The sequence below is a fragment of the Carcharodon carcharias genome, chromosome 6 (assembly GCF_017639515.1).
Source record: "Carcharodon carcharias isolate sCarCar2 chromosome 6, sCarCar2.pri, whole genome shotgun sequence".
Classification (NCBI taxonomy): domain Eukaryota; kingdom Metazoa; phylum Chordata; class Chondrichthyes; order Lamniformes; family Lamnidae; genus Carcharodon; species Carcharodon carcharias.
Genome location: NC_054472.1, coordinates 68073936 through 68146024, shown reverse-complemented (window position 1 = coordinate 68146024; position 72089 = coordinate 68073936).

Genomic DNA, 72089 nt, shown 5'->3' with positions numbered 1-72089 from the left:
ACACAAAGATGCTAGGCCTGCTCCCCACCACCACCATCCCCCCCTTGGTCACATGCTGCCAACATCACATTAGGCACCTCATGGTATATCCTTCCATAGCAAGGAAGCGCAAGCATGTGGAGCACAGAGGGCAGCAGATGGTTCATTGCCACACCACCTTGAAGCTCCCCTCCCAGCCTGTTATCATCCTGACTTGGCCATGTCCTGCGGTTCAAGCACTGCGCCTAGGTGCAGCTCCTCCAGGTTGCCCCCAAAACAGTCATGTGGGTCTCAGTGTACCACATGCTGCGGGTGCAGAACCCATCTTTTCACCACTCTTTCAGGCTGACCACAGAATGGGCAAAATCAGTGAAGGACACAGGCCATCAATGATTCAATGCAGTCACTACACTCAGACTTGGATTGGGGTGGGGGGGGCGGTGGGGGGGTGGGGGGGAGGCAGCAGGGGGGAAAGCTGACCAGCTGGGTTAAATACCCAATGCCAACATTGTCCTCAACCTGCCAGAGCGCAACAAATCGTTGAAGCGCTTGCGACACTGGATCCAGGTGCGCCACAGGCACCTCCTGCCAGGCACGTTTCATCATGTAGGGGGTCGTCCACCTCCCATCCTGGGGAACCAGCACCTCCCTCCATGCTGCCACCTCCTCGAATTTTCCCAGAATTACACTAGGTGCAGTAGCGGGCAGGTTAAATGGAGTCCTACGCGCTGACGAAAATGAATCATGCCGAGCCTGCGTTATTATGTATTTACTCCCGTGAAACATGCCGTTTTCATGGCAGGCAGGCTCGCCATCACCCCGCTATTGCATCACGCTGGCTGCCATCTTTAAAAGGCAGTTGCCAGCAAAGTGTTCATCGCCACCAGCTGATCAGGAGACATGGCCAGTGAAGGAAAAAAGACTGCAGCCCCCCCCGCTTCAACAACAGGTCCCTCGAGCAAGTGCTGGATGCCATGGAGGCTCTGTCCCCACATAGGCTGCAGGATGGGCAGCAACGTGACCAACCTGGCTTGGGAGGTGGTGGCAGCGATGGCTAGTGCAAATGCCTTGCAGAGGAGGACAGTCACCTAGTGCTGCAAAAGGATGAATGATCTCCTCTGTGCTGCCAGGGTAAGTCACTCTTTTCATCACTCCCAACTCACACACTCACAAACCCATCACACATCCATAGGGTCCTCACTCACTGCCAGTGCAAGGACATCACCATTCACTCTCTCAAACTCACCCTCATTGTCCTCATCCCTGTCCATCACCACCCACACAAGCCAGGCATACTTATTATCAGGCCCGGCAGTTGTCCTGATACACTCTCCCCATCTCTAGCCATGCAGGACAAACTGGCACACAACAGGAGGGAAAGCTCTCAGACAGGTGTAAGGATGCTGGAGATCAAAGTTATGACAGAATTAAAAAACAGAGCCATCCCTCAAGTTGGCAATGACTGGTACCAGTCCTGTACTGACGGTGAGGTCGGCCCTGCTCTACCAAGTGAGGATCCAGCACTGCAACATCCATCAGACAACCATGCTGTGAGTGATGTGTCCTCCTTCACAGGTCACTGCTATGTACTAATTATCTCCCCTTGCTTTTACAGGCACATCTGCCAAACAGCCGACAGAGTCCATAGCCCAGGGCCTCCAATCAAGCCCTGAAGAAACGTCTGAAGAGGAATCTGGAGGCACCCTCCCTGAAGTCCCATCACAGCGCTAACCCACACCTTCCACCAGCGCAGGGACACACACATCAGTGGAACCTAGCTTTAGAGTAGCCTCGGGGTCACAATCTGGTGAGCACATCACACTTTCTGATCCACAACAGGCGGAGGCAGGGACTTCCCAGGTCCCTGGCACTCGGGGGACTGCTAGAGGTCAGAACGTTACTGAGTCTGAGTCAGATGATGAGCCTCTGGACTCAGTCATGTCACAGTTCCTGGAGCTGCAAAGGCAAGCTCGAGAACATCAGGAAGGATGTCCGCTGCATTCCTCAGATTGCAAGGCACGATGGAGGAGTCCATCCGTCCTGAGGTTGAGTTGATAGCGCCGGCATTGCAACGCGCCAAGGGCAACACTAGCAGGATGGCAGCTGTTGTGGAGATCTTGGTCCAGGATGTCACTCCTGCACTGCTGCACGGGCTTAACTCCATCACTGATGACATAGTTGGCCTCCAATAGTGTGTACGCGAGAGGGGTGCGGGGCAGCTCGATCTCACTCCAGCTACTCCTTACCCTCATGGATTCAGCCAGGGGCCCTCGGGCACCCATACGGAGGAGGAGGATCAGCAGGTGCACGCTCTGGGGCCATCCACCCAGGTGATTTTTGGAGTGACAGGCCCATCCTAATCCCATCTTCCTGTGACCTCCACAGCTCCTGCCTCACAGACCAAGGAGAGAGCCACTGCCATGCAGCAGGATCCCGAAAGCATACTGGGGCCCTCCAAATCTCGGCCCTCCAGAGAACACCCGCCAATGTCATCACAGACAGGGCGTCACAGTCAGCAGGCTGCTCCCGCCTCTGCTGTGGATGTCCAGGGAGCACCAAGATGTTGCGGCAGGGTTAGGAAAGTTAGGTAAAAGTATTTGCACAGCCTGAGCACGAGTGTTGATCACTTATATACATAATGTTCACTGTTGTCAATAAACCCCTAAGAATGTCTCCCTGCCTATTGGCTCCTTGTTCTGATGAGCAGTGTTCTTGTCACTCAGATGTGAAACCTTTCTACATAAGATAAATGGCAGTTGTCTCAGCCCAGGGCCTCTTCCCTGTGCTCTGTGCAGCCTTCAGACAACAGTGATGGTCTAGCCTCATACTCCCTGGAAACATTACTGATGCTTGCACCTCGGCGGTGCTAGTCATTGCTTCCAGAATGTAGTGGGCAGGCGCTACAGAGTTCTCTCACTCTTTCTGTGTGCTCTCAGCACCTTTAAGGTGGGACTGGCCCCATTACACCAGCATCTGCAATCAGTGATGATGTGCATCAGCTCCTGAAGGTGGACACAGCATCAATGCATCTAAAATTTCATGCCCTCAGCCAGACAGGGGTCAGATATTCTCCGAGGCTATGTGAAGATTTGTGGAGTGTCCTCACTGCATGTCATCATCATCCTCCTGCAATCAAGTGACTATTAGTGCCTCCACTGCCTCTCCATGACAGAGGATATGTGCGCTGCCATAAGCCAGACTGGAGTCAAACGTCCACAACTGCGATGTGAGGATCTATGGGGGCACCTCACTGCATGTCATCATCATCTGGCAGCTATGAGGCCTTCCTGAATGTGCCTGCCAGTGTGAAAGCCTCATCCCCATCATCGTTAGCACCGAGGACCCCCTCACACTCATCCTGATCGGCGTCCTCCTCATCCAAGGAGACATCCAGCTCCTCCATCTCCTCCTCAGCCAGCTCGGCTTCCCATTGCAGCACCAGGTTGTAAAGGGCGCAGCAGACAATGATGATGCATGTCAACCTCAGCGGACTGTATTGCAGGGCTCCACCAGACCAGTCCAGGCACCGAAACCGCATCTTCAGCATCCTGATGGTCTGCTCCACCAAGTTGCGAGCTGCTGTATGAGCCTCATTATAGCATCGCTCTGCTGCAGTCTGAGGCCGCCGCATGGGTGTCATCAGCCATGGCCTCTGCGAGTAGCCCTTGTCCCCTCGAAGACGGCAGGCATTTGTGAGTGACTCAGGATGTAGGCATCATGCACACTCCCTGGAAATCGTGTGCATTCCTGCAGGAGACGTTTCTGATGGTCGGATACCAGCTGCACGTTCAGTGAGTGGAAGTCTTTGCACTTGATGAAGTCCACTGAATGTAGCAACTGAGACCTGAGCGCCACATGAGTGCAGTCAATCATACCCTGCACCTGTGGGAATCCCGAGGGTGAATCCAATGGCCCTTGCAGCCTGGCTGTCCCAGTCCCGGGCGAAATGCACAAAGTTTTGTGTCATGGAAAAGATGGCATCCGTGACCTCATGGATGCATTTGTGGGTGGCGGAGTGTGATATCCCACAGAGATCACCTGTGGAGCCCAAAAGGAGCCACTGGCATAGAAATTGAGCATCTCTGTCACTTTCACAGCCACTGGCAGTGGATGCCCTCCATGTCCCATTGGCACGAAGTCCTGCAGTAAGTGGCAGATCTGAGCCACCAGGTCCCTAGACATGTGCGGTTTTCGGCGACACTCATTCTCAGTCATCTACAGGAATGGCAGGCGGTGTCTATAGGTGTCGCTAGGCGCCGACCAGCCAAGGCTCGCTGTTGCTCCTGGGCAGTGTGTGCGGGAGTCCCTGGTGTCCCTTCTTCATGAGATTGCTACTCCTGCCTTTGTGCAGCCAGGAGCCACAGTTGCTCTCTCCTCAGTCTTTTACAGTCTCTGTAGGCCATCAGGTACACAGCTAGGTCATCAGGATCCATGATCCTGATGTGGTCCTTCTGTAGCATAAAAGAGAGAGAGACATGGTTATCACAGCTGTATGTAGCACCTTTCCTGGTCCTGTGGTGTCTGCCTGTTAACGCTTCCCGGAGAGTGCTGGTCACTCCTTGGATGGCCAGAGATGCGTGTGCTGCATGGCTGCCCTGTCAACCTGCCACATGGGGGACACTGGTCCAAACTGGGATGCTGAGATTGCAAGGGGCTGTGAGCACCTCCAGTAGTGACTGCTACATGGCCAGTGTTGGCGAGGAGATTGTACAACATGTGCAGTGCACCTGCTCCAGAGCCCAATAAAGTGATGGTGGACTCAAAGCTTGTGCTGGGGTGGGGAGGGTGCATGGAGCAGGATTGCAGTGTGGGTGGGTGATAAGGTATAGAGTGCTTGGTGGCCCATTGGTGCCATCGCATTGCTTGCATGGGCAGGCAGACTAGGAGCCTGATCCCAATCATATCACTGTGGCTGCAGCTGATCTGCTTCAGTTGCAGAGGCATGGTCAGTGTATACAGGTGCCCCTAATGCATGGCCACTTCCGTCACTTACCCTGCCCCCCCACCTTGATTGCCTGTACGCGGGATGCAGCGCCAGGGCAGCACTTGACCCCTCACCGACAACAGTCGCCTCCGATGCTGGCCAGCACTTGACCCTCCACCCCGGCGCCACTGAGGCCTGTAAACAACAGGCGAGCTATGGAGAATGCTATTGCTCACTCAAATCAGTTCCTCCAAAGTGAAGGCCGCCAAGTGCATGTTGCCTGCGTGCTGTTGTGAAACACATCGGTGTGCTTTCCCACTGATGTGGACGGACGATACGATGGGGTTCCAAGAGTCTGGCGGGATGGCCTTTTAATTATATGCTAATGTATTACAATTAGCTCCCCATCGGCCAATGGTGGGAAATGTGGCCCGCGGTTGGCGGGCTGAGCGGATGATCACGACCTGCCTTCACGCCGTCGTGAAGCAGGTCACACCATATTTTCCACGCATGACACCTATCACACCCACCACTAGCGGGCTTGGAAAATTCCGCCTAATATATTCAGAGCATGAGGAAGCCCTGTTGAATTCTGTGATCTCAAGATCTCTGCCACTAAGCTGGAAAGCTCTCAAGCTCCAGGCCATGTGGCAAGCCTAGGATGAGTGAATTCAAGTGAACATAATCACACAGGTACACATTGCATAAAATTAGAAACAAGTTATGTGGCTCCCACCACTGTGGTTAAAATACCAATGGGGGCAGGATGAGGCACTTAAGTGGTCATTAATTGGCCATAAAAGGGCCCTAATAAACCCAAGAGCTCACTGGCTGTCCGTCCCCTCCCTTGCCTTCCATAAAATTTCAGACAGTTCAGGAGTGCCGGGAAGGCCGCCTATTGAATTTTACATGCTCTCTGTGCCTTAAAACCTGGTGGAAGCAGCGCATAAAACCCAGGCCTTAATGGCGTGAAAAGTCAATTAAAAAGATGATCTTATTCACCAGCTGAGGTAGAAGGGTGATTGGAAAGGGCCCCAGCAATTAAGGGAGCTCACAACCTTAGAAATGAAAATGACTGAATCGTTCTGTAGTTAATGCTAAGAGAATAGGAGTGCTGTCGCACCACCTCACTCTCCGAATCTGGTTAGTTGCTGTAATTGCCTAAAAATGTTGTTCACAACCTGATTGCAATCTGCACTGTCAATAATTAGATGGTGTAGTCATTGAATGTTGTACATTGATCTAAGTAATCCTATTTCACTAGGCATCACTAATTTATCCTTAATTGCATGTGAGGAGCTTAAGGTAGTCTTAATGAGTTTCATTCTCTCTCCACAGTTGAAGTGGAACCATCTCAACACAAGGACAATTCAAACATTACTGCTGTCAATGTCACAGAAGTTGTGATACCTGCACCCACTAATCCTTACAAAGCACCACCAGAAGGGCACACGCCTGGAACTGAGATTGTAAAGAGAGCTATTAACTGTATTTTGCTTGGTCAAAATGTGATTTATTGTGCATGTAGTTTTATACTTTTGTAACATCTGAAAGTTGCATATTTGTAGTTGATTGAACCTATCCCTAATATTAAGTTTGGCTATTGGGCCTTTAGTTCACTGGCTGTAAATGACCAATGCTATATTAAACCCATAAGTGGAATTACAACTCGGCATTTGGAATGGGTAGGAAGACTTTTACATTAAGCCTTTTGATCTCTGAATAGCATTTAATTGGCATAAAGTAACTGGGAAAGCCTTGAGGGACTGGAAACTAATCAAACCTGACTCTGTCAGTCCTTTGTAAACTGCATTAATGCTGATGTCAGGTTGAAAAATATATCCAGGTATAAGCTGAAAAGAAATAAGTCCTTTTTTTTGCTTAGTTCAGCCATTAATAGTCAGTATCGTATCTACCAAAATGATTTAACAATGCAATGTAACAAACCTGGAAGAATTTTGTAGATGAATGAAACATTTTTACTTCTCTTCATTATTTTAATTCTCCAACACTCACTGTTTGAGATTATGTCAGAGACCCAGAAACAACAAGAACAGCAGCATAGTAGTCACAGCAAGACCACATATTTAACTTTAATCTTGTTTCACAATATTCTATTGTCATTTATGCTTCAGGTATATTTTTAGCTATAGATTTTATCACTTCAAATAACTGGAAAAAAATTACAGGTTGTAATAGTTTATTCAGATGAAAGAGAACACTGTGAATCACCAGGAATAATTAGCTAATAAAATAAGATGAATCATTAAAAATATGCAGAGATAAAAACAAAAAACTGCATTTACTGGAAATCCAAAACAAAAACAGAAACAGAAGTACCTGGAAAAACTCAGTAGGTCTGGCAGCTTCGGTGGAGAAGAGTACAGTTGACGTTTTGAGTCCTCATGACTCTTCAACAGAACTAAGTAAAAATAGGAGAGGGGTGAAATATGAGCTGGTTTAAGGGGGGGGGGGGGTGCGTGGAGAAGGGGGGGTGGTTGCTGGGACAAGCAATCAGTGATAGGAGGAGATAATCAAAAGATGTCACAGACAAAAGAACAAAAAGGTGTTGAAGGTGGTGATATTATCTAAAAGAATGTGCTAATTAAGAATGGATAGCAAGACAGGCAAGGTACAGATAGCTCTAGTGGGCGTAGGGTGAAATAAGACTAAAAGGGCATAAAAGGTATAGATAAATGATCGGTGGAATACATTTAAAAATAATGGAAATAGGTGGGAAAAGAAAAATCTATATAAATTATTGGAAAAAAACAAAAAGGAGGGGGAAGAAACAGAAAGGGGGTGGGGATGGAGGAGGGAGTTTAAGATCTAAAATTTTTGAACTCAATATTCAGTCCGGAAGACTGTAAAGTGCCTAGTCGGAAGATGAGGTGCTGTTCCTCCAGTTTGCGTTGAGCTTCACTGGAACAATATAGCAAGCCAAGGACAGATATGTGGGCAATAGAGCAGGGTGGAGTGTTAAAATGGCAAGTAACAGGGAGGTCTGGGTGATGCTTGCGGACAGACCGAAGGTGTTCTGCAAAGAGTTACAATGCAAGTTATTCAGGAATAACAGCATTAATGAATGACCATTGAGGAAAGCGGGAGAGTTTCAAATCTAAACATACTTGTAGATCTCCCAGCACACCGAAATACAACACATTTTTTGTAATACATGTGATTATACTGGCCCAGATTTGTCTGTCAATAAAATGGCGAGTTTAATGGCATTCACAATTATTAATGTGTGAATCATTTTGCTATTTGTTGTGAGGAAGAGATACCCCATGATTTGCAAATTGTCACAAATTGCTGGATGCTTTGTTCCACTCCACTGTTAGCAAAATCAGCAGTTCCAACTCCTCATGAGCTTCATGAGTTGCTGCTTTTCCTCATTAATTGCCAATTAAACTCAAGGTAGAAATATGGAGAGTATATAAATATATATATGTTCTTGTAATACCAATCACCCTCTCCAGCAAAGAAAGGCAACAATTTAAAGATGGAGTCTCAATCTTAAAGGTAGTAAATTATTTATTTAGCAATTTTCAGCCTGATTATTACGTGACGTACATTGGGATTATGTACTCTGCATTGTTTCACAGGAGCGGAACCAGAATCTCTCTCAGTCGAACTTATTCCCAGCATGCAAAGCTTAAGCACCCAAGAACTCAAGGTGACGCCTGTGGATTCTAGGCTGAAGTAGGATTCAAGCTTTCGAAAGAAGGCCGGCAATTTCTGCTGCAAAACTTCTTACTGGAATTTCTAATATTTTGATTGATTAATTTTATAGGTGAACTGAATATTTTTTGGGCAAAGTTTTAAACTTTTTCATGCCAGAAATATTGGGCTGAATCTTCCGTTCGGAGTGTGGGGGCGGGCCCTGCTTGCCAACACGTAAAATGACGCGCGGTGATGTTGGGCGTGCGTCCCGATATCACCATGCATCATTCCGATCTTCAGTTTGGAGTCGGCTGCGTGCCCACCAAACTATTAAAAGTCTGATAAGGTCATTAATCAACTAATTAAAGCCATTGTCAGGGCTGCCAGTCCAACCTTAAGGTTGGTGGGCAGGCAAGGAGCCCAGGTGGCCTTTGCGTTTCTCATGTGACCTCATCCACAAGCGGGATGAGGTTTCATGAACGGTTTATAAATTAAGTAACACTTTTTATTAAAATTCATTAACATGTCCCAGCTCATCTGACACTGTCACATGAGGGGACATGTCTGCATAATTTTATTTCTTTATTTTAAACATGTTTTGAGCTGAACTTAATCTCCCTGTGGCACGGACCAAACATCAGGTTGGACGGGCAGCATAAATTTGATTTTAATTAGATTGTTAATGGCCTTAATAGGCCCTTCAATTATCGGTGGGTGCGCAGCTGACTCTGGCGGGCGCCCACTGAATGAAATATTGGGCGAGTGCGCGATGACGTCGGGACACACGCCCGAGCTGGTGGAGGGTGTGATGGAGTCATGTGATAGTGCTGTCTCAGAGTGAGCAGCCTCCCAGAGGACTCCTCAGCATCCCTCCTGCACCAATTTCTGTGGCAGTTAAAAAAGTATGGGGCAAAATTCCCAGCCTGTCAATTTCACAGTCCCATTAATTCCTGCAAGGATGCTGTATCCTTGTTGACTCCAGAAAGTTTCAGAGAGCCCAGGAAACCCATGCACTAGCAGTTAAAGCAAGAATGTAAGGTTAAAACTTCAGACAATTTCCATTTTACATATTTTCAACATTAACATAAGTTTTTTGTTGCAGAACTGTCTGTCCAGTAGGGGTTTCCTGTGCGCCTCAAAACATACAGCGGTTAAATGCAGAAGTCGGCAGGTTCATGTTGGGTTCCTGATACGCTGGCATTGTTTTCATCTTAAATGTGCCCTCACCACCCCCTGGAGGTTAAAATCCACCCAGTTGTTAAGTACTTTTTGAACTATACTCTTAAACACTCTTAAACAAATTGCAATAAAACATGGGGTAGAACTATCATGAGAAGCCTAAACCTATTGCCTATAGACAATTTCAAACAGCAAAATATAACCTGTAAAGATACTTAGAAGTATCAGTCTCTTATAGTAATAATATGTTAGAAAGACTATATCCACTGACAATGACGCTAGCCAGAAATATTCTGATAGTATCTGGTTCTTGCTCTGGTGAAACATTTATGACTTTTAATGACACTTGATAAACAAACCATAAAGTAAAGGTGGTGAATGTTGGCACACTCATGAATCATGAAAGGTAATAATGAAGGTGCTAAGTTGGCCAATTAAACTTTCTGGGCATCTGGAAGATAACAGTTGAGTCTTTCTCTTCATTATAGTTGTGGTGGTTTGATCCAAAGCTGTAATTTGTTAGGAAGGGTGAGTAAATAAATTAAAACTATACTATAACATAAATAGGCATTTCAATTTTTCAGCATTTAGCTTGATGTAAATATTACATAGACATTACAGCACTGAAACAAGCTGCCCAACGAGGTTATGCCAATGTTTATGCTCCAGAAGAGCCTTCTTCCATCCTACTTTATCTCACTGGTCCAGTATTACTTTCAGGCTTATCTTCTGTTTGTTCCAATCTGCAAAATTACAATAAAGATACTGTATCAATGCAAACATAAAAGTAATTGGTAGAAGAGGTTGAATTTGAGACCTAAGGGCTATATGGTTAATTGAAGCATGAAAAAATAATCCCTATGATATGCCCTCCAATTACACGGTATGTTATTTTAAATTCTAAAATGGATGGGACTATACATTTTGACTAAACATGCAATCTTCCTAACAGTAAAACAGGGCACTACTCGGTTTTTAAAAAACTGAGAATAAGGATGCTTAGCAACAGAGCTATATAATGCACAAATGTTTGAGACTTCAAATTTATCACAGGCCTGAACTTTGCGCTTGCCGGGCGCACTTGATCGGCAGGCAGGCTGTGATATGCACTTACAGCTGCGATCGGACCCCAAACGTGATTTCACACTGGCTGGCCAATTAGCTGGCAGCCAGCATGAAATGCACGCTGAAAGAGACTCAGCTTGGCCTAAATAGCCAAGTGGTTATGGTACTGGGTTTGTAACCCCAAGATCAAGAGTTCAAATCTCACAATGGCAAACTATGAAACAATGTAACTTCATCTGAAACAGATGGAAATGGGTTTGTACTCAAAAGAGCTGAAAGAGACTCAGCACTACTGGGGTTGGCAGGAAGAGGGCAAGCGATGAGAGAAGTGAGGATGCCGGCGGGCGTTTCCAATTAGCGCCCTGAATGCTGATCAATGCTGTGGAGCTGCCTCAGGGAGCTGCAGTATTGTTCCAATTAGATTTGCACACAAAAAAATGCCACAAACTCTCTCTATAAGCAGAACTCATAACACCTCAAACATCATCTATTTTATTTTATCCCACCCTGGATCGAGCGTGGTACAAAAACGTGCAGGCTACCTGGCCGATTGGTCTGCGCACCAACCATAAAAGTGCACGGCCCACATAAAATCTTTCCTAATTTCCTCCTTAATGTGCTTAATTGCCGTTTAATTGTTGGCGGGTGCGCTTCCAGCTTTCGCGAGCGTCCGCTGACCATAAAGTTGTATGCAGGCAGGATGATGTCAGGACGAACGCCTGTTGCCTTTCTCATGCAATTCCATGTTATTTCGGGTAGAGCACACACCCGCTCATTCAACGTCAAATTCTGGCCATGGGTGATTTTAATGCAGGGCAAGATTGGTCCTCGGGAGCACGAAGTGGGTGGCACAGTGGCAGTTGGGGAGTGAGTGGGATCCAATTGATTTTAATTGTCAAGTTTAATATTGTACATCTGTCACCACCACTGAAGCCAGTGGGAATCATATCAAGGTTGTTGCGTGAGATTGGGAAATGGGTCTGGAGCTCATGCCACCAGGAATCTGGCATAAGTTATCAGCTGCTAGAGAGGGTTGCAAAAGGAATGTAGCGGGGAGAGAGAGATAACAACAGGGAAGGTATAGATTGGGAGATATATATAATGATGGGAGATAATGATATATTGGGAGAATGGAAAGTAATTAAATGAAATGGAACAAATCTGTTGCTTTACCTGGAACTGTCATAACTGGTGGTATAACTTGTGCCTCTTGAAACAGAAGGTTGTGGTTTCGAGTCCTACACCAGGGACTTGAGCACAGGATCTAGACTGATATTCCAATGCAGCACTGAAGGATTGCTGCACAGGTAGAAGTGCTGGTTTTAAAATAAGATGACAGTGACTGTGTTAAATTGGCTAGAAAGTACATTCGAAAATCCCGAGGTTGTGAAAGGTGTTATAGAGTGCAAGTCTTTTAATTTGTTTGATATTTTTCTTTTTGTGGGAATTCACCTGCGATGAAAATGAATAAACAATATGCTAGAAACTCTTACATGTGTATTACATTGGCTGTAAAAATTAACTTTGTGGCCTGGAATAAGGTCAAAAACAAACCAGAAATGTATCAGCCCCTAAACCTGGCCATCTTTTGTAAGTAAAATTCATCACCTTGTCATCCACAAATATTCATTACCAATGGTTGTGATTTTAACCCTTTAGCCAGACAGAAACAGTGCATCAGAGGGGTTAAAAACATATGAGTCACTCTTGTCCGTGCCCAGTTATATTTTATCTTTGCTAGCTTTCAAGTTGGCTAAGGCTCCCAATAGAGACAGGGAGAATGCAATTAAATGTAAAATCATTTAAAACGTGACTTAATGATGCCATTGGTGCCACAATGTTATTTGTATTGGAACTCAGTGGGGAATGAGCTTGCTTTTCATTATTTATTGTTAGACAACCTGAGTCACACCTCCTGGTAACCACTTTCAGCCAGTCAGAGGTCGTTTATCACCAGGAAAGATGAGTTATATCTACAGCTTGAAAGCAGCTGGTATGAAGGCCCATCAGAACAAAAGGGCAAGCTGTTGAAATGAAAACGAACTCTGATGGCCTACTGTGGTTCTGCTCACATTTTACAATTGAAAAGCAGTACTTTGTCAACTCTTTAAAAAAGATCCCAATGCTGCCAGCTACCATACTAATAACATATCACATAGTGGGAGAAGACTGCTCAAAAACAAGATAAAGAGTAAATAGTGGGCAACAGATGGATATGAGTATTGTTTTAGCAATAAAAAATGGAGAGAGTCTGGCTTGAAACGAAACTACCTAGCTACCAAATAAACAGTCTATCTCATCTTTTCAAACATTGAAATGTCATTTCTTTGCATGATACAGGAACATCATGTCACAGAGGTGATGAGTCTTCTGTGCTCCTGGAACAAGGAAAATCTTTAGACTTTCATTGAAGAAAAGCATTTTTTTTGAGTGCTCCAAGCAAGCTACACAGAGAGAAGCAAAATCCATCTTGAAAACTCTAAAATAAGTAGAAGCACAGTAGTTAAAATATGGATAATTTTAAAGACAAAGCATTGTCAGCTACTGATCATCTATCTCCCTGTATAAAGGTGAGTATCTTATGTAACCATGCAGGCATTCAAATGGTGGGATCCTCCTGCATGTTGTGGAAGGAGACTGGAAAATGAACTTGGATTTATATAGCCTCTTATCAATTTCTCAGGATGCCCCAAAGAGGTTCAGAAACAGCCAAATGTGGCAGGCAATTTGTGCACACCAAAAATTTCATAAATAACAAATGACCAGTTAGTCAGTTTTTGGTGGTGATGTGAAGGGATAATTGCTTAGCCAGCAAATAAAAGTTTATGTCCATTTAGATATGAAGCCAGAGCTTCAATCTGAGATCTCATCTGACAGAGTATTCCCCCAGTACTGCTTAGTTGTGGCAATAGGTTCTAAGCTCAAGTACAAACATAATTCAACATATCCATTGACAAAGTGAAATGATAATTAAATGCCCATAATTTAGGTGTCAAAACATTCTAGCGGAAAGTATTTCAGATTTATCTATGTTGATTTTATCTTAAACATTTTTAACTAAGCATAAGAACTAGAATTGTTCTGGTCACTCTGAGCACTGCAATCACTTACATGTGTTTTTTTTTCAAATACATGATTTATTTTGTTATAATTCTTATTATTCACACTTATAATTCATTAAACATACACATTTGTCACGCATTTTATGTTGTGGCATTTATGGAAATCTAAAATAGTTAACATCTGTCTGTAAAATTGTTATCACATGTAAGTGGGATAGAAGAGAGATTTGCCAAATCAATAGCTAGTTTATAAAATCAGCAACCTGCAATTACATGGCACCTTTAACTTATGAGAATGTCCCAAGCTACCTCACAGGAATGTTATCAAACAAAGCTAATGCCAAGCCAAAGGAATTGTGACTAAAAGCTTGGCCAAAAATGTGTGCTTTACACAGATTCTGAAAGGAGAGAAGAGAGTGGTGGAGAGACAGAAAGGTTTATGGAGAGAATTCCAGAGCTTAGTCTCTAGATGTGCAAAGGTACAACTACCAGTTGTGAGGTGAAGAGAAACAGGGATTTACAAGAGGCCAGAGTTGGATGAATGCAGAATTCTTGGAGAATTGTAGGACTGGAGGAGGTTTCAGAGATAAAGAGGAGCAAGGCCATTAAGTGATTTAAAAGTGAGGATGTGAATTCCAAATGAGAGGAACTGGGGGGATAGGGAGCTAATTTCGGTCAAGGAGCACACGGTTGATGGGTCATCAAAGGAATATAGGACTTAGGAGCAGAAGTAGGCCTTTTGGCCCTTTGAGCCTGCTTCTCCATTGATAAGATCATGGTTGATCTGATTGTGATCTCAAATCAATTTTCCTCTCTGCCCCCCCATAATCCTTGACTCCCTTGTCTTTCAAAAATCTGTCTAACTCTGCCTTGAATAAGCCCAATGACCCAGCCTTTACCGCTTTCCAGGGAAGAGAATTCCACAGACTAACAGCCCTCTGAGAGAAGAAATCCTCCTCATCTCCATCTTAAGGGAAACCTCTAACTTTTAAATAATGTCCCCTAGTTCTAGTCTGCCCAACAAGAGGAAACATTCTTTCAGTATCCACCCTATCAAGTCCCCTCAGGATCTTATATGTTTCAATGACATCACCTCCCATTCTGCTAAACTCCAAAGGATATAGGCCCAATTTGTTTAATCTTTCTTCAAAAGATAAACCATTCACCCAGGAATCAGTCAAGCATACCTCCTCTGAAACATTTCTAACACGTTTATATCCATTTTTCAAATAAGGAGAGAAAAACAAGTACACAGTACTCTGGATGTGGTGACACTAAGTCCCTGTACAGCTGCAGTAAAACTTCCCTACTTTTATATTACATTCCTCTTGCAATAAACACCAATATTCTATTTGTCTTCCTAATCACTTACCTGCATTCGAGCTTTTCTGTGATTCATGTACCAGGACACCCAGGTCCCTCCACACCACCGAGTTCTGCATCTCTCTCCATTTAAATAATATACCGCTTTTTTATTCTTTCTGCCAAAGTGGACAAATTCACATTTTCTCACGTTATACTCCGTCAGCCAATATTTTTCCAGCAAGAGAGCTGAAATTAATTGAGGTGGGGGATTGGGGATTGACGAGGAGTGCTTTGGAGTAGTTGAACCTGGTGGAGAAAAAGTTGTACATAAGTTTTTTTGGCAGCAACTGGGTTGAGGCAAAGCCAGAGGTGAGAATGCTACAGAGATGTAAGTAGGCAGTCTTTGTGATGGAGAGGATATGGAGTTAGAAGTGCAGCTTGGGTTTAGAAATAATACTCAAGTTGCAAACTGTTGGTTTGAGCCTGAGGCAGTGATGTGGGAGGAGGATGGAATCAGTGATGATGGAATGGAGTTTCTGGGGCATGGTTTTGTCCTTCCCTGATTTTACCTGGAGGAAATTTCAACTCATCCGGGACTAGATATCAGACAAGCAGGCTGACAAGACAAAGACATTGGAAGATTAACAAGAGATGTTGGAGAGGAATAGTTAGGTATTGTACAGTTAAACATGCAGAATCTGACCTATGGGAGGGGATTTTCAGGTCCTGCCTCTGGTGGGCATGCTGTGGGTGGAATGGAAAATTTAGAGACCCAGCAAAATGTCCATTGACTTTCGGTGGGAATGGGGGTTGAGAATATATCCCTGAGGGACTCCAGAGGCAATGGTGCTTGCATGGGAAGAGGAGTCTTCGTTGGTAGATGCTCTGGCTTTAACTGGATAGATAAGAGAGGAACCAAGTCATGTTCCTTCTAAACTACATGGTTGTGCAGCAACCCAAAAATTCCCCAGCACAAGTCAGGCCCTTTAAGTTACTCTGCATTCATGGCTGTAGAAAAGAAATTAAAGGGGCCCCACACTTAAACTAATCACGTGCTCTTAAAAAAGACTCAGAGAATAAGGAGGACCCAACTTATGGCAGTACCACTAAGCAGCCAACAGAGGAGAGCCATTGGAGGAGGATGTTGTGATCATTGAAGACTGCATAAAGTTGAGAAGGACAAAGATTAACAGTGCAATAGTTCTACAAAGGATGTCATTTGTGACTTTGACTAGGGCTCTGACAAGGATGAAAGCCTGATTGGAGAGAGTCAAACATGGAATTATGCCAAAGACAACAACATATCCTCGATCTATGGAAAAAAAAATGAGGTTGGGAATACAGTAGCAGTTTGCAAGATCAGAGGTTTGAGGATGGAATTTTTGAGAAGGAGTGATGATGGAGGTTTGGAAAGGAGGGGGACTTGATGAAAGGGAACTATTTATAAAGTGAGTTGGGGGCCAGGAAGGGATGTTGAGGATTTGAATGGGGCCAAGAACTTTGTGAATTTGATGACAATTTGACAAACAGGTAGATCCTTATGCAATCATGTCTAATGGTTTTATTGCTGTCCAAGCACTTTAAAAATATTCTGGTGCATTTAAACATAATTAAAAGCCTATTTGTACCCATCAATTGAAATATAAATGATCAGAGTGGCATTATTTTTAGACAGACTGCTGCAATATTGCTCTCTGGTGGTATCTCTGTAGAGCTGCATGGATTAATATAATATAAACTAGTACCTCAATAGAAAATACTCAAATGTATAGATGTATTCACCCATAAGTAGAGGTGCCCTGAGCAATTGATGAGCACAATTTACTTCGATGTTGAATCACAGAAAATATTAGAAATGCACAGAACATCAGTTAGAGGTTTAAGGAAAAAGGTAGCTTACCAGTTGCGCTGGAATTCTAATTAAACTTTTGTTAGAGTTACGAGACAATGCTGCATTCTACACCCCAGCTTCCAGTTAGTAACTTTGTTTACATTTCAGAATATCTTGCCACAGTGACTGTGCCAGCATGTCCTGAGAAACAGGAAGCTGTTGGTGTGAGATTTGAATGCTAAATGAGGGGAATATTGATGGAGCTTGGAGTATAAAAAGAGACAATTATTATGAATGTGAGGTTGGTACATGTAGATTGTGAAGTAACAAATCACAGTGATGGTAAAATGCTCCATGACCCCGAAAATCTGCGCGCCAGGGATCACAGCACTTATGTCGGGATCTCACCTGCTGGAACCCTCTGCTGCCAACTAAAATGAACTTTCTCAGGTCTGGGGAGATCCACTATTTAGCCTGCAAATGGCAGGTGCATGTATCATTATAAGCACATCTGAGGTGTGTGCATATGAAACATGCCTGAATGTGCCACCGTCTCAATAAGAAGAACTGTTACTCCCATGCTATGCAATCCCATTCATAATAATTCATAGTAATGGTAGTGTAGTAGTTACTTAACTGCACTAATAAGCTGGAGCTGCGGCCTGATAATCCAGTGAGCATGAGTTCGGATCCAACCACTGAGAATTTTAGTCCACTTTAAAAAACTGGCATCACTATAAGTGACCATGAAGTTGTTGTGAAGATTGAGCTGGTACTCTCATGATGTTTAGGAAAGGAAACCTACCTAAACAATCTAGCATTTACGCAACTCCAATCAAACATTAATGAGAGGGGGAATTTGGGCTTGGTGAGAACTGTTTTCTGGTCCCTTGGAGTTCCAAAATGGCACACACAGCCATGGATTCACTTCTGACATGAGGTCTGCTGGACCCCACCTTGGTAAATGAGTTAGTGGGTATACGCCTAATATCCACTGGATCAAACAAAGCAGACAGATCATAGTCAATCAGCATGTGGTTGATTTGATGCCAACACTCCCATTCTGGAGATCTGCACTCCAGCTTATGCTCTCTCTTGGTCTCAAACAGTGGAACGTGGCATTAAGCAATATGAAGGACTTCTCACTAGTGTTATTTAAACGATAATGTCTACAGGTTAATTGCTTGTTGATTTATATTGACTGTTGTGAAATTTCTGTATATTTTTGATCTTTTACATAGTTCCAAGTCTCAAACATCTAGAGGATGGTGGGACAGGTGCTGAAATACTTTTTGCTGATTTCAAGACTTCCCGGGCCTGGGTGCACTAGTCAGCATTCCTTTTGGAATAATGCAGGACTTAGAGAATGAACAGAGGCCATGTAGGGCAGGACAAGCTACTAGAAAAAGGAGAAGGGGATATGGTTCCCTGGGCTGGAACCATTCCCACCCAAAGTGTTCAGGAAGCAATTTTCCTACCTGAACTTCAGCAATGATCAATGATAGGGACCTGTGCACTTGACTAAGAGGGTCATCATTGAAATATGCTAAGTGCTGTAGTCACAACCCCAACTTCGGAGCAGGCAAAGATCACATTTCCAGTGGCTGTGGAGGTGATTGGGGCTATGAACTTTTATGGGTCTGATTCTTTGTCGGCTGGAGCTAGAGATATTATAAACATCTCATAATTTGCAGTGCATTGCTGCCTAAGTGGGGTTACAGAGTCTCTCTATGCAAAGAGACATAACTTTGTTTCATTCTCATAAAGAGAAGCGGAGGGAGCACAGGGTTTTCAAGGATTGCAGGCTTCCTCATGGTGCAGGGTGCCATTGACACCATACAGATTGCTTTGCATTCGCCTCATCTCACCTCTGCCATGTACTTGAACCAAAATGCATTCCATTCACTCAAGGTACAGCCTTCAGACAAGATAGCCTGTCAACCTCTCCCCGAGAAATTGCTGACCCTCTTCCTGGCTTGTTTCTCCTTGGTGGACATCTTTGTGAAAAGCCTTTGCAAACAGCAATTTTTTTTAAAAGAAAAAGAGACTGAAGAGAGTAAACTGTACTGAACATTCCTACAACATTCAAGCAGCACTTTGAGGAATATGACTTTTATTCTGACCATTCAATGCACCTGGCAACATGTCCTGAGAGCTGCTTGAGCTTGTGGTTTTTAAACTGGTTTATGCATGCTGGTGTATGCCAATGAACCTTTTTCAGGAAATTGTAGCATAATCATTGGCAAGATCGGCATGGAGAATTGCAAGCATTTCGACATTAATTGCCGATTATATTGATCCAGGAAATTCCGAACATTTATAATTTCTGCTGACTGAAAATTATTCCACTCTGCTAAATTTGCACTGGGGGGCAATGTTCCTCCATGATAGTTTCCAATTTCAAAGTTTAATAAGGAGCAAGACAGTGATTACTTCACTTTTGATTATAAATAATAATTGTCTTATGCTCTCAGATCTTATTTTGCGGTGTTTGATTTTTAGATCTAATGTGCTGCCCCCTTCTGCTGTTTCATCTCCATTGCTGAAAACTGAACTTTTTCTGTGTTCCCATTCAGCATCATAATCAACTAAAAATTAGAATGAGCAAAATAAAAGCAATGTTAATGTTACTACTTTTAAAGAAATTGAAGAACTGAGCTTTGGTACTTTATTTTTTAAATGATTTAGATTTAGATTTGAGTTTCAAGGGTTTTGATTGACTCAAAGTCACCTTGAACAGTCAAAGTATGCCAACACTGTGGAACTGTCCTGACAGATTTTCCCCTCCCCAGTGCTCAGAATGCTTCACTGCTTTGTAACTTAGATAAGAAACAGGAGAAGCCCAGGCAGTTCGGCAAAGTGAGTTCAAATGTTAATCAAGTCTGAAATCTGAACTTATGTTCCTCTGGGTTCAGGAGAAGTGCTTCATTGCATGAGCAGTGTATTGATGAGGCAATGTAATCACACTAATGACTGCAAGGCTTGAACTTTACCCTTGATGGTGGCAGTGGCCCACAACCGGTCAGGAAACGGGCCACCACCCGCGATCGGGCCCTGATCATGATTTCATGCTGGGTGGCCAATTAATGGCCAGCCAGTGTGAAGTGCGTACTGAAATGCTCAGCGCTGCCAGGGTGGGGACAGGAAGGGTGATGAAGATTGTGTGGGTGCAAGTGAGAGCAGCAAGAAAGCTCCCTGAAGGCAGACAGCTGCCTCAGGGAACTGGAGACTTGAAAATACTAAAATACATTTTTTAAGAGCTGAAAAAAAGTGTCCATGTATCATAATCAATCACCTGAAAATGTAAGCCGCGATTTTCCGAACCCGTCACGGGCAAGGTGGCGGCCCAGCCAGAAGTCCGTTGACTTGCGGTGAGACTGGACAACCCCGGCGGCTGCGGAAAATCCTGCCAGTGGCTGCTAAAAATGCTGCTCCAGAAAATGAATTTTTATTTTATTTCCTTGTGGAAATTTCTTCCCGCCCTTGGCTGAGGTTTGATGAAAAATGTAAAGGCCACCTGGCCGATTTGCCTGTCCGCCAACCGTAAGATTGGAGGGGTGAAGAAGAATCAGAGTCAATTGCCCCATTAATGGTTTTTATTGCCCTCTTAAGTGGTGGCGGGCATGCTTCCAACTTTAGAGAAAGAGAGTTCATCTATTGTTGTGTAGAGTTGTAGAGGCCTGTAGGTTCATTTCCATCCTTTGTCCTCTGCCCCCACAAGAGCAGTGCTTATGTAACATGGACCAGAGGTTTATGCTCCCCACCAGCAGGAATTCAGGCAGGGGGTGTGGGGGTGGGGTGTCTGAAATTGAGGGGACAGGATTCACTCTGGGTTCCTGCCTGCACCGACCACACAGCAATTTTATGCTGTGGCGGGCAGGGCCTTGGACAGGAAGCCCACCCTTGCCCCTATGGAGGCCCTTAAGTGGCCAATAATTAGCCATTTAAGGACCATTTCCCACCCATTTTTTGGCTGGCAGCAGGATTGAGCTGGTGTGGGGGGTGTTTGAAATTAAACAGAGTTAGATGCTGGGCGGGAAGTGGACTGGGGAGGAGGCACCTCATCAGAAGCCCCCTTCTTAAGTTGGGCCCTCGCCCTTAAGGTCCGGTGACCTCTGGGCCTCCCTTGCCCTCCCCCCCAGCTTCTCCCCCGAAACCCTGATCGCCCCTTCACGCCCCCTCCTCCCAAGGCCTTCCCTAGCCTCCCTGTCATGGGACCCTTTGAACTTACCTGGGCCTCCGCTCCCCAGACACAGGCTCCGAGGTCTTTTTGATGTTCTTCTTCTGTCCACTGGGACTGTCGCTGCAGGAAGTGGAGAGCTGCCAGCCAGTCAGATCTGTTGTCTTTACCTGGTCTGGCCTACATGTGACTTCAGACCCACAGCAATATGGTTGGCTCTTAAGTACCCTCTGAAATGACCTAGCAAACCACTCAGTTATATCAAACCGCTACAAAGTCACAAAAAAGGAATGAAACCGGACGGACCGCTCGGCATCGACCTAGGCACTGGAAACAACAACGGCAAATTCAGCCCTGTAGACCCTGCAAAGTCCTCCTTACTAACATCTGGGGGCTAGAGCTGCTTCACAGCCATAGCTGTGGGAGGCTGACATAGTCATCCTCAGGGATTCATATCTTGCAGATAATGTCCCAGACACAACCACCACTATCCCTGGGTATGTCCTAGTCCACCAGCAGAGGTGGTGGCACAGTGATATACAGTCCCGAGGGAGTTGCCCTGAGAATTCTCAACATCGACTTCGGACCTCATGAAGTCTCATGGCATCAGGTCAGACATTGGCAAGGAAACCTCCTGCTGATTACCATCTACCACCCTCCCTCAGCTGGTGTATCAGTGCTCCTCCATGTTGAACATCACTTGGGAGGAAGCACTGAGGGTGGCAAGGGTGTAAAATGTACTCTTGGAGGGGCACTTCAATGTTCAGCACTACTACTGACCGAGCCAGCTGATTCCTAAGTGACATAGTTGCTAGACTGGGTCTGCAGCAGGTGTTGAGGGAACCAACAAGAGGGGAAAACATACTTGACCTCAACCTCATCAACCTGCTTGCTGCAGATGCACATGTCCATAATGGCATTGGTAGGAGTGACCACCGCACAGTTGTGGAGATGAAGTCCCACCTTCACACTGAGGATACCCTCCATTGTGTTGTGTGGCACTACTACTGTGCTAAATGGGATAGGTTTCAAACAGATCTAGCAACTCAAGGCTGGGAATCCATGAGGTGCTGTGGGCCATCATCAGCAGCAGAATTGAACTCAAACACAATCTGTAAACTCATGGCCCAGCATATCCCACACTCTACCATTGCCATCAAGCCAGGGGATCAACCCTGGTTCAATGAAGAGTGGATAATATTCAGGCTTGGGCTTACAAGTGGCAAGTAACATTCGTGCCACACAAGTGTCAAGCAATGACCATCTCCAACAAGAGAGAATTCAACCATCATCTTTGATGTTCAATAGCATTACCATCATTGAACCCCCCATTATCAACATCCTGGGGGTTACCATTGACCAGAAACTGAACAGGACTAGCCATATAAATACTGTGGCTACAAGAGCAGGAATTGTGCAACATCAAACTCAACTCCTGACTCCCCAAAGCCTGTCCACCATCTTCAATGCACAAGTCAGGAATGTGATGGAATACTCTCCACTTGCTTGGCTGAGTGCAGCTCCCGTGACACTCAAGGAGCTTGACACTGTCCAGAACAAAGCAGCCCACTTGATTAGCACCACATCCACAAACATTCACTCCTTCCACCACCGTTGCACAGTAGCAGCAGTGTTTCCCATCTACAAGATGCACTGCAGGAATTCACAAAGGCTCCTTTGACAGTACCTTCCTAACCCATGACCACTACCTTCTAGAGGGACATGGGCAGCTGAGAGATGGAAAAACCATCACCTGGAAGGTCCCCTCCAAGCCACTCACCATCCTGATTTGGAAATATATCGTTGTCCCTTCACTGTCACATGGTCAAAATCCTGGAACTCCCTCCCTAACAGCACTGTGGGTGTACCTGCACCACATGGAATGCAGTGGTTCAAGAAAGCAGCTCACTACCACCTTCTCAAGGGCAACTAGTGTTGGGCAATAAATGCTGGGACAGCCGGTGAAACCCACATCCTGTGAATGAATTTTTTAAAATAGTCCACCAAGAGCTTTAGGGATTTAAAAAATTAAATTAAAATATTTATTAACAAAATATAAAATATTTCAAGTACATACCTAAGACTACAATTGCTTACAAGTACAATAACTCCTAAAATTCCTAACTAGCCTGATTCCCATTTACGGTCCAAAATAAATTTTAGATTTAAAACAGAGCCAGCAAATTACCACAATACCCACTTGACAGTGGAATTCCAAATGGCTTTTCTCCAACTTCATTTTCGTTATATAGCAGACTTATGCGCCAATGTTGGAGGCTTCATTAAGACCATTTCACACACTCCTGTTGAATGTTACAATTTCATACACGTCTGTTAGATCTCGACAATTAAGTAGCCTATTAAGGCCCTTAATCAATTAATTTAAACATACTTTTCGCTGCCCGTCTAAACTTTTGGTTGGCTGGCAGGCAGATCAGCCAGTTGGCCTTTGGATTATTTTAGCAAACCTCGTCCACAGGCGGGATGAGGCTTCCACAATTAAATAAAAAATAAGTATATATATTTGGGCAGAATTTTTATTCTGTTTATTTTATTGTGAATTAGTCCCATGGCGGGACATTTCTTTCTGATTTAAAAGTCTTTATTTTTTGATTTTAAAATTGTTTGGTCCCCTGAGGCAGCTCTCTGCCTTCCGGAAGCTTTCAGTGCATGCTTGCCTTTGCATGCGCAGACTTTTGCACCTATGTTCCTCCTGACACCCCCCCACCCACCCCCCATCCCAGCAGTGCTGAGCTTTTCAGCGTGCCTTTCACACTGGGTGGCCATTAATTGGCCAGCCAGCATGAAATCGTGATCAGGGGCTGATCACCGGCCACTGTGCCCACCCAACGACCTGAAAATCCTGCCCATAACCTTTTATACTCCTTTATATATGCTTCTCTCTTTTTAATATATAGATTCTATTGTTCCATATGCCTTTGAAACTGTATCTTCCTCATAATATAAAAACTTTCATGTTGTCAATATATTATCAGTAACCTTTTGGGAAAAATAAACACATTCCTTAGCCTTGCTTATCTGGCTAGTTGTAAACAAACTAAGATCCTTTGAAATCCAAATCTCTTCACTTATCTAAAAAAATCAAATTCCCTTCATGCCTTACATGCTAAGCCAGCATCCATTATCAAACACCTAGCTTCTTTTGATGACTTCAAACTTGCAGTCTACTTGACTCCAAATGAAATTAAATCATACAGAGGCCCAACTATACTTAACCCCACAAACCTACTTCACAATAAACCAGAAAAATATGATGAAAATTATGATACTTTCATCACACAGTCCGACGCTTGACCTTTTAGGTCCAGAGCTGCTTGAAGCCTACAAGGCCATTTGCACTCTTTCCCACTGAAAGCCAGCAGTCTTCCACCCTGGCACGTTGCAGCCACTGGGGTAGCACTGCATAGAAACAGACAGGCAAAGGCTAGGGAAATGATTAGTTGGTGTTTGTATGCATTGTGACATGGTTTGATTTATGCATTTGGTTTGGATTGTCTATCTCGTGGTGATTTTTATTTTTGCAATGTGGCTAGAGGATACTAATGTATAGTAACAGAGAGAAGGTGGGTTGTAAAATTGCTGGTGAATGGGGAGTTGGGGTCACATTTACTGGTATTACAGGCAGATGATTCGATCATGGACGGACCAACCAGGAAGGAACTGTGTTGGTTGCCTCCTCCTCTTCCTCTTCATCTCGTCACCATTTGGCTAGTGGGAAGGATGGTGCCCTTATGATCGTGAGGTTGTACAACATGCAGCAGATCACCACGAATCTTGACACATGCACAGTGAACGTTTTTGTAGAGCTCCCCCACAGCAGTCCAAGTAGTGGAAGTGTTGTTTAAGAACCGCAATAGTCTGCTCAAGCGCATTTTGTCTGGTAACATGGCTTTTGTTATATGCATGCTGTCCTTGTGTCCATGGATTGAGCACTAGCGACATGAGCTATGTGCTCAGTGGATAGTCCTTGTTGCCCAGAAGCCATGCTGTAGTGTGATTGCTGTGCAACCTTTACCTGGGAATTTTCGGAGGTTCCCCAGTACCCAGATACACTGCCCTGGAACTTAGAAGTCATGGCCCAATATTTATGTGAGTATTTTCAGGTCTATAGCACCCTGAGGCAGCTGTCTGCCTTCAGGGAGCTTCCTCGCAGCACTCACCCGTGTCCATGGAAACATCATCGCCCGCCCTCATCCTGCCCTCACCCTGCTTCTCAGCCTACGTTTCATGCTGGCTAGCCATGAATTGGCCAGCCAGTGTAAAATCACAGTCAGGGGCCAATTGCGGGCAGAGACCCATTTCCCCACAGCTCCCGGGCCTGCCAATCATGCGGGCCCACCAAAGAAAATTTTCAGGTTCATATCTTTTTGCATTTCTGACAGAGAATATGGTTAGAGCGGATTTCAATTAAATAGTTTCTGATTTCTTCATGATAACTTGAGACTATCACATCTCTACAAAAAAGTCAACTGGGGTGCTATCAAAAAATGGGCCATATTGAATCTGCTGCTTGTTACAAATCTCTCACAATTTTCATTTCTGTTTACTTTAGCTGATTCAATACTGACTGTTCTCCCAAAGTCAAAATGACCCCCGGACAAATCTAACACACTGACATTTCAAGATGTGTTTTGTGCTTTTCCTGCAATACACATGCCACATAATATTGTGAACTCCTATATACCGTGATGATCCATTAACATTTGCAAACTTTTTTCTCTTAGAGCAGGGAGAAATAATCCAACAGATATTGCTGTTCAAGTGTGGAATCTGTGATTTGTGATCAGCCTTCAACCATCTTGGCACTTTGAATCAGTTACCATGAAATTTTCATTAAAATGCACAGCCTTGCGGCATCATTGCTGAAGACCAGCTGGTGAATTCCTACAGTTGCAGCTCACCAATTTGATTACAGAAATAACAATACTGTTGTAGGGTGGCCAAGTTGTACTATTAATGACAGAGTTGACCTGCAGACATGCCTTGGGTGGCAGCATTAAGTTTATTTACAATGTACCCAGCAGCAACTAGACATGCACTTTCAACTCCAATTCTATCTCTACACTGACTCCTGAGGTAGCCCGCGCTACTCTCCTATTTGTTTCCTCAGATCATGTGACCTTGCCTAACGAAGTATTATTAAAAGTACATTACACACTAAATAAAACCATAATTACTACATTCTTCCCCTTTTAACTCAGCTATACATATATTTACAAGTACATATTTTTCAAGACAACAAGATATTTACAATGGGTAAGGAATTTACAAGTTCAGTTTTTCAGATGGTTTCCTGGTACATGTGGAACATCGCAGGTCTACAATTTGAGGTTCATTGTCAGGAATCTCCTTTTCTAGAGATGCCTGAACATCAGATGCTTCAGTGGGCTCTTGCAGTTCTGTATCCTCAACTCTTACAGAAACGTCAGGCACATCAGTCTTGGGTTGAGTATCCTCAACAGGAAACACAGGCCTGGTCATAATCACTGGTGGAACCATATCTTGGTGATTTGTCTCTCTCTTCCTTAAATAGTCCACATGTTTACAGATGATTCACGCTTCCACCTCCATGTGGTAAGATAGAGGTCCAGTCACCGCACTTATTTCACCCGGTCACCACTTTGGTGACTTCACCTCATATACCTCCAACCGTTTTGAATGGGCATTGGCAAAGAGCAGAAACATTGCTCCCAGGAAAGGTCCAACGTAGTCAACTATAACTGCACCCAGGGTCTACCTGGCCACCCCAGCTGTCACTGGCAACTTTTGCAGTTGCTGACATTGCACACAGTGCTTTACTAAACTCTATATTTCACCATTCATCCCTGGCTGCCATAGATAACTGCGAGCTATGGTCTTCATTCAGGAAATGCCTGGATGGGCATTGCGTAGTTCAATTATAAGTGGTTCCCTTCCCTTTGGAGGAACTATCACTCATGCTCCCCACAAAAAGATGCCATCCTGAATGGTTATTTCATGCCTTCTGTTGAAGTACGGTTTCATTTCATCAGATACGGGCTCCTGTGACCCACCATGTAGCACTTGTTCTCATACTTGAGATAAGACTGGATCCCGACCTGTCCAGTCTCTGATCTGCCGAGAACATACTAGTGAGGAATCTAAGAAATTTAACAGTAAAACAAGATCCTGTGGAATTGGGACATGTTCATCATTTTCTTGTAAAGGCTAACGACTAAGGGCACCAGCATTTGCGATTTGATTGCTAAGCCTATGTATGAAAGTGTATTCATATGCCAGAATTAAAGCCCATTATTGTATTCTTGCTGAGGCTATTGGTGGTATAGCCTTGTCCTCACTAAACAATCCTAGCAATGGTTTGTGGTCTGAAATGATTGTAAAATGGTGGCTGTGTACGTACTGGTGAAATTTCTTGACACCAAAGATGATAGACAGCCTTCTCTTTCTGCCCGTGAGTATCCCTTTTCCACTGTTCTTGATATGTAACCTATTGGCCATTCCGTGCCGTCATCCATCCGATGAGAGACCGCTGCTCCCACTCCATAGGGAGATGTGTCACATGTCAGCACCAATTCTTTTGTCTGGTCATAATGCTAGACTGGATGAGTGCAACAGTTGCTTCACCTTTTTGAAAGCTTCTTTCTGGGGCGCCTCCCAAGTCCAATGTTAGTTCTTTTTGAGTAGAGAATGCAGAGGGCCAGCACTCTGGCCAAATTGGGTAAGAACTGCCCATAACAGTTGATCACTCCTATGAATGACTTGAGCTCTGAGGCATTCTTTGGCGCAAGTGCCTCTCTTATGGCTCTCACTTTCTCCTCAACTGGGTGGAGGCCCTGTGAATCTATCTGGTGACCCAAATAGATTACCTCCCTCGCTTGGAATGTGCACTTTTGTTTTTTTTTGCAAGAAACGTTTTAAGAATTCTTCTATGTTTGCCAAATGCTCTTTTTCAGTGCATCCTGTCACCAATATATTGGCTAAATAGACTACAACCTGGGGTAGTCCCAGCAGCAAGCTTTCTATTGTTCTCTGAAAGATGGCGCAAGCTGAGGAGACACAGAAAGGCAATTGTGTATATTGGTACAACCCTTTGTCGGTATTAATTGTGACAAATTCCCTGAAGGCAATATCCAACTCTAGTTGTTGATAAGCATGACTCATTGTGTATGTTAGCCCTCCTGCCAGCTTGGCATATAGGTCTTCGATTTTTGGAATTGGGTGCCTGCCTAGCTATATTAGCCTGTCTACTATATTAACCATCAGTTTGTTGTCTCCACAAATTCGGATGCCTTGGTTGGGTTTATTGACTGGGACTATGGGTGCTGCCCATTCTGAGAACTGAACAGGTTGTATAATGCCCAGTTTCTCCAGTCTGTTCAGTTCAATGTCGAATTTTTCTTGCAGGACATATGGTACCAGTCTCAACTTCATGAAGCAAGGGGTTGCTTCTGGATCCGCATGAATCTTGGCCTGGAGGCCCTGGATTTTCCCCAATTCGTCCTTAAAGACTTCCTAAGTGGCTCTGCTAATCCACTTGCTCTGAACTGGAAAATTTCAGGCCATTCTAATTTAATCTCCTTTAACCAATTTTGCCCCAGGAGGCTTGGCCCTTCACCTGTTGCTACCATCAAGGGCAGCTTTGCCGATTGGCTTCCATGATGGACAGTTGCTCTGCTTATGCCTTTTACTTGAATGTCTCTACCTATACATATTTTGAGTTTGGCAGCTGTTTCTTCCAAACTAAATTGATGTTCACCATTATTCGGATATCTGAAGGTATGCTCCCCAATTACTGTAGTGGAAATTCTCATGTCCACTTCCATTCTAACAGGTTTGCCATTTACTTTCACTGTGACAAATATTGATTCTGTCTTTCTGACTTTTAGATTAAACAATGAGTAAATGTCTGAATTTGTTGTTTCAGGCTCTTCTACATTGTAGATTTAATTGGGCTTCTTCTTTTGTTTACAAGCCTGCTTGAATCTTTCCTCGCATTGTCTCATCATATGTCCATTTCTATGACAATAGTAGCATACAATTTTTTAAAATGCCAATTGCTAAAAGATTGTTTCCACCTCTATTAAAACAATACTTTGATTTCACTGATAAGTAATTTTTCTTTATTCTTTGGCTAGCAGTGGCTGCTTTCTGTTTCTCGGCAGTGTCTCGCTCTTTTGCGCCTCTTTCAGTTGAGGTTTTTACACCTGATGTGGAGAACATTTTTTGCACCCTTTATTACATTTGAATTTCTAACTGCACTTTCCCTGGCCAGCACTACCTCTAGCGCCTTCTTGAAATCCAGATTCATTTTGGACAATAATCTTTTCTGAAAAGTGTCCTCTTTCACACCACACACTAAATGATCTCTGAGCATATCATTCAGAGTCATACTGAACTCACAATATTCCATTAACTGCTTCAAATTTCCCACACAGCATGCAATTGTCTCACCCGGGGCTCTGTTTCATGAACTATACCTAAACGTCTGTATCATGATTGAGGGCTTTGGTTGAAAGTGACCCTTCACGAGGTCCACCAATTCATCGAAATTCTTTGAATCTGGGGCACTGGGTGCTGTCAAAGTTTGAATCAAGCTGTAGGTTTTGTTCCCACAAATACTCAAGAGGATCGCTCGCCTATCCTCTTACCTTGTAATCTCGTTCACTTGAAAAAAGAATGTGAGGCGATCTATGTGTTGAGATCAATTATCTGTGGCAGGTTCAAATGGATAAATTCTCCAAAAATTGTGGCATTTTGAGAAAGGATAACTTCAATTCTAATGGAGCTTGCTACTTACAATCACTGGATGAGGTACAGTGCTGATTTCTTTTTAACTTGATTTCTTTTGTTCAATCCTGTTTTATCCTCATCGCCAGTTTGTTGTAGGGTGGCTGCGTTGTGCTATTAATGATAGAGTTGATCTTCAGGCACTTCTTCATTGGAAACAATAAGTTTACTTACAATATACTCAGCAGCAACTGCACATGTTCTTTCTCAAATCCAGCTCTATCTCTACACTGACTCCTGAGGTAGCCTGTGCTACTCTCCTTTTGGTCACTACAGATCATGTGATGTTGCCTAACAAGTATTATTCTTAAAGGTATGTTACACACCAAATGAAACCATAATTACTACAAATCCCTAACATGACGATGCTAGCAAAAGGCTTAGTTAGAATTGAAATGTATTTTTTCCACATTTACAGAAGTCTTATTGCATTTCAACATTCTTTTCTGTAACAACCCATGATCCAAAAAAGCATGTATCAATCATCAATAGTGTGTACAGTCTTGTGTATTATTTCTTCAAATAAAATGAAAGTTCATATTAATCAGTATATTTAATTTGGTCAAATGCATTTAATGGTTTCTAATTACATTTCTGTGAAAGTTAATAAAAAGTGATTATAACTTCTGAAAATTGCGACCCACTATTGCTCAAGAAAATGTATTATTACTAGTCTATCAGCCAAGGTATATTTTACTTATCTATAATTTATTTATGGTTTATATTTTTTAGTTAAAAAATGATAAGCACATCTTTCAACTTCATTGATTGCGTGAATGTGCCTTATTTGATTGACTACCTTTATATACCCAGCCTGGGTTTCCTTTCCATTTTTGGCTGGCTATCCTGCTAAGATGATGATCAATGACCTAGCTTTCTGACCTGATGAATGCATGGTTGGCTGGCACCCTGTGGGCTATTACACAGCTCTCCTGTGCATGCTTGAAATGAGCTGATGGTATGGAAATTGAGTGCACTGGTAACTTTTGCAGCCACAGGTTTTGCAGCTGATGTTGGCTGCAGGCTTTGCACTGGCTAATTGCTGAAATGTACTCTTTTCAGACAAGAGGTCCTCACTGACAGCATCATAAAATCTGTGTAGTTCAGTGTTGTCCAATAGGAATTGTTGACTAGCCACAGGCAATGGAGACACTTAGGCACATGCACTAATCTTGGTAGAAAACACTTTAATACACTCACACTATACAGATCAATGTACTGCAAATGTGCATAGTTACTGAACAAAATCTACCACCATTCAGCAACCGAGGAAGGAAAGCACTTACAACAATAATAAAAACACTTGCACACTTTGCTTTTTGTCTAACCATTATACCAAAAAACTTGCAAAAGTGTCAACGTAAACATGCATGATGCCACCCAAATATAGATACTGAGATCGCAGATAGAATTTTAACTAGTGACTTTTCTCGACGGTGCAACTGAAGCTGTGCACCACTTACACTCTCTTGTTTTTGTTGGTTTCCATGCAATTCTAATTGAAATTTCAATGCCAGCAGCAGGCATGGGAGACATGTGTGACAACATGGTGGGGGAAACTTTCTAGTGGTGAAACCCGCCATCAGCTGGCAATGCAGCAGGTATGGGGGGGGTGGTGGGGGGGGGGGGGGGATGCGGGGGGCTATAACAGTCTCCTGTACAAACAGGGAGGATGTGTATCACAACCACAACTTTCCTGCCCAACTCCATTGCTATTAACATAAGACTTGTTTAGAGCACAAAGGTGGTACCGTGTTTTTCAAACTTCAATTTCACTTGTAAGTATTTTACATTACAATGGTTTCACTTTATTCGGGGCCAGAATTTTGATGTCGGCATGCGAGGGGTGGGCTCAACTCATCTAAGCGTAAAATAACGTGCGGTGATGTCGGGCGTGTGTCCCCTTGTCAGCGTGCGGCATTTAGATATTATGTTTGGCGGGCATGCGCCTATGGCGGCTGTGCACCTGCCGAGCTGTCAACAACCTTTTAATGCCATTTGAAAACCAATTAAATTACTTATCAATGCTGCCCGTCCAATCTTAAAGTTGGTGGGCAGGCAAAGAGCCCAAGCGGCCTTCACGTTATTCAGGAAATCTCATCCACAGGCGGGATGAGGTTTCCTGAAGGTTTTATTAAATAAGTTAAAAAATTCTGATAAATTGACAAACATGTCCTGGCTCATGTGGCATGGAATTGGCCCTCCCATGTAAAATGGCAGCGCACAGCCGATCATGGGTGGCCATTGGCTCCATGCCTGCCTGCATCCACTCCCGACCAGCCCGCCCGACAGGCAGAAAATTTTCCCCCAAGTGAGCATCACCTTTATTTGTTGACACTTGCTTAGTCAAATAGCTAAATGTACTGGGCATGCCTCATAGTTGGCACGCATCGATGGTTGCAGGGGAATTAGGGACATTGCTTTCTTGCAGAAGAAACGATGCTATGTTTTTGCACTCATTCTTTATTGGATGTCCATGTTAGTGTCCAGAGTTGTAGATGCCGCTCTGTGAGACAAGGCTGAACTTGCAATCTGGCTCTCCCTCCCATGCATTGTAAAGGGGGTTGTCCGAGATCACTCTCAGTGGGAATAATTGAAATGTTGTAGGTGAACTCAGAGCCCTGTAAGGACTCAGCCCACCAACACTTTGAGATGAACCCACATGTGGATAGTACTGTCACTGCCCCTGAGGACCCTCATTTTCTTACCTTGACTGACTGACTAACTGTTCCCACCGCACTCAGGATGCCAGGCCTTTTCCATTCACTCCTTCATGCCCTCAACTCCCACTCCACAATGCCCCCACACCACCCCCCCCACTCTTCCACCCATGCAACCTTGCTGGCCCTGAGCCCCCAAGCAAGCTGCCATTCTCCTGTTCCCCTTGTGCCTTAACAAGGAAAACTGCTGATCTCAGATGCAGCTGCACAAAGTTGACATGCACACCACCTTAAAATAAACATGAACCAGGTACCATGAGATTCTCATGGATAACTGGCTTTATCATAAATGTAGGACACAATTCCAAAAAGTTTTAATACAATGAGTATTCATAGCATGCAAATGTATTACAAGTAGGAAAGCACCATGGGACAGCATGAGGCCTGACCCGCCACACACACACGCCACTGAATTATTGGTGTTAAGTCTCACAATTAAGAAGTTGCACCTTATTGAATGAGGTGTATTTGGGTTTTTAATGGCATGGCCCTGAAAAACTAATTTTAAATTTGTGGAACACCAATTTTTTCCATAATGATAAGAAAAATCCACATATTTTGAAACATATATATATTTTTAAAATTTGTTTATTTTAATTTTATCTTTTAAATTAATCCAATCATACAGGGTTATGCTGAAACAGCTCCTGGAGTACTGTGTGCAGTTTTCGTCTCCATGTTTAAGGAAGGATAGATTTACATTGGAGGCTGTGGAATGATGGCTCACAAAATTGGTCCCTGGGTTGAGGGGGTTGTCCTATGATGAGAGGCCGAGTAAATTTGGCCTAGATTCTCTGGGGGACGATTTTCCCCTCGTCGGGTGGGTGCAGAGGGTGGGCCTGGGAATGGCCGTGAGACCGACCGCTGCCCGTGATCGGGCTCCGACCGCGATTTCACACTGGCTGGCCAATTAATGGCCAGTCAGCATGACAGGCTCACTATGAGTATCACACTGCCAGGGGCAGCCCTCACTGAATGCACAGAGCTGCCTCAGGGAGCTGACGATTTTAAAAACATAAATAAACTTTTTACATATGAGATAAACATGCCCCCACATGTGACTCAATCACATGAAGAGGGTACGAGTAAAAAGGGATGTGTAAAAAAAAATTTTAATAAACATTGGAAACCTCATCATGCCCATGGATGAAGTTTAGTTAAAAATGCAAAGGCCATCTGGCCTATTCGCCTGCCTGCCAACTGAATGTTTGAGTGGGCAGTGAAAAACACAATTTAATTGTTAATTTAAGGGCCTTAATGGGCCTTTTAATTGTCAGCAGGCACGCTGCCACCTCTCGCATGCGCGGTCCTACCAAAAGATTGTGAGAGTCCGCGATGATGTTGGGACGCTCGTGCAACGTCATCGCTTGCTATTTCACTCCTGTTTGGGTTGAGAGTGTGCCTGCCCGCAGGATGAACAATTCTGGCCCGGGAGTTTAAAAGAATGATAGGCAATCTCATTGGAACTAACAAAATTCTGAAGGGGCATGATAGGTTAGATGCTGAGAGATTGAATCTGCTGGTTGGGGAATCTAAAACAAGGGAGCACAGTCTCAGGATAAGGGGCCAATCATTTAGGACTGAGATGAGGAGAAACTTCTTCACTGAAAGGGTTGTGAATCTTTGGAATTTTCTACCCCAGTGGGTTGTGGATGCTCCACCGCTGAATACTTTCAGGGCTGGGATGCACAGAATTTTGGTTTCTCAGGGAATTAAGGGATATGGGGAGTGGGCTGAAAATGGAGTTGAAGCCTAAAGTTAGCCATAATCATATTGAATGGTGGAGCAGACTCGATGGTAATCTGCTCCTGCTCCTATTTCTTATGTTCTTACGTCCCTTATCAAACCCTTCACTTCAAAGCGCTTCTAACTTCCTGATTTGCTGTGTCTGAATCTGTCATTGTGTTTGGCTGCCAACCTACTTGCTGACATCATGGCTGTTGCACTCCAAGACATCCCCTTAACTTGGCACCAGATTTAAACCACTATCGGGAAAGGAAAAAACCTACACCACACAATCGCCAAGTCTTAGTAGGCAGCTGTCTTTGAGCTCAGCAGCGAGAGCCATTGATTTGCCAATGTCCACGAAAAACATCAACATGTCAGCAAGAGATCAGCAGTTGGAAATTTTCAAATATAGAGCTTAAATACATTCTGACTGTGACTAAAGGGTATACATCAGATAGTTTATTGGACAGATATACAGCAAAAAAATGTAACATTTAATAAATATTAAGGTAACAAGAGATAACAAGGCAAAGAAAAATATGCAGGGCTAGAAAGGAAACAAAAGGAGAGATTAAGTAAGATAGAACATGATAGAAGACCAATGATCAATATAAAATCAAATAATGGGGAATTTTGTAAGGATAGAAGAAAATAAAGGATAATCACAGAAGGGTTGACACCAATTAAAAATGAGCAGGCCCATCCTGTATTTCATCATAAAGGATTGGCAGGTAGTTAATAATTATTGCTTTATTGAGTGAGATGAAAATAGTATTAAAGAGAATGTGGAGGAGCTAATGTTAGGGATAAATATTCAAAACATCAAATGTATCGAAAGGTTAACAGGACTGGACTGAAAGGTTAAAATGACAGGCATCCCAAAGATTGGCTTGTGAAGCAAAGACACATCATAATTTTCTAGAAATCTTTGGGAAAAATAATTATGCTGAACCAGTGGAGGGTAACAGAAATTGTGCCCTTGCTCAAAAAAAAGTGAAATGGATAAGTCAGGAGATTATAGGCCGGTTAGTCTTGCTCCGATTATGGAAAAAGCTTCTCAAGCCTGTAATATGTCAGGTATTGCCAGCAGGGATTTGTAAAGGCTAGGCCTTACGTGACAAATATAATTGAATAATTTAAGTAAGACACAAAGCACGTAGGTAAAAGGTATCTGGTGGATGCTACACAAATTGATTTTCAGAAGGCATTCATTAAGGTACCACGTAAGTTGGGAATGGCAATTAAAAAGCGCCACAAATTGGGATTTTGCAGATTGGAAGCAGGTCGTTGGTGTGTTCCCCAGGGATTTGTGCTGGGATTTCTGTTTTATTTTTCCTTTAGATAAATAATTTGGACAGTGACATAAGACAAACAACTTTGATGTAAGCTGATGACACCATTAAGTAACATGAAAAAAAATAGGCAAAAGAATATAAATGATTGCAGGAGGATTTATTTCTTTATTCATTTATGGGATATGGGCATCGCTGGCTGGACCAGCATTTAATGCCCATCCCTAGTTGCCCTTGAGAAGGTGGTGGTGAGCTGCCTTCTTGAACCGCTGGAGTCCATGTGGTGTAGTACACCCACAGTGCTGTAAGGGAGGGAGTTCCAAGGTTTTGACCCAGCGAAAGTAAAGGAATGGTGGTATATTTCTAAGTCAGGATGGCGAGTGGTTTGGAGGGGAACTTCCAGGTGGTGATGTTCCATGTATCTGCTGCCCTTGTCCTTCTAGATGGTAGTGGTCATGGGTTTGGAAAGTGCTGTGGAAGGAGCCTTGGTGAATTCATGCAGTGCATCTTGTAGATGGTACACACTGCTGCTACTGTGCGTCGGTGGTGGAGGGAGTGAATGTTTGTGGATGGGGTGCCAATCAAGTCGGCTTCTTTGTCCTGGATGGTGTCACACTTCTTGCATGTTGCAGGAGCTGCACTGCCAGGCTTGTGGGGAGCACTCCATCACGTTCCTGACTTGTGCCTTGTAGATGATGGATAGGCTTTGGGGAGTCCGGAGGTGAGTTACTTGTCGCACGATTCCTAGACTCTGACCTGCTTTTGTAGCCACAGTATTTATATGGCTAGTCCAGTTCAGTTTCTGGTCAATGGTAACCCTCAGGATGTTGATAGTGGGGGATTCAGTGATGGTAATGCCATTGAACAACAAGAGGTGATGGTTGGATTCTCTCTTGTTGGAGATGGTCATTGTCTGACACTTGTGTAGTGCGAATGTTACTTGCCACTTGTCAGCCCATGCCTGGATATTATCCAGGTCTTGCTGCATTTGGATATGGACTGCTTCAGTATCTGAGGAGTCGCGAATGGTGCTGAACATTGTGCAATCATCAGCAAACATCCCCACTTCTGACCTTATGATGGAAATAAGGTCGTTGATGAAGCAGCTGAAAATGGTTGGGCCAAGGACACTACCCTGAGGAACTCTTGAAGTGATGTCTTGGAGCTGAGATGACTGACCTCCAACAATCACATCCATCTTCCTTTGCGCAAGATATGATTCCAACCAGCAGAGAGTTTCCCCTCTGATTCTCATTCACTCCAGTTTTGCTAAGGCTCCTTGATACCACACTCGGTCAAATGTTGTCTTGATATCAAGGGCAGTCACTCTCACCTCACCTCTGAAGTTCAGCTCTTTTGTCTATGTTTTCAGCAAGGCTGTAATGAGGTCAGGAGCTGAGTGGCCCTGGCGGAAGCAAAACTGGGTGTTAATGAACAGGCTATTGCTAAGCAAGTGCCGCTTGATAACACTGTTGATGACCCCTTCCATCACTTTACTGATGATCGAGAGTAGACTGATGGGGCGGTAATTGGCTGGGCTGATTTGTCTTTTTTGTGGACAGGACATACCTGGACAATTTTCCACACAGCCAGTGTTGTAGCTGTACTGAAACAGTTTGGCTAGGGGCACGGCAAATTCTGGAGCACAAGTCTTCAGTACTATTGCTGGAATATTGTCAGGACCCATAGCCTTTGCAGTATTCAGTGCCTTCAGCCGTTTTTTGATATCACATGGAGTGAATCGAATTAGCTGAAGGCTGGCATCTGTGATGCTGGGGACCTCTGGAGGAGGCTGAGATGGATCATCCACTCGGCACTTCTGGCTGAAGATTGTGGAGAATGTTTCAACCTTATCTTTTGCACTGCTGTGCTGGGCTCCTCCATCATTGAGGATGGAGATATTTGTGGAGCCTCCTGCTCCAGTGATTTGTTTAATTCTCCACCACCATTCACAACTGGATGTGGCAGGCCTGCAGAACTTGGATCTGATCCGTTGGTTCTGGGGTTGCTTAGCTCTGTCTATCACTTGCTGCTTATGCAGTTTGGCACGCAACTATTCCTGTGTTATAGCTTCACCAGATTGGCAGCTCATCTTTAGGTATGCCTGGTGCTGCTCCTGGCATGCCCTCCTGCACTCTTCATTGAACCAGGGTTGATCCCCTGGCTTGATGGTAATGGTAGAATGGGGGACATGCCAGGCCATGAGGTTACAGATTGTGTTCAAGTTCTGCTGCTACTGATGACCCACAGTGCCTCATGGATGCCGTGTCTTGAGTTGCATGTCTGTTAAAAATCTATCCCATTTAGCACGGTGGTAGTGCCACACAACAGGATGGAGGTTATCCTCAATGTGAAGGTGGGACCTCGTCCCCACAACGACGGTGCAGTGGTCACTCTCATCAATACTGTCTTGGTCATGTGCATCTGTGGCAGGCAGGTTAGTGAGGATGAGGTCAACTATGTTTTTGCCTCTTGTTGGTTCCCTCACCACCTGCCACAGACCCAGCTGAGCAGCTGTGTCATATAGGACTCGGTCAGCTCAGTCAGTTGTGGTGCTACCAATCCACTCTTGGTGATGGACATTGGATTCACCCACCCAAAGTACATTCTGCACTCTTGCCACCCTCAGTGCTTGCTCCAAGTTGTGTTCAACAGCTGAGGGAGTGTGGTACGTGGTCATCAGCAGGATGTTTCCTTGCCCATGTTTAACCTGATGCCATGAGACTTCATGGGGTCCGGAGTCGATGTTGAAGACTCCCAGGGAACTCCCTTCCGACTGTATACCACTGTGCCGCCACCTCTGCTGGTTGGTCCTGCCGGTGGGTCACAACATACCCAGGGATGGTGATGGTGGAGTCTGGGACATTATCTGTAAGGTACGATTCCGTGAGGATGACTATGTCAGGCTATTGTTTGATTAGCCTGTGAGACAGCTCTCCCAATTTTGGCACTAGCCCCCAGGTGTTAGTAAGGAGGACTTTGCAGGGTCGACAGGGCTGTGATTGCCATTGTTGTTTCCTGTGCCTGGGTCGATGCCAGGTGGTCCGTCCAGTTTTGTTCCTTTTTTGTGACTTTGTAGCGGTTTGCTACAACTGAGTGGCTTGTTAGGCCATTTAAAAGGGCATTGCTGTGGCTGTGGAGTCACATGTAGGCCAGACCAGGTAAGGGCGACAGATTTCCTTCCCTAAAGGACATCAGTGAACCAAATGGTTTTCACAACAATTGACAATGGTCAGCATTAGACATTTCATTCCAAATTTTTATTGATTTAAAATTCCACCATCTGCCCTGGCAGGATTCAAAACCAAGTCCCCAGAGCATTACCCTGGGTCTTTGGATTACTAGTCCAACAACAATACCATGATGCCATTGTCTCCCCGATATTGGTAGGTTTGGGAGAGAGCAGATAGGTGGCAGATTTTGTTCAATGTAGGCACATTTTTCAGGTAAAGAATAGTAAAAGAATGTGTACCATAAACCTTGAGACCTTTAACAGAGTGGGGGATCAGAGATGTAAAGAACCAGAGTCACTTAAATGTGGATGCATGGATACAAAAGAACATAAAGGAAATTGAATTTCATATGATTCCATTTCCATTTCTTATCTATGTTAGATAGTGAGTTAGAAAGCACAGAAACGTTGGATTTAGTGTTGGTGACTGTTATGGCACAGTGGATGGTAAATGTTGGACTGCTCAAATCCCAGAGGAAAACTTGAAACAGCTGCCACAACTGTTCATACAATTTGTATTTTTATTTTGAGATGTGTGCCTTGAGTTTAGTAGTAATAAGTCCACCAAGTCTTAGAGGTTCTTTTCAAAACAAAATTAAACGTTTATTAATAGAAGAAAAGATTTTAAGTGCATACACAGGTGTACAAATTATTATTATGATAACTCCTAGCTTCCCTAATTAATCTGACTCCCATTAAGGCAAAAGTAAAAACAAAGACATTTTAACAGGCCCAGGCAAAACACACAATACCCGAGGGCAGAATTTTCCCTCCGAATTTTCCGCCCATTGTGGGGGATGTTTAAGTGCGGGCAGGTGGAGGCGTGTCTCCCTTCAGCGCCTGCCATTTTACATGGATGGGCAAATTAAGGCCTGCCCAGCGTGACGTCCACATGGAAGTGCTAATCACTCCCTGTGTGGGTGGAGGGGAATCCCTGAGGTGGGCCTGTGCTCTTTTGCGTATGTGCACGAAAGAGCGCAATCATCTCCCTGAGGCTAAGTGCTGCCTCAGGGAGATCAGCTTTACAGTAAAAAATCTGAAAAATAGAAAAATATTCCCTGACATGTCCCCTCATGTGACACTGTCACATGAGTTAGGACATGTTCATCACTTTTAAATACACTTTAATTACATTTTTAAAAACCTACATGAAACCTCATCCCGCTAATGGATGAGGTTTTGTGCTTTTTCTAATGCCTGCCAGGGCTCCTGGCCTGCCCGCCAGCCTTAAGGTCGGACGGGCAGGTCCATTAATTACTTTAATGACTCTGTCAATGGCCTCAATTGGCCATTGACAGGTTAGCGGGCGCACAGCTGATTCTGCTGAGGCCCCACCTACTTGAAAATTTAAATGGGGCGGGGTGAGGTCGGGAGTTCCACCCAACGTCATCCTGCATCATTTTACGCATTGGCGAGCTTGCCGACTGGGAAATCCTGGCCCTAGACAGTGATATTCAGAGTGAGTTTTCTTAGTTTCAGTTCCTATAGATAGCAGCTTGATATCTAGAGGCTGGAGGCTTTTCACATTCATTAGATCTTCGAATGCCTTCTCCTTATAAATAACCTCAGCTCCTTTATACAGGTTTCTTCCTTTTTAATGTAAACCCCATTGTTCCAACATGTCTTTGCAACTTAACTTTTTCCATAATATAAATGTTTCATAGTCTTCATGTTATCAGTAATCTTTGGGAAAAATAAACACACTGTTTGACCTAGCCTCTTGTGGCTAGGTGTAACATCTCATCATCTCTTTGAAATTCAAACTGCCCTGGTTTATCTAAAAATGAAATTTTTCCTCGTACTTCACATTCTAAAACTTTGGGCCATGTTTATGTATTTAGCATTTCAAACCTAGCTTCTCTTCTGATCAGTCAAAGCTCCAGGCTAGTGTTCCTTAATTCAATTAAATGCCCCCCACGCACACTGACATGCAGGGAAACTAATCCAAACCACACTATTAGCCTGCTTTTACAATAAATCACAATAATATTATAGAAGTTAATACATTTTCATGACAGTGACACTGAGATGGAGTTAGATGTCACTATGTATATCAAAACTGACCATGTACTTGTGGATGATGTCAATGTAGAGTATCTAAATGATGAGCAGAAGAGAACCAAGGATGGAGTCATGGAATAGAAATAACAGAGATATCAATATGAACTTGGGAGGAGAAACTGTATGGAGAGTTATTAGAGCAAATACAGAAAAAACCTTTATTCATTCCATGATCTTGCTAGCAAGGCCAACATTTATTGCCCACCCTCAGTTTCCTTTGTACAACTGAAAGGCTTGCTAAGTCACTTCAGAGGGCTTTTAGAAGCTTACTACATTTCACAGGATGGAACAGTTTGTCTTTAAGGGCACAGTACCATATATGCATAGAATTAATTTACCTCACACATCCTCTTGAGCCAATTGCAATATCTAGTCCATAGCTTTGAACAGTCAGCCATCCACTCTTCTCACCAGTTTGAAAAATTTATAGGATATGTGAATAATGAGTATTACCAAGTATGTGAACATTATTGTGCGTAATGATGGTAACCATGGGCACCAGCAGCAGAAAAGAAATACTCCAAAGTCAATATGCATATAAAAATGCAAAAGAAAACTTGTATTAAAGAAATAATAATTGGTCATTTGCCTCATGCTATAAAATAATAGTGAATTTGTCAACCGAATGCCCATGATATTTGATTAGTGACAGTCATTATAGGGCTTTTCAAGTAATTATTCAAATGTTCAACTAAAAGTCACTTATTTAACAATACGGGTTTGTCAGCTATGGACAGACTAATGATGAAAATGGCATTGCCTATTAATGAGAGGAAATACTTAGAGAAGGAGGCCAGGGACGGGGCCTTCAATTTCTTTTACAATTGTTAAGGTGCAAGCAAATGTTGATAAGTAGTGGCAAACAGTGACTAAATGCAACACTGTTGTTAAATTATGTGTGCCACACCCCATGTACCACGCCCAATTCTAAAGAACCAACACAGAAGATACAACCACATCAGCAGATTTCTGAGCAAACAGGGCCTTCAGTGATCTCCATGTCCTTAACACACGGACAGTGGGGGCAAGGCAAATTGGCCCCAACAAGCACTGGGATCCAATGACCTGCTGCCTATGTTACTGAGGGAAGTCATATAGAAGATGGCAAAGGCTCTGAAAATAATTTCAGCCCTCCTTAAATAAACAAAGATGTTCTTGACAAATATCTTGATGAACCCTGCATGACCTTCGGCACTGTAGCAAGTCAGATTAGTGATGATATACAAATTTGATTGATAAGTGGGACAACTATCAACTCAGTGCTATAATATAAGTTGTGGGCAAACTTTTAAAAGCCAGAATTCAAGATCAAATGAGCAAGTATTTAGAGATGCATGAGGTAATTAAAGACAGTCAGATTCATCACCGTCAATGGTGTATGAGTATTGTTCTTGGTCGAATTCTCACAAAGACTAGCTAACTCTATTTTAAATAGTGAAGAAGCATTCCAGATTAAAATAGATTTCAGTTTATTTCTCTTCAACATTTTCAGTTTAAAACTTGCAAATAATACTGATACAGTGGATGGATCTTTTTTCCAAACATTATTTATAGTAAAACCGTCAATGCCATTTCATAGTTATTTAGACTTTTACTTCAAATAAGGAACTTAAGTATTTGTTCTGGGATAATAAAAGGAGGATTTTGCCTCATCCCTGATAACATTGTGGTGAAACTACACTTTACGCTCTCTATGGTTTTAATGTCCTGTCTAAATCAAGAGCCTAAGACTGCACAGTACTCTAGTTGCATGCTAAAAGTTGCCCAAAGATTCAATGTGTACTCTATGCTGCTTTCTAAAACAATCGGCTATTTATGGTTTTATCTAGCTACATTTGTACTTACAAGGAATTTGGAATTTACATTCCCAGTTCTCCAAATATTTCAGCACCTTTATGCTGTATGTATACTCCTGGTCCTTGTTTTCCTCCCCAATATTTATTATTTTACACTTCCCCAAATTAACCACCTCTTTGCCTATTCAATTAACTTATCTATCTCCTCCTGAATTTTACAGTCTGCATTGACTGCCAAATATATTTTGTCTCATTAATAAATTTCAACAATGTGCACCCTGTAATGGCACATGCAGGGTTAATGTGGGACTGGGTACAGTACTGCCCACACAACAATGTAAGAAGGTACATGGCCCAGACCTAGGGTCAGTGTGGTATTGAACAGAGATGTGTTAAGACCTAGACATGGAGATAGTATATAGCCTGTACTCTATACTGTATATATGTATATCGTTGCGAGTAGTTTATAAAGACTTGCTGTTAACATATACAATACTATGAAGACTTCTTCAATATACACATTCTGTAACCAACACTATCACAACATGGTGTCAGCTTGGGATCAGAAACAATCAGCCTCACAAATGTGAACACCTTGCATCTTCTTCCCAGTAAAATAACCTGGGGCTCCTCTAATACCTAACAATCAAACCACCTAGGCTTGCTGTCAGGCAGGCTTCAGAACAGGTCATATAACTGCCTTCATTTTACCCTAAAGACACAGTCCAAAAACATAACAATCTTATAAACCACATAGTTGTAACACCAGTCCATTTCATAATGAATGTGTAATAATTAACTCTCAAGAGATCATCAGAATTTATTTCAGAGTCCATTATTGAAGAGTAATAAAGATGACATATATGACACATGTGACATGATGAGGGTCTGGGCCTGGACTTTTGCCAAGTTAGGTTGACTCACGAGACCTTTACAAATGGCAGGCAGGTCTAAATTCTGGGATTCCAGACCCCATTCCTGGGCTGTCTGGTTTTCAGGAGTTCTTGTAAAGGGTGTGGGCTGGTTCCTGTCAGAAGTCTGCAGAGATACTCCTCTGCAATTTTCATGGAGAAAGGCCAGGTGTTTAAAGAGTCATGGTTCACAGACCCTTGGAGGAGTCATGGACCCAAGACTGCATGAGGAGATCTTTTAAAAAGTTTCTGCAGAGATACTCCTCTGCAATTTTCATGGAGAAAGGCCAGGTGTTTAAAGAGTCATGGTTCACAGACCCTTGGAGGAGTCATGGACCCAAGACTGCATGAGGAGATCTTTTAAAAAGTAAGTCCAAAAGCTCCTTCTCATGACCTCCATACTGAGTTACATCCACCACCCGTCCCACATGTCCCCTTTTGCCCCCTATGCCAAGCTCTGCCTTTCCAACCACCCCCTATGGCATAGGGGGCAAGAAGGGATTTAGGAGGTGGCTGGAAGGATAGAGCTTGGCATAAAGGGCATGAGGGTTTAAAAGGGTTGGGTTCGTGGCATGAGGTGGCATGGATGGGACATGGGGAGTGTTTTGTGGGTGAGGGGGTTGGGAAAGGTGAGGGCTCGAGGCCCTTTGTGCATTTTTTCACTGGGACAAAGTCCCACAGTACTGAACTGGGACTTTTAACAGTTTGCCTTGACACCTGGCAGCCCCGCTGGCTGCCTCTGCACTTCTTCCTGGGTTGGCTGGCCCAACTCCAGACTGCACCCACACTACCCCCCCACCTGCCTCTCACCCCCCATCCACACCCCCCCCCCCCACCTCCCCTCTCCCCCCCCACCTCACCCCCACCACCACCCCAGCAATGAAAATTCAGCCTTTGCGGACAATTTTGCCCAAGGTGGACAGGAGGGCCTGAGCTGGGAATTTTCCTGACTCCCCATACCAGCCTCTAGGATGAAAATCTAGACCCTTGTGTGCAAACATCAACCATCAGTCATTCACTGTAGACGGTTTGTATTGTGAGGATGTGAATAAATAAATATTCTGGAGTTTCATTCATCAGCTTTGGTTACTGGGAAACATTTAAGTAGATATTCTCCTCCAGAGATTAAATTGATGGGGTAGAGTTTATGACATGATTCTTGATTTGTAGACTTAATGAGTTGAATGCACTTTCATGCTGTAACTATCCTATGATTGTGTTTCTTATTTCAGAAATATTCAAGATATGTACTAGGGTAATACTTGGTGAGTTGCTGCAGTGTATCTCGTAGATGGTACACACTGCTGCCACTGTATGTTGGTGGTGGAGAGAGTGAACGTTGAAGTGGATGGTATGCCATTCAAGTGGGCTGCTTTGCAATGGATGGTGTCCAGCTTCTTGAGCGTTGTGGGAGCTGCACTCATCCAGGCAAGTGGAGAGTATTCCATCACACTCCTGACTTGTGTCTTATAGATGGTGGACAGGCTTTGGGAAGTCAGGAAGTGAGTTACACTGCAGAATTCCCAGCCTCTGACATGCACTTGTAGCCACAGTATTTATATGGCTGGTCCTGTTCAGTTTCTGATCAATAGTACCCCTCGGGATGTTGAGAATGGGGGATTTAATGATGGTAATGCCATTCAATGTCAAGGTGAGACGGTTGGATTCTCCCTTGTTGGAGATGGTAATTGCCTGGCACTCCTGTGGCATGAATGTTATTTGCCACTTATCAGTCCAAGCCTGAATATTGTCCAGATCTTGCTGCATATGGACATGGACTGTTTCAGTATTTGAAGAGTCGTGAATGCTGAACATTGTGCAATCATCAGCGAACATCTCCACTTCTGACCTTATGATGGAAGGAAGGCCATTGATGAAGCAGCTGAAGATGGTTGGGCTTAGATCACTACCCTGAGGAACTCCTGCAGTGATTTCCCAGGACTGAGATGACTGAGCTCCAACAACCATAACCATTTCCCTTTGTGCTAGGTATGACTCCAACCAGTTGAGGGTTCCCTCCCTGATTCCCATTGACTCAAGTTTTGCTAGGACTCTTACTGCCACACTCGGTCAAATGTTGTCTTGATGTCAAGGACAGTCACTCTCATCTCACCTCTTGAGTTCAGCTCTTTTGTCCATGTTTGGATCAAGACTGTAATGAGGTCAGGAGCTGAGTGGCATCAGTGAGCAGCTTATTGCTGAGTAAGTGCAGCTTGATAGCACTGTTGACGACACCTTCCATCACTTTGCTAATGATCGAGCGTAGACTGATGGGACAGTAATTGACTGGGTTGGATTTCTCCTGCTTTTTGTGAACAGTACATACCTGTGCAATTTTCCATTTAACCAGGTAGATGCCAGTGTGTTAGCTGTACTGAAACAGCTCGTCTAGGTGTGCAGCTAGTTCTGGAGTATACGTCTTCAGTACATTTGCTGAACATTGGTCAGGGCCCACAGTCTTTGCAGTATCCAGTGCTTCAGCCGATTCTTGATATTATATGGAGTGAATCAACTTTACCAGTCGTGTCGGATTACTAGACTAGTTGCAGTGCTGATTCCAGGTTCTTGGGGCTGCACTCCTGGCATCTATCTCTGCAGCTATCTACTCTCACAGTCTTTTCATCATATGTTTGGAGGGCCTCCTGTTCCCTATAGAAACAGGATATCTCTCCTGCTTTCCAGCTCCTCCTCAAGTGCAGCATCCTAAACCTTGGTGCTGGCTTATTCCAACGGTCAGCCATCATTCTTTGTTGCACAGAACTATTCTGAATGATTTCAGCCCTTCCAGCAGCCACATTGAACCTTCCATTTAAGAGACACAGGTTGGCTTTAAGCAGTACTGGCTAGCTTTCAGCAGTGCTGGCAACTAACAATATTGAGGCCCCTGCTAATATGTGCAGCCAATGAACAGTGTGGTTAGTGCTGACTGCATGCAGTTATCATTTTCATGAGCAGACTGCACGAAGATGGCATGCAGCCTGCATTACAGGTGAGGTGTAAACATGCATCATGATCCCCACAGCTGTTTTCAGGGCTATCCAATTCTGCCCCAGGGCATCAAAGAGTGGGGATGAAAGATAGCTGTTTATTTAACCAGTTTTAGAACATAAGGTCTGTTCTAATATACTTTTTATTCTCTGACTCATAAGCAGTTACTTTCACAAAATTATAATGCTATTAGTTGTTTATTTAATATCTTCCTTATAACTGTCTCATACTTCTATATTCAAGGATATATTTTACGTGCCAAGTTACAGGCAAGCTCTAACATAGTTTACTAGATATTTTGGAAAGCATTTGACAAAGCTCTGCAAGTAAATAATTTAGTGGAGATTAAAGTTCTTGGTGTTAATGGTAAATTAGTTAGCAGGATTAACAATTAGTTTGAGCATGGAATGTAGCAGTAATATTAAAAAGGAAAACTTGATCTGTGAGGCACTGATTAGTTGGATGGAAGTCTAACTGCCACTTATTGTATTTAGAAAAGAGATGGGAGATGTATTTTAATGTTATATAAACAGTGCTGATCAACCTAGCAATATTGCTCTATGACAAGTGTTATGGCACAGCCGATGGCAAATGCTGAGCTGCTCAAATCCAAGAGGGAAACTTGAAACAAATACCACAACTATTTTGCAATTTGTATATTTTTCAAAACACATGCCTTGAATTCAGCAATAATGAGACCACTGGGTCTTATAGGTTTCTTACAAAACTAAATTAAACCTTTATTAATTGAAGAAATGATTTTAAGTACGTACATAGCTCTACAAATTACTGCTGTGATAACTAAGTCCCCTAATTAATCTAAAACTTGGTTACACTTTTATTAAGGCAACAGTAAAACACACAGATTTTAAAAGCCCCAGGCAAAATTCACTCAATACCCTGAAATAATCAAATTCAAAGTGAGTTTTCTTAACTTCAGTTCTTTGTAGACAGCAGCTGAGGCCTGACATGAGACAGTAGCAGGAGAGAGTAAACTGGAAGGATTGGGGGTGCCTACCCAAATGGATTCAGATCAGGGAACTCATTTCACAGGGAGAGTCATGAAAGAAGTGTATAATCTTATGGAGATTAAACAGAAATTCCATATTCCTCACCAGCCCCAGAGTCCAGGGATGGTGGAAAGGATGAACCGAACTTTAAAAACATCTATAGCCGAAGCAATTCAGGAGACAGGCAACAACTGGGCCACAGTATTGCCCAGCATTCTGATAGGCCTTAGGACTACACCAAATAGGTTCACCGCATTGAATTGATAACAGGAAGGGCTATGCAATTACCTGAAGGCATTATAGTAGGAAGTGTAGGGCCACTGAAAGGAAAAATACAGGACAATGTAAGGGAATGAAGTAGGCAATTACATGAGTTGAGAGAGGAAGTTAGAGATTAACAGATGATTAAGGATATGGAAACAGGCAAATCCAAAGAGCAGCAACGGAACCCTCCAAGTGGGGAATAAGGTGATGGCTAGGGTGAGCTCAGAGCGAACAGACACGGACCATATGAGGTAATTATGACAGGTGATACATGCGCACTTGTAGATATGAGAACGAGAGCCGATGTTAATGTCTCCACAGTTCTACGAACCTGGTCGTGGGCGTATCAGTACTGGCAACAAGGTTGGGGATCATCACTGCTCATCCCGCACTGCAGGAGGAACTTTGGTACAGCATGGATAGTGCCGAATGTGACACACAATGGGGAATGATAAATGTAACAGTAGGAGAACAAGTGCTTTCAAATTGTAGTAAGGGTTTGCTTCAGATTGGGCATGAGAGGTCCGCCCAAAAGAACCACTACCCAGCCACTTCCCACCTCTACTTTCACAGTCCGAGTAGAGATAATTGAAGACCCTCAAACCACACCGACTGACCCATCTTGTCTGACTATGCATCCAGGACCGACGAATGGTTTGGTATTGGCTAATCAGAAGTTTTGTATGATAATGTACATCATGAGCTGGTACCCGTAGTCTTAAATATATCCGGAATCGTCCTGCGCCAGTGGTGCTCAACCCATACCTAAGCACTCTATATGGCTCTGACGCGCCAGTTGATGACTGAAACAGTTCAGTTCAATGGCGAGATTTGATCAGGACTGGGGGGGAACTGCATTAAGCGCAGCCTGATAAATGATGCCACTGTGATATTCAATATAGGGACATCATTGGTTAATCCAAAGTCTGGCAACCGTGCTCTAAAGTCATGCGGGGACTATCAATAAATTAATTGAAATAGGGAAAAATATTTAGACGAAGCGAGCAGAAATGATGTATGCAACACCTATGAATCTTGGGCACTGGAACAAGCCCGAGAAAATTTAAGACAGATTAAAGAAGGGGTAGTCCCTTTATGGGTAACTAATGAGCACTTATTGAATCTCTCACGACACAAGAATCATGACTTGACCGGTTGCCAGCTCAGGGATCTAACACGTGTATGTAGAATGAAAGTTGAATGTATAGTGAATAATAATATGCTAGTAGGCCATTGTATTAGTAATACCTGTCATACTTTTGTCAATGACATAACCCAGGCAAGACGCCCACAGTGATTGCTGGTACAGGACCCCAGCCATGGGGCCCATTTGTACACCTACAAACGGACTTTATACAAATGTCTAAATGTAAGGGATATAATTATGTTTTAGTTCTAGTAAGTTTGTTCTCGCGATGGGTGGAGGCATATCCCACCCGATGAAATGATGCTGTTGTTGTTGTAAAATTGTTGTTGCATGAATACATACCCAGATTTGGGATACCAGAGATTTTATTGAGTGATAATAGGCCTCATTTTACTGCTAAAGTGATAACGGAAATGTTGAAGGCCTTACAATGCAACCATCACTTTTCCTACCCATACCACCCCCAGTCTACTGGGTCGGTGGAAAGACAAAATGGTATTCTGAAAAACAAACTAGCTCTGTGAAGAAACTGGTTTGAAATGGCCTGAAGCTCTACCCTTGGCGCTCATGACTATGCGCTGTCACCCTAACTACCACCTCCCTCTCTCCTTATGAAGTTGTAATGGGATGTCCTATGCGCCTCCCAGTGACCCCACCCTTGTCTGCTAGGGAAATGGACATCCATGCTACGGATGAGGGAATGATTACATTCTGTATAGCGTTCACTAATTCTCTCAAGAGCTTGCATATACAGGTAGTAGAAGCTCAGAAAAAGCCCACCATTGATGATTGCCATCAATACCAGCCCAGGGACCTGGTCCTAGTAAAGACATTCAGGAGAAAGAACTGTTTGGAACATTGATGGAAAGGGCCTTTCCAAGTCCTGCTCACCACCCATATGGCCATGAAGGTTGAAGGACGCCCTTGTGGATCCAAGCATTGCACGTCAAGCGGATGCTGACCTCGGACGGAAGTGCTTGTGCAAGAACTTTAACTGAGCCGTCAGAATGCTGACTCTGATATGGATCCTGTCCTGCGTGGTCCTTGCGGGGGCTTGGATTACCAATTCTGAGGTTCAACGAATGCAGGCCGTAGCCTCGCAAGTTAATCGGACTAAATGTTGGATTTGTACTCATTTTCCTCTATGCAAAACATGAGAGGGTGAAAAGGACCCTACCTTGTGCTGCTAACAACTCAAACGGCCTTGAAGGTTAAAGGGAAGGAAGACTGGGTCCACGCCACTCGCTGTAAAAGACATTGTCTGGCAACAATATAGCAGCCGTTATTAAGTGATTTGATTTGTATCATGTATTGGATACCGCTCCTTGCTATATTCCGTGGGAAATACCCAAGGGACCCGCACCCAAACACCTTTTTGTCTCTATGCCGCACCTATGCTAGACAGGTAGGGCAGGGTGCCTGTTGGATATGCGCTCAGACTCCCCAACATGGGGGTGAGACAGGTCATTTGCGTGCTGTTCCTCTAAATGACACTAAGTACGCTGACATTTGAAATTTTAGTACTGTAACATTACAGCATAATATGTTTAGGGGTTGGTTCCGTCGCTTTCCACCTACTGATGGGGGGAACTATACAGAACATGGGATTAGAATCAGGCCCCAGCAAGAGCCGGTAAACGCCACCTGTTGGTGTTCCAACCTTACACCCGGCACTTACGATCTGGGACGAAGCTCCTGTCATATTATGGTATCCTACCTCTTTGGCTTATCTATCCGAAAGCCCGCCGGTACTGGTAGTACCGAACATCAACCAAACCCCCTCAATGGTACATATTGGGTTTGTGGAGATAAAGCTTACCCCTGGTTGCCTGGGATGCCTCAACTATCCTTTATCCTTAATGTGCCTGTAGGAAATTCGAAAAAGAACAGAACCACTCCCATCTGGAGTGGCTGTTGCTACCTAGCATGTTTGTTATACGTCTTAATTGCGTTGGTCATGGTATGTGTAATAGGGTGCTGTGTATGTGTTACTCTGTGAATTTGCTGCTCCCAGGTTGTTAATGACGTCTCTACTGAATTAGGTGGTGCCCCAATTATTCCCCAATTGATGCGCACTGGCCCCAGTGAAGCCCACTGGTGGGGAGAGAAAGTTTACTCCACCAGGGACTGGCCTTTTCCTTATGGTTATGAACCCCCTTATGATAATGAAGATACTATTCCTCACTGGTGTTAATCTAAAAGATTAACAAGGAGGGATTGTGGAAGAATAAAATACATGTATAATGAAATTACTACAGAGTGTCCTGCATAATGAAATTATACAGAGTGTCCTTGAGCAGTCACGCAACCAGCACATAAACTAATAAGACTAGTCGTGCTATCAGCTACCTTCCCAGACTAATGAACGCCAGATGTCAGATATGGTTGTAAACTAAGAAAGAACTATTGTGTGCATGCCCAAGATATGTCACCATACCATGTTAACAATTGATCGGGTTAAGCAACCATTGAAACTGCCTAATTTCTAACCATTGAAACTGCCTAACCACGTCACGTACTTTTTTGCTATAACTATGTATGTACTCCAACGCTTCTCAGAATGCTGGATCGCTCCATTGCATGCGACTGAGCTCTCCATGATATCACGATTTAATAAAGACTTCCAAGACAAACCTCCTGGGTCCGAGTGCTCACTCCGTTTTCCGCGACAATAACTGATGTAAGTACTAGTGTACTAAAACCATGCATTAAGTTGTTTTTGCTGGCATAATAGATAATTAATAATATAAACCACATACATGAGGTATATTTCTCTTGCCCATTTCAATTAGCCGTTTCAACAAGGATAGCATATTGCTTGTTGATGGTGACAGGGAAACTGCTATATTGTTGACTTTTGAGATGCTGGATTCTCATGACAATGGGTATTGCATTCAGTGCTCCAGTGACACTGAATTTTGTTGAGTTAAGCCGGCAAGAATATCAAGGTCTGCCAGCAGCCCACAAGGCATGTCGTCCTACTGTAACTCTGTTCATCACATCTAACATTATATCCGCAGCTATCTAGAAATGACTAACTCTTAGGATGCTGAGGCTTAGCAAAGCCAGATCTGTGCCATCTCCTGCATGTAAACATCTAGGCATGTTGTGAACATACACCACATTGCCAGTAGCTGCCAAATGTACCATTTTACTTCTTCAAGATTAACATTCAGGTGGCTGCAACATCAGCCGCACATAAATGTATCAATTAGGTGACAGGTGTATCACTTAGCCAAGTCATTGTCTTGAACACATTCACCAGCAAGCAGCAATATGATTTTTTCAGGTATGCTGGCTTTACAGGAGTCCATGAACTTGTTAGTTGTGTCCATTTAGCCTTTTTAAAGCTTTTAAATAATGCAATGCCCACCGTGAATCAAGAGGGTTGAATTCTGATGAAAGGCCATTGACCTGAAATATTGGGTTGGATTTTCACCACCATGGCCCCCATGCCCTCCATGCCACCTCCATCCTCCTCCATTCACCCATGCCCCTTCCATGCCATTCACCTATTATGCACTATGTACAGAACAAATGAGCTCTGTAATAACAATGGCAAGTGTTGAAATGCTGAGGAAAAAACAAGAACCATTCAGAAATCTGCTTTGAAAAAAAACTGCTGCCCCTAAAATCCTATGAAACTGTCAATCAGATCGCGCCATTAAAATATCAGTAACATAAGCTTTACCCACTTCACACTGTTTAATCTTGTCCAAATAAAGATACAGATTTTGAAAAAGAGATCACAGAAAGAATAACTTATTATAATCTCTTAAAATGTCATTTAAACAAAGTAAACACTCCACCTCAGTTTGTCCAAATAGACCCTTGCTGAGCTAATGCATTTGTTAGACTTGAAGATCAGCCAAGTATTCATAATGAGCTTGTAGGGGACCGGAGGTCTGGCCATCTGTTTCTGCTGATAAAATTCCAGATGGGGAGTTGAAGCTGGACAGAATCCATGAAAATTCTTGGGGGCTTTGAGATCTGGGCAGGTCGGCATTCTACCCGCACCCTTATCCCATGTTAGTGAAATTTGCCAGCACTGGGAACCCAGGGACAGGAGTCTTGGAATCAGGCCCTACCCACCATTTTTAAATGTCTCTGGAGTCAACCAGATTCAACGAGAATCAGGCCTGTTAACTCTGTTTCTCTCTACTGATGCTACCTGGCCTGCTGAGTATTTCCAGCATTTTCTGTCTTTATTTGGAGGGAATGTACATGGCTCTGGAAGCTCCTGGATGTTTATAAAAGCAAGACTTGCATTTATACAGCACTTTTCACAAGCACCAGCTGTTTCAAAGCACTTTATAGCCAATTAGGTACTTTTTGAAATGCAGCCACTGAAGGAGAGTGCGAGAGGAGGACCCTGGGACAGGCAGTCAGCAGCACCTAGAGGACCTAGTCTATCTAGAGGATCTAGCATCTAATCTATACTCAAGTAGGAGTAAGGGTAAAATAAAAGCAAGGGTCCATATTCTATTTAGTTAAGATGTGCCTGAGGAGCTCACTCCCGTGATTTGCACATCCTGCGCTATGTGGGAAATCCTAGATGCCCCTGGCAGCCTGGATAACCAGTTGTGTAGGAGTTGCCTCTGACTGGAGCAATTGAGCTCCAGGTTTTGGAGCTTGAGTGGCAGCTGGCGGCACTACGGTGCATTCACAAGGCTGAGAGGCTCATAGATAGCACGTTTCAGGATGTAGTCACCCTGCAGCTTAAGGATGTGCAAGCAGAGAGGGAATGGGTGACTGCCACACAGAAGAAGGGGACTAGGCAGGTGGTGAAGGAATCCCCCAAGTGCATCTCGCTTGCAAACTGCTTTTCGGCCTAGAAAACGCTGAGAATGATGGTTCCTCTGTAGAGGCCAACCAGAACCAATGCCATAGCACTGTGGGTGGTCCAGTTGCTCAGGGGAAGAGGAAGAAATGTGGAAGGGCACTAATGGTAGGGGATTTGTTAGTGAGGGTAGTAGACAGACACTTTTGTGGCTGTAGACGTGACTCCAGGATAGTATGTTGCCTCCTGGGCGCCAGGGTCAAGGCTGTCATGGAACGGCTGCAGGGCATTATGAAGGGGCAAGGTGAACAGCCAGAGGTCATGGTCCAAGTTGGGACCGATGACATAGGAAGGAACAGAGATGAACACCTGCAAGCTGACTTTAGGGAGTTAGAAAGGAAATTGAAAAGCAGGACTTCAAAGATAGTAATCTCTGGATTACTCCCGACACCACACAGTAGTGAGTATAGGAACAGAAAGATAGAGCAAATGAATGTGTGGCTGGAGAGATGGTGCAGGATCACAGAATCACAGAATCACACAATGCAGAAGAGGCCCTTCGGCCCAACGAGTCTGCAACAACACGTGAGAAATACCCCCAACTTAGTCTACTGCATTTGTTGCTCCCAATGCAATCTCCTCTACATTGGAAAGACCAAACGTAAACTGGAAGACCGCCTGAGGGAGCCCTGCAATATAGTCCACAGAGGGTGTCATGCACCGTCATTGCCTGCTACACCCCTTACAACTTGGTGATGCAACAGGGAGAGGAGCTGGCTGAGGAGGACATGGAGGAGCACACCTCCTCCTCCTCCGAGGACATCAAAGGGGATGAGGATGAGGAGGTCCTCGAAGACAAGTATGCTGACGATGAGGCCGTCACACTGGTCAGACAAGGTGGCTGTGCACGGGTAGCCCTCATAGCTGTTAGATTCATGGAGGGTGATGACAACATGCAGTGAGGAGACACCACAGATCCTCATATTGCATCTATGAACATTTGACTGCAGTCTGGTTGATAGCAGTGCACATATTCTCAGTGCTCAGGCTCATGTCATGGAGATGCAGTGGAGGCCATAATAGTCACTAGATTACAGAAGGATTATGATGACATAGAGTGAGGACACTCCACAGATCTTTACATTGCCTCTGTGAACATTTGACTCCTGTCCGGCTGAGGGCAGCTCACTTACGCTCTGTGATCAGGGTCATATCATGGAGATGCAGCAGTGAAACTTTAAATGCACCTGATCCTTCATCAGCCTTCAGCACCTGACCCCTTCAGGAGCACAAGCATCATCACTCGCAGATGCTGAAGAGATGCGGGCCAGCCCCAACTCAAAGGTGCTGAGAACACACAGAGAGTGTGACGGAACTGTGTGATGCCTGCCCACCTACCAATCCAGATTGGTGACATTACTGCCCCTCCGAGAGCCAGAGTGAGGGTACAGGACATCACGGCGGGTCTCCACCGCATCCAAAAGGCACTCAAGGGGCACATCAGTGATTTGGTGGGCTGCAGCCTTCTTGCCTTGGGGGCCATGACTTCTCACTGAGAGGTGTGTGTGAGGATGCACTTTAAATATGACACTCAGTGTGAGGAATCGGTGAGGTGATGGCAGGTGGGTGAATGAGACCCCACCCACCATCAAAACGGAATGTTTCCCGGGAACGCATGATTAATGAGGCGGCTTTGGGACAACACAGCATGAAAAGCCGCCATTGTAGCCGGCAGGTAAAACCTTCTCTTACTCGCCCATTGCAACGATTCTGCCCCATGTCTCCTGCCAGTAGTCCCAATTTTAGCAGCCCATCCCCACCCCACCCAGCAGGAATAGGGCATCGGGGGTGGGGGGGCAGTCGTGGTTAAAATATCGGCAGTGTGGTGCTCACTGGATCCACACTGCACACACTTTCTGTGCCATTTTAACAGATGCAACATTTGGTTTTTGGTGGTGCCATTCAGACCCCGATGGCATTTTCGGGAAAAATGTTGGTATTGGTGGCTACCTCGTCAAGAAAACCTAATGCCAAAAAGCAGCAAGTCCAAAACAGGCCTATACATGTATGATATTTCTGTTTGAAAAAAGTTTTCTTTATAGGCAAAGAACATAAGAAATAGGAGCAGGAGTAGGCCATTCGGCCCATCAAGCCTGCCCCACCATTCAATAAGATCATGGCTGATCTGCCCCAGGCATCAACTCACCTTTTGTGCCAGCTCCTCCTAGCCCTTAACTCCCCAATATTTCAAAAATTTATCTACCTCCTCTTTAGGTACTTTCAGTGATCTAGCCTCCACAACCCTCTGGGGTAGAGAATTCCAGACATTCACTACCCTCTGAGAGAAGAAATTCCTTTGCATCTCAGTTTTAAATGAATGTGTTCTTATTGTGTAACTATGGCCCCTAGTTCGAGATTTCCCCACTAGTGGAAACATCTTCTCAACATCTACCTTGTGAAGCCCAGTCAGAATTTTTAACATTTCAATAAGATCACCCCTCATTCTTCTAAATTCTAATAAATAAAAGTCTAACCTCTTTAGACATACAGTGGATACAGAGGTACAGTAGGTTCTCTAAGGCCCCCTTCCTACCCCTAATACCTTCCACTGCCAGAAGATCACCTCTGAAATCCTTTCCTTCAATGTATATTTGCTGGTGTCCATTTCCATGGGTCCCTGGCAGCATCTACTGCCTGTGTTTGCCTGGTTCTTGCCCAGCAGCAGCACCTCAACATTAATGCTGGGTTTGGCCGGGTGTCAACCTTATTAAGATGATGCTTAGGAGTTAAAATGGGGGCCTCATGCCAGTGAGCCTGAACAACCCTGACTCTTGCTCCACTTGCTTGCAGTTAAAATTAGGGCTAGTGAATTTATCATCTGTATTTCTGCCATTAGTTGCAGATCCTTATTCCACTTCCCCATCCTCCCACTCCTCAATTCAGGCAAACCACAATGGGCACCATATTGGACATTTCCTACTATCTTCGTGTCCTAAGTGAAAAAAATGAGGAGCAACTAAGGAAGGCCAGGAGGGTGAGTCTGCTCCAGTGATACATGGCATCCAACTGCTGGTAATTCTACACTGGATGATGCTGGGAGATTTGCTCCTGTCTGCATGTGCTCTGGAAGGAGGGTGTGGACCACACCTGCTGCTAGCAGTAAGATACATACATATTTCATTATACAGGAAATCTTCCTCTGACTGCCATAAATGGCCCTGTCTGCCTCTTTACCTACCCATCAAAAACATGCTGTCATCTATAGAACCATCTCTGTCTGATCATAACACGCAACTCCCACGTATCCCACCAACTGGAACGGCCTTCCAAATCTTGCAACTGATAAAAATAGCCTCCACATTTCACAGATTTGCTGCAAGCAAAGTTTTAATATGATGCCTTTTAGTGTGAAAATGTATACTTTTTTCCACAATGCTCCAACTTGTGTAAGCTAGGACTTCTTGGATTTAAATGTTTGTTCCATCCAAGTGCTACTGAAGTAGTAGGAATAATTGGCTTGCAATGTCAATGTGAATCTTGTGGGAATGAGGTAGCCTTTGTGTTAGGTCTTGAAATTGTTCTACTGGCAGCTGCAGGTCTCATGTTGCTGCAAGGTTATCTACACACGGCCACCTTTCAATCATGCAGGTATCTGAGGGAGCTGGCGTTGATCTGCATGAAGGAAGAACATTGAAGTCTGTGAGTTTCTGACTCAGGTTCTCACTGTGGAATCTCACAGCTTGTTAAACTCAGGCATAAAGTCAGTTGGGTTGTTAAACAGAGCAAACAAGTTTTTTTCAGGTTGGTGTCTGAAATCCTCCACAAAAATAGCTCCACCTGGCTTCCTCTCTCAAAACAATTGGTCAGTTTTGGTGGATAAGGCTTGCCCAATGTTCTGGAGGCACATCTCAGCCATTTCCCATCCATAAGGTGGGCATTGGACTAATGGCATGTAAATCAGGCTTGGGAGTTAAAACAGCCCAGGTCTCAAATTTTCACAAGCTCCCAAAACCTCCCTGGCATCCTAACTTTATAGATTGATGCAGCATAGAAAGAGGCCATTCCGCCCATGGACCCTGTGCCTAAACTGTGCCTAAAGCCATCAAATTCATTCCACTCCATTGCTCTTTTATCTTAGTGCTGCTTTTGTTTTCCATTAAAGTAGTTATCCAATTCCATTTTGAAAGCCGTTATTGAACCTGCATTCATCATCTGTTCAGGCAGCGCATTCCAGATCAAAACAACTTGCTGCATAAAATAAATTCTCCTCAACAGCAAAATTACTTTTCTTTTGTACTCTGTACCTCTATTTATAAAGCCAAAGGTTCTGTATGTTTTTTTAGCAACATTCTCAAATTGTCCTACTTGTGTTCATACTCGCATAGATCTCTCTGATCCTGCACTCACTTTAAGATTGCACCATTTAGTTTACATCGCCTCTTCTCATTCTTACTACCACTTTATATTTCTCTGCACTAAATTTCACCTGGTATGTGCCTGTCCACATCATCAGTCTGTCTATGTTCTCCTGAAGGCTGTGTATTGTTCCATTTGTAAACTTTGAAATTACGCTCTGCATACCTAAGTTCAGACCACTTATATCATAAGTAGCAGTGGTCCTAATATCGATGGTGGGGGACCATTGTTTACTTCCTTCCAGTCTGAAAAGCAGTAGTTCACCACTACTCTCTATTTTCAGTCCCTTAAACAAATTTGTATCCATGTTGTCACTGCCCCTTTAATCCCATAAGGTTCAATTTTAGTAAAATTTTTATATTTATCAAACTTTATCAAATGCCTTTTGAAATTCCATATAACAATACCACCTTCATCAACACTCTCCATTACACTGTCAAATAATTCAATCAGGTCAGTCAAGCATGATTTGCCTTCAATGAACCTGTGCTGGCTGCCATTTATTAACCGAAATGACAATCAATGTTGTCTCAGATTATTGTGTTTAAAAGTTACCCCACACTTTGCTGGCTTGTGGATGCTGGGATTATCCCTCTCCTCTTTGTTGAATACAGTCCTCTGGCCTAACTTCCATATCGAAGGAGGATTGGAATTTTATGGCCATGGCAATCACTATCTCCACTTTTACTGTCCTCAGCAACCTGGGATGCAGCCCATACGAACTAGGTGACTTTTCTACTTTGAAAGCCATTAGCTTTAGAATATCTGCTCTTTGATTATTTTTTACCCTACCTTATTTTCCTCCTTCTTCTCCTCCTTTTCTATGACTCTGACAGTATCCTCCTCTTTAGTGAAAACAGGTACAAATTACTCATTTAGAACCCATTAGAAGATCTCCCTTTTGGTCCCCAATCAGCCCCACCCTTTCCTTGATTGGCCTTTTCCTATTTGTATTTCTAAAAGACTCATACGTTCCCTTTTATGTTACCCACTAATCTATTCTCGTACACTCTCTTTGCCCCTCACTTCCTTTTTCAGGTCTCAGCTTCCTGTACTCAACTTGCTTCTTTGTTGTATTATGAACCTAACCCTTATCACAAGCATCTTTTCTCAGTTTGGTTTTAATTTGTACATTTAATCATGGAGAGAGCGCTAGCTTTGTCCTTCATGGGGATGTATCTAATCTGTACTTGAATTGTGTCCTCATTGAAGAATTCCTGTTGCTTATTTACTGTTTTAGCTACCAATCTTTGGTTCCAATCCAGCTGGTCTAGATCTTCTCTCAGCTCACTGAAATTAGTCCTCCTCTGGTAGGGTATTTTCATGTTTGATTGTTTCTTTTCCTTTTCCAGAACTACTCTAAACCTAAGCTACTCAAGAGTTAAATCTGCCTCTATGTATTTCACACAAATGAGAAAATTATCCTAAATATGTTCAGTATACACAAGACTTGCTTCCCTCACAAACAAGACATTCTTCTCTATTTTCTATGTATTTCTATATACATTGGTTAGATTTAAAACAGTTTAGCTGTTTCTCGTCAAGGTGAATGCAGTCTTTTCCACATAGAGGATAATATAAGATGCATATTAAAAAAAATAACAGAGTCTGAATAGGATAGAAGATATTGAAACAAAAACAAAAATACCTGGAAAAACTCAGCAGGTCTGGCAGCATCTGCGGAGAGGAACACAATTAACGTTTCGAGTACGTATGACTCTTCAACAGAACTAAGGAAAAATAGAAAAGAGGTGAAATATAAGCTGGTTTAAGGTTGTGGGGGGGGGGGGGGTGGGTGAGACAAGAAGAGCTGGATAGAGGGCCAGTGATAGGTGGAGATAACTAAAGGAAGTCATAGACAAAAGGACAAAGAGGTGTTGAAGGTGGTGATATTATCTAAGGAATGTGCTAATTAATGGTAGAAAGCAGGACAAGCAAGGTACAGATATCCCTAATGGGGATGGGGTGGGGTGAAGGAATCGAAAAAGACTAAAACGTAGAGATAAAACAATGGATTCAATGATACATTCAAAAATAATGGAAATAGGTGAGAAAAGAAAAATCTATAAATTATTGGAAAAAACAAAAAGAAGGAGGAAAAGCAGAAGGGGGGTGGGGATGGAGGAGAGATTTCATGATCTAAAATTGTTGAACTCAATATTCAGTCCAGAAGGCTGTAAAGCGCCTAGTCGGAAGATGAGGTGCTGTTCCTCCTGTTTGCGTTGAGCTTCACTGGAACAATGCAGCAAGCCAAGGACGGACATGTGGGCATGAGAGCAGGGTGGAGTGTTGAAATGGTAAGCGACAGGGAGGTCTGGGTAATGCTTGCGGACAGACCGAAGGTGTTCTGCAAAGCGGTCACCCAATCTGCGTTTGGTCTCTCCAGTGTAGAGGAAACTGCATTGGGAGCAACGAATGCAGTAGACTAATTTGAGGGAAGTGCAAGTGAAATGCTGCTTCACTTGAAAGGAGTGTTTGGGCACTTGGACAGTGAGGAGAGGGGAAGTAAAGGGGCAGGTGTTGCACCTTCTGTGGTTGCATGGGAAGGTGCCATGGGAGGGGGTTGAGGTGTAGGGGGTGATGGAGGAATGGACCGTGGACCAGGGTATCCCAGATGGAATGGTTCCTGCAGAATGCCGCCGGGGGGCGGTGGGGGGGGGGTGGGGGTGTGTGGTGCTGGGTGGGGGGGGGGTGAAGGGAAGATGTGTTTGGTGGTGGCATCATGCTGGAGTTGGCGGAAATGGCGGAGGATGGTCCTTTGAATGCGGAGACTGGTGGGGTCATAAGTGAGGACAAGGGGGACCCTATCATGTTTCTGGGAGGGAGAAGAAGGTGTGAGGGCGGATGTGCAGGAGATGGGCTGGACACGGTTGAGGGCCCTGTCAATCACCGTGGGTGGAAAATATTGATATTTCTTGCTGATGAATGCCTTTGATCTGCTGTGTTAAATATGTGTTCTCAAAAATCCTAAAAGGACCATATTTTGTTTACTTAGAGAGCACTCTAATTTCACATCATCAGTAATGAACAGATGCAACATTCTGATATCTGAAAAGGACAGTCAGTAGTTCACTGGATATTTAACAATTAAAATGCTGTAGTTGCTCACTATACAATCATTCTGCAATTCATTAAATGTAAAATCGTTGCACAGCTAATAATAACAATTTAAAAAGCCCATTAATAAACATTGTGCTTACTCTTGAAGGGACAATTGTCCTATTCATTTTGTTAAATTCATTATTAATTGTAGCAATTCATCCAGGAATCTTAAAAGGCATTATAAAGTTGACATCACCTAGTGAATTATTGAAAACCTGTCCTTTCTATCTGTCATGTAAGGATGACCATGAGATGATGAAAAGAATTTTAAGCTTCTGTTCTATCCTTTGTGGTTAATTTAAATAAGTACATTCTAGAATGTATTTAAAGTTTGCACCATGCTGTTTGATGCAGTTCTGAGGATGAACAAAACAAAATTGAAGTGATCTCGCGAGCAGTTGTTTAAATATATGCAAAACTAGAAATCGTTAGGACTTTTCCCTTTGAAGGATTGGAAAAGCATATTAAAAATACCTTAATCAAACTAAGTAACTGCTCAGTATATAAGACTGAACAGTTCTGAATTTTCTCTGAAGTATGATGGACAGAATCAAGAGATAGTTTGCCACAATAAATAATTACAGAGATATTTAAAAGGTAGGAAACAAAACTATTTTTCACTTTAATCACTTCTGTATTGTTGCGACAATTCTGAGAGAGTGCTCATGGGACATAAGAATATTCTCACTTTTAGTACAGCAATTTCTGCAAGATGATATCTTTACAATGTGCAGGTGAAATGTGAACCAGTTAAATATACCAATAGTAATGTTGCTTAGCTGCTTGATAAACTGCTAGCGGTATATTTGGGGTGCATTCATGTTCTAATTTTAGAATCAGTGGACGAACGCTAAACTTATGGGTGTCAGTAGGGTGTCTCTTGGCCAACCCAGTCGTACTGGCAATGAAGTGGCATTTTGAAGCCAGAGCCTCATTTAAATAGAAATACGAATGTGTGGCCCCCAAATGAGTGCACTAATGTAGCTCAACATATTTAGGCTGGCAAAATATTGATTGAACTTATGGGCTGCTCAGATGATAGGAATGTATGTCCTGGCAGCAGGGTTGGGCTTCCATTTGTGGAGGTGATGGCAGCATCCCTGATTATTTTTCTGGGGCCTACAGCAATGCTACAGAAATAATTTAAGATTCACCTTTTTGGTGCCTCTTCAACTCTATTGTTAGTAAAACTTCTAATGCTCGGTCCATTTTATCTGAAAATAGCAAACAGAGCCCTATGTATATCATAGCACCCTGATCTGCCTACTAAAAGTGCCTGAAACAGTGCTTCATTGGGCACACCTCTGTAAAAGTCGCAAAGGCCCATTGCTGGTGTTATTGGGGAGATTGTCCATTGATCCCATTTTGAGGCTGTTACTGACTTGTGACTCTGTGAAGTGTAAATCTGGTATAAAGGCATGAATTAGCTGCAAAGAAAAGCACAGTAAAATTATCTCCTCCAGGAAGCCTCACTGCTCTTCACTACAGTGTCAAGTCACACACTAACACTGGGTTCAGGAGGTATTTAGACTATAACTGCACTATAGAGGGCAATATTTTGTGAGACCCTGTGGCACTAGGAAGGCTTTGAATCAATGGGCAGCTTATATCTGCATTTGCTGTTTGCCTGTCCACAATGTGATGCCTGCTTGCTGCTGCACAATCTTGGGAATCTGCCCTGAAATTAGATGGAATCTACTTGATCTTGCTAATAGCTAGGCATGTCTGTACTGCTTTTCCTTCTTACTTGTTCTGCTGAAAGCACTGGAAAATTTGAAAAGACTGATCATCAGTTTCAAGATACATGCCCCGTGGCTACCGGCATGGGCTGTGTGCAGGAAATCAGCTCAGGGGTCGTGTGGTAGGAGTGTAAGAGCTTACACTTTCAAACAGAGAAAATGCAAATGTGTTATTCTTCTGAGCTTTGACATTTTTTAAATGTTCGGTGCATAATCATAATATCTGTACGTGCATTTTTTGCATTGTAAATAAAGTGACAAAAGTGGCAAGCATTACTGTACTTGAAAAGAATAAGCTGCACAACAGGAATCATCACAGCTTTCATTATCCTATCTCCATATTTTATGCTGTGACATGGAACCTCTATATGATGAGGTATGTGATAAAATAACAAAAAAAATAGCAGATTGATTTATTGAGAATAAGTAGTCACAAGGGAGGGTGTAAAAATGTTTTGCCATGAGTACTTGGAAAATACACAATTACCTGAGATAAATTATATATAAAACCTTCAGAGTTTGGGCGTTTAGTTTTTCAAATTCTTTTCTTTCATGCTGTAAATGATTTGCTACTGAGCTCAGAATGACATCTAGTGGTTTCAGTGGGGCGGAATTATCCGTGCCCGCTGGCAACTGGCGTGATAGGCTGCATGCGCGGGCAATATGGCACGATTGGTTTCACGATGATGAGAAGGCAGGTCGCCATCGTCTGCTCAGCCCACTGACGGTGGGCCATGTTTCCCGCCAACAGTGGTATACATCAGTGTACCATGAAAAGGCTATCCCACCAGGACCTTGGTGTACCACCAGATCATCTGCCCATGTCAGCGGGAAACTACAATGATGAGTTTCACAATGGCACACAGGCAAAGTGCACTTGGTGCCCGGAGATTTGGCAGGCCAAAGGCTTTGTTTGGCTTTGCCAGGCTCTGTTTGGCTCTGTTTGGCTCTGCCAGGCCTAGTTGAGTGCTGTTTGGCACTGCCTGGCTCTCTTTGGCTCTGTTTGGCTCTCCAGGCTCTGGTTGGCTCTGTTTGGCTCATTTTGGCTCTGCCAGGCTCTGTTAGGCTCTGTTTAGCTATGTTTGGCTCTGCCAATGTCTGTTTGGCTCTGTTTGGCTCTGTTTGGCTCTGCCAGAACTAATTGAGCTCCGATTGGCACTGCCAGGCTCTCTTTAGCTCTGTTTGGATCTTCCAGGCTCTAGTTGGCTCCGTTTGGCTCTTATTGGCTCTGCCAGGCTCTGTTTGGTTCCAGTGGACTTTGTTTGGCTATGTTCGGCTCTGCCAGTGCCTTTTTAGCTCTGTTTGGCTCTGCCAGAGTCTGGTAGGATCTTTTTGGCTCTGTTTGGCTCTGCCAGACTCTATTTGGCTCTATTTGGCTCTGTTTGACTTTGCCAGGCTCTGTTTGACTCTGATTGAATATGTTTGGCTCTGTTTGGCTCTGTTTGGATTTGCTAGGCTCTGTTTGGCTCTGTTTGGATTTGCCAGGCTCTGCATCACTCTGTTTGACTATGTTTGCTTCAGTTTGGCTCTGCCAGGCTCTGTTTGGCTCTGTCAGGCCGTGTTTGAATCTGTTTGGCACTGCTAGCCTCTGATTGACGGTGTTTGGCTCTCTTTGGCTCTGTTTGGTGCTGCCAGGGTCTGTTTAGCTCTGTCTGGCTCTGTATGGGTCTCTATGACTCTGCCAGGCTCCTGTTGGCTCTGCTTGGCTCTGCCAGCTTCTGTTTGGCTCTGTTTGGCTCCCTTTGGATCTGTTTGACTCTGTATGGGTCTGCCAGGGTCTGATTGGCTCTGTTTAGATTTGTTGGGCTCTGTTTGGCTCTTTTTGGCTCTGCCAGGCTTTGTTTGGCTCTGTTATGCTCTGCCTGGCACTATTTGGCTCTGTTGACTCTGCCAGGCCGTGTTTGGCTCTGTTTGGTACGGTCAGCCTGTGTTAGGCTCTGTTTAGCTCCCTGTGGCACTGTTTGGCTCTGATTGACGGTGTTTGGCTCTCTTTGGTTCTGTTTGGCGCTGCCAGGGTCTGTTTCGCTCTGTTTGGCTCTGAATGGGTCCCTATGATTCTGCCAGGCTCCGCTTGGCTCTGTTTGGTTCTGCCAGCATCTGTTTGGCACTGTTTGGCTCCCTTTGGATCTGTTTGGCTCTGTTTGGTTCTGCCAGGGTCTGTTGGGCTCTGCCTGGCTCTTTTTTGGCTCTGCCAGGCTCTGTTTGGCATTGTTGGGCTCTGTCTGGGATTATTTGACTCTGCCAGCATTTGTTTGGCTCTGAATGGCTCCCTCTGGCTCCCTTTGGATCTGTTAGGCTCTATTTGGGTCTTGCAGGCTCTGGTTGGCTCTGTCTGTCTCATTGTGACTCTGCCAGACTCTGCTTGGCTCTGTTGAACTCTATTTGGATATGTCTGGCTCTCTTTGGCTTTGTTTGGTTCTGCCAGGCTCTCGTTGGCTCTGTCTGGCTCTGCCAGGCTCTGTTTGACACTGTCTAGCTCTATTTGGATATGTGTTTGGCTGTGTTGTTCTCCTCTAGGTGCTATTTGGCTCTGTTTGGCTCTGTTTAGTTCTCTTGGGCTCTGTCTGGCTCTGTTTGACTTTGCTAGGCTCTGTTTCGATCTGTTTGGCTCTTCCAGGCCCAGTTGAGCTATGCCTGGCACTGCCTGGCTCTCTTTGACTCTGTTTGTCTCTATTCAGCTCTTACAGGCTGTGGCTGGCTCTGTTTGGCTCATACTGGCTCTTCCAGGCTCTGCTTGGCTCTGTTGGACTCTCTTTGGCTATGTCTGGCACTCTTTGGCTCTGTTTGGATTTGCCAGGCTCCCGGTGGCTCTGTTTGGCTTGTTTGGTTCCATTTGGCTCTGCCAAGCACTCTGTGGCTCTGCTTGACTGTGTTTGGCTTTGCCAGACTCTGGCTTTGCCAGGCTCTGTTTGACTCTGTTTGGATCTGCCAGGCTCTGTTTGAATCTGTTTGACTATCTATGCCTGTGTTTGGCTTTGTTTGGCACTGCTGGGCCCTGTTTGGATCTGGTTGGCTTTGCCAGGATCTATTTGACTCTGTTTGGCTTTGTTTGGCTCTGTTTGGCTTTGCCAGGCTATGTTTGATTGTGTTTGGCTCTATCTGGATATGTTTGGCTGTGTTTTGCTCCTCTAGGTGCTATTTGGCTCTGTTTAGTTCTCTTGGGCTCTGTCTGGCTCTGTTTGACTTTGCTAGGCTCTGTTTCGATCTGTTTGGCTCTTCCAGGCCCAGTTGAGCTCTGCCTGGCATTGCCTGGCTCTCTTTGACTCTGTTTGTCTCTATTCAGCTCTTATAGGCTGTGGCTGGCTCTGTTTGGCTCATACTGGCTCTTCCAGGCTCTGCTTGGCTCTGCTGGACTCTCTTTGGCTATGTCTGGCACTCTTTGGCTCTGTTTGTATTTGCCAGGCTCCCGCTGGCTCTGTTTGGATTTGCCAGGCTCCCATTGGCTCTGTTTGGCTTGCTTAACTCCATTTGGCTCTGCCAGGCACTCTGTGGCTCTGCTTGACTGTGTTTGGCTTTGCCAGACTCTGGCCTTGCCAGGCTCTGTTTAACTCTGTTTGGATCTACCAGGCTCAGTTTGAATCTGTTTGACTATGTATGCATGTGTCTGGCTTTGTTTGGCACTGCTGAGCCCTGTTTGGATCTGGTTGGCTTTGCCAGGATCTGTTTGACTCTGTTTGGCTTTGTTTGCCTCTGTTTGGCTTTGACAGGTTCTGTTTGACTCTGTTTGGCTCTATTTGGATATGTTTGGCTGTGTTTTGCTCCTCTAGGTTCTATTTGGCTCTGTTTGGCTCTGTTTAGTTCTCTCGGGCTCTGTCTTTGAACTTGCCAGGCTCTGTTTGGATCTATTTGGCTCTGCCAGGCCCAGATGAGCTCTGCCTGGCACTGCCTGGCTCTCTTTGACTCTGTTTGTCTCTATTTGGCTCTTATAGGTTGTGGCTGGCTCTGTTTGGCTCATATTGACTCTTCCAGTCTCTGCTTGGCTCCGTTGGACTCTGTTTGGCTATGTCTGGCACTCTTTGGCTCTGTTTGGATTTGCCAGGCTCCCATTGGCTCTGTTTGGCTTGCTTAACTCCATTTGGCTCTGCCAGGCACTCTGTGGTTCTGCTTGACTGTGTTTGGCTTTGCCAGACTCTGGCTTTGCCAGGCTCTGTTTGACTCTGTTTGGATCTGCCAGGCTCTGTTTGAATCTGTTTGACTATGTATGCCTGTGTTTGGCTTTGTTTGGCACTGATGGGCCCTGTTTGGATCTGGTTGGCTTTGCCAGGATCTGTTTGACACTGTTTGGCTTTGCTTGGCTCTGTTTGGCTCTCCAAGGCTCTGTTTGACACTGTTTGGCTTTGTTTGGCTCTGTTTGGATCTGCCAGGCTCTGTTTGGCTCTGTTAGGAACTGCGAGGATCTGTTCATCCCTGTTTGAATATGTTTGGCTCTGTTTGGCTCTGCTTGGCTCTGCCAGGCTCTGTTTGGCTCTGTTTGGCTCAGTTTGGCTTTGTCAGGGTCTGTTTCACTAGGTTTAGATCTGCCAGGCTCTGTTTGGCTCTGTTTGGCTCTGCTAGGCTCTCGTTGGCTCTGTCTGGCTCTGCCAGGCTCTGTTTGACTCTGTTTGGTTTGTTTGGCTCTGTTTGGCTTTGCCAGGCTCTGTTTGACTCTGTTTGGCTCTATTTGGTTATGATTGGCTGTGTTTTGCTCCTCTAGGTGCTATTTGGCTCTATTTGGCTCTGTTTAGTTCTCTTGGGCTCTGTCTGGCTCTGTTTGACTTTGCTAGGCTCTGTTTCGATCTGTTTGGCTCTTCCAGGCCCAGTTGAGCTCTGCCTGGCACTGCCTGGCTCTCTTTGACTCTGTTTGTCTCTATTCAGCTCTTATAGGCTGTGGCTGGCTCTGTTTGGCTCATATTGGCTCTTCCAGGCTCTGCTTGGCTCTGTTGGACTCTCTTTGGCTATGTCTGGCACTCTTTGGCTCTGTTTGTATTTGCCAGGCTCCCATTGGCTCTGTTTGGCTTGTTTGGCTCCATTTGGCTCTGCCAAGCACTCTGTGGCTCTGCTTGATTGTGTTTGGCTTTGCCAGACTCTGGCTTTGCCAGGCTCTGTTTGACTCTGTTTGACTATGTATGCCTGTGTTTGGCTTTGTTTGGCACTGCTGGGCCCTATTTGGATCTGGTTGGCTTTGCCAGGATCTGTTTGACTCTGTTTGGCTTTGTTTGGCTCTGTCTGGCTCTGCCAGGTTCTGTTTGATTCTATTTGGCTCTATTTGGCTCTGTCTGGCTGTGTTTGGCTCCTCTAGGTGCTATTTGGCTCTGTTTGGCTATGTTTATTTCTCTCGGACTCTGTCTGGCTCCGTTTGACTTTGCTAGGCTCTGTTTGGAACTGTTTGGCTCTTCCCGGCCCAGCTGAGCTCTGCCTGGCACTGCCTGGCTCTCTTTGACTCTGTTTGTCTCTATTCGGCTCTTGTAGGCTGTGGCTGCCTCTGTTTGGCTTATACTGGCTCTTCCAGGCTCTGCTTGGCTCTGTTGGACTCTCTTCGGCTATGTCTGGCACTCTTTGGCTCTGTTTGGATTTGCCAGGCTCCCGTTGGCTCTGTTTGGCCTACTTAACTCCATTTGGCTCTGCCAGGCACTCTGTGGTTCTGCTTGACTGTGTTTGGGTTTGCCAGACTCTCACTTTGCCAGGATCTGTCTGGCAAGTTCTGTCGAAGGGTCATGAGGACTTGAAACGTCAACTCTTTTCTTCTCCGCCGATGCTGCCAGACCTGCTGAGTTTTTCCAGGTAATTCTGTTTTTGTTTTGGATTTCCAGCATCCGCAGTTTTTTTTTTTTGTTTTTATCTCTGTTTGATTCTGTTTGGATCTGCCAGGCTCTGTTTGAATCTGTTTGACTATGTATGCCTGTGTAAGGCTTTGTTAGGCACTGCTGGGCCCTGTTTGGATCTGGTTGGCTTTGCCAGGATCTGTTTGACTCTGTTTGGCTTTGTTTGGCTCTGTTTGGCTCTGCCAGGCTCTGTTTGGCTCTGTTTCACTCTGCTTGGCTTTGTCAAGGTCTGTTTCACTATGGTTAGATCTGCGAGGCTCTGCTTGGCTCTGTTTGTCTCTTTTTGGCTCTGCCAGGCTCTTGTTGGCTCTGTCTGGCTCTGCCAGGCTCTGTTTGACTCTGTTTGGCTTTGTTTGGCTCTGTTTGGCTTTGCCAGGCTCTGTTTGACTCTGTTTGGCTCTATTTGGATATGTTTGGCTGTGTTTTGCTCCTCTAGGTGCTATTTGGCTCTGTTTGGCTCTGTTTAGTTCTCTTGGGCTCTGTCTGGCTCTGTTTGACTTTGCTAGGCTCTGTTTCAATCTGTTTGGCTCTTCCAGGCCCAGTTGAGCTCTGCCTGGCACTGCCTGGCTCTCTTTGACTCTGTTTGTCTCTATTCGGCTCTTACAGGCTGTGGCTGGCTCTGTTTGGCTCATATTGGCTCTTCCAGGCTCTGCTTGGCTCTGTTGGATTCTGTTTGGCTATGTCTGGCACTCTTTGGCTCTGTTTGTATTTGCCAGGCTCCCGCTGGCTCTGTTTGGCTTGTTTGGCTCCATTTGGCTCTGCCAAGCACTCTGTGGCTCTGCTTGGCTCTGTTTAGCTCTGCCAGACTCTATTTGGCTTTGTCAGGCTCTGTTTGAATCGGTTTGACTATATATGGATCTGTTTGACACTGCCAGGCTCTGTTTGGCTCTGTATTTCTCTGTTTGGTGCTGCCGGGCTCTGTTTGGCTCTGTTTGCCTTTGGCAGGCTCTGTTAGGCACTGCCAGGATCTGTTCATCCTTGTTTGAATATGTTTGTCTCTGCTTGGCTCTGCCTGGTTTCTTAGGGTCTGTTTCACTATGTTTAGATCTGCCAGGCTCTGTTTGGCTCTGTTTGTCTCTGTTTAGCTCTGGTTGGCTTTGCCAGGCTCTGTTTGGCTCACTTTGGTCTGTCAGGCCCAGCTGAGCTCTGATTTGCACAGCTAGGCTCTCCTTAACTCTGTTTGGCTCTGTCACGCTCTGTTAGCCTGTCTGGCTCAGTTTGGCTATGATTGGCTCCCTTTGGCTCTGTCAAGTACTTTGTTCCTCTGTTTGGCACTGTTTGGCTCTGCCAGTCTCTGTTTGGCACCGTTTGGATTTACCAGGCTCTGTTTGGCTCTGCTAGGCTCTGTTTGGCTTTGCCACGCTCTGTTTGCTCTGTCTGGATCTGCCAGGCTTGTTTGACTCTGTTTGGCTCTGTTAGGCTTTGTCAGGCTTTGTTTCATTCTGTTTGGGTCCGCCAGGCTCTGTTTGGCTTTGCCATGCTCTGTTTGTCTCTGACTATGTTTGTCTCTGTTTGGCTCTGCCAGACTCTGGTTGGCTCTGTTTGGCTTTGCCATGCTCTGTTTGGCTCTGTCTAGATCTGCTAGGCTTGTTTGACTCTGTTTCACTCTGTTTGGCTTTGTCAGGCTTTGTTTGACTTTGTCAGGCTTTGTTTGGCTCTGTTTGCATCTGCCAGGCTCTGTTTGGCTCTGTGAGGAACTGCCAGGATATGTTCATCCCTGTTTGACTATTTTTGGCTCTGTGTGGCTCTGCCAGGCTCTGTTTGACTCTGCTTGGCTCTGTTTGGCTCTGTTTGGCTCCATTTCATGCTGCCATGGTCAGTTTGGCTCTGTTTGGCTCTGTGTGGCTCTCTTTGATTCTGTTTGGCTTTGCCAGGCACTAATTGGCTCTGTCTGGCTCCATTTGGCTCTGTCAGACACGTTGTGGTTCTGCTTGGCTCTGTTTGGCTCTGCCAGGCCCCGTTGAGCTCTGCCTGGCACTGCCTGGCTCTCTTTGACTCAGTTTGTCTCTATTCAGCTCTTATAGGCTGTGGTTGGCTCTGTTTGGCTCATATTGGCTCTGCCAGGCTCTGCTTGGCTCGATTGGACTCTGTTTGGCTATGTCTGGCTCTCTTTGGCTCTGTTTGGCTTTGCCAGGCTCTCGTTGGCTCTGTTTGGCTTGTTTGGCTCCATTTGGCTCTGTTTGGCTTTGCCAGGCTCTGTTTGGCTTGTTTGGCTCCATTTGGCTCTGTCTGGATCTGCCAGGCTCTGTTTGAATCTGTTTGAACATATTTGGCTCTGTTTGGCTTGTTTGGCTCCAATTGGCTCTGTCAGGCACTCTGTGGCTCTGCTTGGCTCTGTTTGGCTCTGCCAGACTCTGTTTGGCTTTGCCAGGCTCTGTTTGACTCTGTTTGGATCTGCCAGGCTCTGCTTGAATCAGTTTGGCTCTGACCAACACTGTTTGACTCTGCTTGGCTCTGCCAGGCTGTGTTTTACTCTGTTTGGCACTGCCTGCTTCTGTCTGCTCTTTTGGCTCCCTTTGGCTCTGATTGATTCCATTTGGCTATCTTTAGCTCTGTTTGGCTTTGCCAGGCTCTGTTTGGATCTGTTTCGCTCTGATTGGCTTTGGCAGGCTTTGTTTGGCTCTGTTAGGAACTGCCAGGATCTGTTCATCCCTGTTTGAATATGTTTGGCTCTGTTTGGCTCTGCTTGGCTCTGCTTGGCTCTGTTTGGCTCTGTTTAGCTCTGGTTAGCTTTGCCAGGCTCTGCTTGGATCTGTGCGGCTTTGCTAGGCTCTGTTTGGCTCAGTTTGGTCTTTTAGGCCCAGTTGAATTCTGATTTGCACAGCTAGGCTCTCCTTGACTCTGTTTGGCTCTTCCAGGCATTTGTTGGCTCTGTTTGGCACATATTGGCTCTGCCAGGGTCTGCTTGGCTGTGTTAGACTCTGTTTGCCTTTCTTTGGCTCTGCCAGTGTCTGTTTGGATCTTTTTGGCTCTGTGTGGCTCTGTTTGGCTCGATCATGCTCTGTTAGTCTCTCTGGCTCAGTTTGGCTATATTTGGCTCCCTTTGGCTCGGACAGACACTTTGTTCCTCTGTTTGGCTCTGTTTGGCTCTGCCAGACTCTGTTTGGCACTGTTTGGCTTTGCCAGG